Source organism: Dendrobates tinctorius, unplaced genomic scaffold (assembly GCF_039654945.1).
Source record: "Dendrobates tinctorius isolate UK_male_01 unplaced genomic scaffold, ASM3965494v1 ptg000060l, whole genome shotgun sequence".
Taxonomy (NCBI): domain Eukaryota; kingdom Metazoa; phylum Chordata; class Amphibia; order Anura; family Dendrobatidae; genus Dendrobates; species Dendrobates tinctorius.
Genome location: NW_027361728.1, coordinates 61,798,377 through 61,870,465, shown reverse-complemented (window position 1 = coordinate 61,870,465; position 72,089 = coordinate 61,798,377). Strand labels below are relative to the sequence as shown.

Genomic DNA, 72,089 nt, shown 5'->3' with positions numbered 1-72,089 from the left:
TGACAGGACATCCTGGATCCTCTGTCACCTGTAGGGCGGTTTCCAGGTCCTTTTGGTGGCAGAGTGCTCAAAAGGAAGTTGATGAGTATGTCCATAAGTGCAGAGTTTGCGCCAGGTTTGAAAACATTTTGCCAGGCTCAGGCAGGGTTTCTTTTGTCTAACAAGGTTCTGTCTCAACTCTGGACTCATTTGTCCACGGATTTGTTCACAGATTTACCTAATTCTGGTGGTTATACTGTAGTATGGGTGGTGGTGGACTGTATCAGCAAGATGGTTCACTTGTATCCTGTACTAAAATTGCCTACAGCTAAGAGTTTAGCTACATTGTTTGTCTCTCATGTCTAAGTCACCTGGTGTTCCAAATTTTTTTTTTTCCCCAATAGAGGGGTTCGGTTTATGGCTAGCTTTTGTTCTAAGTTAGGAATTAAGCTTTTGTTCGACAAGCAGTATCAGATGCAATGAGTTTTGAGATACAGACGTCGACTTAAAATACACTGCTCAAAAAAATAAAGAGAACACTTAAACAAGAGAATCTAACTCCATGTAAATCAAACTTCTGTGAAATCAAACTGTCCACTTAGGAAGCAACACTGATTGACAATCAATTTCACATGCTGTTGTGCAAATGGAATAGACAACAGATGGAAATTATTGCCAATTATCAAGACACCCTCAATAAAGGAGTGGTTCTGCAGGTGGGGATCAAAGACCACATCTCAGTACCAATGCTTTCTGGTTGATGTTTTGGTCACTTCTGAATGTTGCTTGTGCTTTCACACTCCTGGTAGCATGAGACAGACTCTACAACCCACATAAGTGGCTCAGGTAGTGCAGCTCATCCAGGATGGCACATCAATGCGAGCTGTGGCAAGAAGATTTGCTGTGTCTGTCAGCGTAGTGTCCAGAGGCACTACCAGGAGACAGGCCAGTACACCAGGAGACGTGGAGGGGGCCATAGGAGGGCAACAACCCAGCAGCAGGACCGCTACCTCCGCCTTTGTGCAAGGAGGAACAGGAGGAGCACTGCCAGAGCCCTGCAAAATGACCTCCAGCAGGCCACAAATGTGCATGTGTCTGCACAAATGGTTAGAACCCAACTCCATGAGGATGGTCTGACGGCCCGACGTCCACAGATGGGAGTTGTGCTCACAGCCCAACACTGTGCAGGACACTTGGCATTTGCCACAGAACACCAGGATTGGCAAATTCACCACTAGCGCCCTGTGCTCTTCACAGATGAAAGCAGGTTCACATTGAGCATATGTGACAGACGTGACAGTCTGGAGACGCTGTGGAGAGCGATCTGCTGCCTGCAACATCCTTCAGCATGACCAGTTTGGCAGTGGGTCAGTAATGGTGTGGGGTGGCATTTCTTTGGAGGGGCGCACAGCCCTTCATATGCTCGCCAGAGGTAGCCTGACTGCCATTTGGTACCGACATGAGAGCCTCAGACCCCTTGTGAGACCATATGCTTGGGCGGTTGGCCCTGGGTTTCTCCTAATGCAGGACAATGCCAGACCTCATGTGGCTGGAGTGTCAGCAGTTCCTGCAACATGAAGGCATTGAAGCTATGGACTGGCCCGCCCATTCCCCAGACCTGAATCCGATTGAGCACATCTGGGACATCATGTCTCGCTCCATCCACCGTCACGTTGCACCAGACTGCCCAGGAGTTGGCGGATGCTTTAGTACAGGTCTTGGAGGAGATCCCTCAGAAGACCATCCGCTGCCTAATCAGGAGCATGTCCAGGCGTTGTACAGTAGGGAGGTCATACACAATAATGAGCATCTTTTCCTTGTCATGAGGCATTTCCACTGAAGTTGGATCAGTCTGTAATTTGATTTTCTACTTTGAGTATCATTCCAAATCCAGACCTCCATGAGATATACATTTTGATTTACATTGATAATTGTGTTTTATTGTTCTGAACACATTCCACTATGCAATGAATAAAAATTTGCAACTGGAATATTTCATTCAAAGATATCTAGGATGTGGTATTTTAGTATTCGCCTTATTTTTTTTTGAGCAGTGTATCATAGAATGGTAGAGTTGGAAGGAACCTCCTCTGTCATCCGGTCCAACCCCCTGCTCAAAGCAGGGATTCACTAAATCATCCCAGACAGATGTTTGTCCAGACTCTGTTTGAAGACTTCTATGGAAGGAGACTGGACAAACATCTGTCTGGGATGATTTCGTGAATCTGGCTTTGAGCAAGGGATTGGACTAGATGACCCAGGAGGTCCCTTCCAACTCTACCATTCTATGATCCGAAGATATTTTATGTCGACATCTGGATCTCAAAACTCATTCCACCCGATACTGCTTGTCCTCCTCCAAAATCAACCCTTAATGATGTCCTTAAGTCCCAGTGCCCACTCAAACTTAAGAAGAGAGGAGTGGTAGGAATAATTCTCTTGTTAAATGAGAGGATAATTCCTAGGTTGATGTGGAAGATTTGTTTGCGTATCGCCTAGTAAAGGGGAGTTCTGTCAGCGGCATCAGCGGTTGGGAATCTCAGCGGGTCTAGTGTCCCCTTGTAGCAGTGGGGTTACTGTCATGCATCTTATTTCGAGTCTTTGTGCCTGTGCTTTGTGGTAGGCTTCTCTGTCCTTCATACCAAAGCAGATACACTTTTTCTCTGGGTGTTTATTTTCTGTTATCCTTGCTTTCTGTCTTTTTAGGGCAACAGGTGTTTTCATTTACTAATTTTTCTGCCCCATCACCTTTCAGGTGCTGCTTTATAAAGTTTACCCCTGCTGCTATTTCTTACTGGTGATAGTCAAATTTGGATGTCCAGCCATACTGCTGTATAGAGATGTACAAACCTGAACAGTAACATTCAAGGTCCATACCCAACACTTAGTGTTCGGGCACGGAATTCTCCAGGAAGTCCGTGTTACTGTTCAGGTTTGGCAGCCCAAATATCAGGCGTTTCCCATGCTGTCAAACACCAGCCGCCGGTCAGAGGGCTGCAGTTTTCACACAGTGAGCAGTGCCACTAGTGAACTCATCGGGGTTTCATCAGGTTTGAACTCAGGTGAACTTTCTCATGGCAGCTCAGCGTTAGACACTATTTTAAAGAAAGACAGACGCCTTTATTTGAAATAAAAAGCACTGTTATACTCACCTTACACCTAATCCACTGATGCCCATGTCCCCTGGAAAAGAGGGATTTTGGGTTCTTACCGTAAAATCTCTTTCTTGGAGCCTTCATTGGGGGACACAGATGACCATGGGGTGTATGCTGCTGCTAGGAGGCTGACACTATGCAAAACAAGAAACTTAGCTCCTCCCCAGCAGTATACACCCACCGACAGGCACCAATCACCTCAGTTGGTGAAAAAGCAGTAGGAGAAGCAACCAAAACCATAAACATATGCACCAACTCAACAAAGGACTCTCAGACCCAAACACGGTACTACTTAACAGGGAGGGTGCTGTGTCCCCCAATGAAGGCTCCAAGAAAGAGATTTTACGGTAAGAACCCAAAATCCCTCTTTCTTTATCGCCTTATTGGGGGACACAGATGACCATGGGATGTTCCAAAGCAGTCCCGAGGGTGGGAACAGCAATAAAGGAACGAAATAAGGAAGGGCTTAGGTCGGTCGATGCGCCACCGCCGCTTGCAGAACCTTCCTACCAAGAGCTGCATCAGACGAGGCCTGGGTATGAACCCTGTAGAACCTCGCAAAGGTGTGCAAAGATGACCAGGTCGCGGCTCTGCAAAGTTGTAAGGCCGAAGCCTAGTGTCGCACAGCCCAAGAAGCCCCTACAGCCCGGGTGGAGTGGGCTTTCACCCCCGGAGGGGGCCGTTTCTCCTGAAGACGGTAGGCTTCCAGGATGGTAGACCGAATCCAACGAGCAATTGTGGACTTGGAAGCCAGAAGACCTTTCCGGCGACCCTCAGAAATGACCAGCGAGGAATCAGATTGGCGAAAGGAAGCGGTCCTGGCAAGGTAAACACGCAAGGCTCTCACTACATCCAGTTTGTGGAGCGACTTTTCCCGAGGATGAGCAGGCGCAGGACAAAATGATGGAAGGTTGATATCTTCGTTAATGTGAAAGGGGGATACCACTTTCGGAAGGAAAGGAACTGGCCTGAGAACAACCTTATCTTGGTGGAGGATAAGGTAAGGAGAACGACAGGATAAGGCCGCCAGCTCAGAAACTCTCCTGATGGATGTAATGGCGATTAGAAAAGCCACCTTCCATGAAAGAAGAGACAGAGGGATATCCTGAATCGGCTCGAACGGCGCCTTCTGGAGAGCGCCAAGAACAAGATTGAGATCCCATGGATCTATCGGAGAACGATGAGGAGGAGCCACATGGGCGACTCCTTGGAGAAAAGTCTTCACTTGCGGTAAGGAAGCTAGATCTGTCTGGAAGAGGATTGCTAGGGCAGATACCTGGCCTTTGAGAGTACTGAGGGATAGGCCCGCATCCAAGCCGGATTGGAGGAAACCAAGAATGGGAGGAATTGAGAACGATAGTGGAAAAACATCGTTTTCGTCACACCAACGAAAAAAGGCCTTCCAGTACCTATGGTAAATGTGGGAGGAAGCAGGCTTCCGAGCCTTAATCAAGGTCTGAATGACCCGGTTGGAAAACCGATTCCTTCAGAATCGCGGCCTCAACGGCCATGCCGTTTACCACCAGAGTTCTCAGTCTCTGAGTTTAAGGGGGCCTTGCAAGAGAAGATCTGGACGGTCTGGAAGCCTCCAGGGGACGTCCGTGAGCATGTTCACCAGCTCCGCGTGCCAAGGGCGTCTCGGCCAGTCTGGAGCCACTAAGATGACCGGGATGCCCTGACTTTATCTTTTTGACCACTCTTGGGATCAGGGCAAGCGGAGGAAACAGGTAAGGTAGGTGGAACTGGGACCACGGGATTACTAGGGCGTCGCAACCGACGGCTAATGGATCCCTGGACCTGGCTACAAAGTGAGGAACCTTGTTGTTCATCCGAGAGGCCATGAGATCGACGTCCGGGGTGCCCCAGCGCTGGCATATCTGACTGAAGACGATATGAAGGGACCATTCGCCTGACGCTAGCCCTTGGCGACTCAAGAAGTCGGCTGCCCAGTTTTCCACCCCTGGAATGTGAACGGCGGAAATCGCCGGCACGTGACGCTCTGCCCAACGAAGTATCCTTGCCACTTCTGACATCACCTGCCTGCTGCGAGTACCACCCTGGTGGTTTATGTACGCCACGGCCGTGGCGTTGTCTGACTGAATGCGGACCGGCTTGCCTACGAGAAGATGCTGCCAGCGAAGGAGAGCGAGGAAGATTGCCCTGATCTCCAGAAGGTTGATGGGCAGAAGAGTCTCCTGGGCGTTCCAACACTCTTGGGCCGTTCTCTGATAGTAGACCGCCCCCCATCCTAGGAGACTGGCATCGGTGGTGATGACCTGCCACCGAGGTGGGAGAAAGGATCTTCCGCGGAGAACTGACGCCGACAACGTCCACCAAGTCAGCGATTGTTTGACTCTGAGCGGAAGAATGGGGCTATCCAGAGAAAACGAGGTCTTGTCCCAGACTGACAGGAGGAACAGTTGGAGAGGGCGAGAGTGGAATTGTGCAAATGGCACTGCTTCCATAGAGGCTATCATCTTCCCCAGGACTCTCATGCAGGACCGAAGGGACATGATCCTCGAGCGCCGAAGGGACTGGATCCCCTTGCGAAGGGTTGAAAACTTGTCCCTCGGTAGGAACACTCGGGCCAGATTCGTATCGAACTCCATGCCCAAAAAGGTCAGACGCTGGGTAGGGTACAGAGTGGACTTGTCCTTGTTGACTATCCATCCCAGGCGTCTGAGGGCATCCAAGGTTATGTGAAGACTGTGAAGACAGTCTTGGCGGGACGAGCCCTTGATCAGGAGATCGTCCAGGTAAGGGATAAGAATCCCTCTGGATCGAAGGATGGCCATGACTGTTGCCATCACCTTCGTGAAGACACGAGGGGCGGAGGCTAGGCCGAAGGGAAGGGCCGCGAACTGATAATGGTTGTTCTGAATCGCAAAGCGGAGGTATCTCTGATGCCGCCGAGAAATGGGGATGTGGAGGTAGGCATCCTGTATATCCACCGAGCAGAGAAACTCTCCGGGCTCCATTGAGGCTATTACCGAACGCAGAGACTCCATCTTGAAGTGGCGGATCTTCACGTGGCGATTGAGCAGCTTGAGGTCCAAAATTGGGCGAAGTGAGCCGTCCTTTTTCGGGACTACAAAGAGATTCGAGTAGAACCCTAAAAACCGCTCGTTTGTAGGAACGGGAACGATGACCCCGGCAGAAAGGAGAGAGGAAACTGCCTGAAGGAACCCTGGAACCTGTGATCGATGTTTTGGGGTTCGGGACAGACAGAAACGACTGTTTGGGAGGGAAGAAAACTCGATTTTGTATCCGGATGTGATGATTTCCCTGACCCGAGTCGTCAACAACGGATAGCCACGCGTCCTTGAAAAAGGAAAGTCTGCCTCCCACCCTGGAAAGCTTTCCAGGTGGGGGTGACCCGTCACTTAGATGAAAACCTTCCGGATGGAGAGCCTGAGGACCTTGAAGGCTGACCCCTGGATCTCCAGCGAGGGGCCGGCTTATACGATGGCTTTCTCCGGTCATTGGAAGCAGTGTTACGGTCCTGCTGGGATGAACCGTCTGTGGGAGAGAAGGGGCGAAAGGACCTAAAAGGCCGAGAAGCCTTCTTGTTAAAGAACCTCTTAGGGCGGGACTGGGGAAGGGAAGTGCTCTTTCCACCAGTGGCATCCGAGATTAACTGATCCAGCTTGGCGCCAAAGAGCCTAGTGCCGTGAAATGCCAGGTTGGTGAGTGACTTCTTTGAGGTAGTATCCGCATTCCAAGACTTCAACCAAAGAATGCGGCGTACGGCCACAATGTTGCTGTTAGCTCTAGCTACGCACCCTGCCGCGTCCAAGGAGGCGGCCAGAAGGTACTTGCCTGCGTGATTAATTTGGTCTGCTAAATCTGCCAGCTCGTCCTGAGGAGCTGCCGCTGAAACGCCCCTGCGCAGAACTTTCACCCAAGCCGAAATGGCTTTCGCCACCCAAGCGGATGCGAAGATAGGGCAGAGGGATGCATCGGATGCCTCAAAGATAGACTTAGCCAACGACTCTATTTGCCTGTCTGATGGGTCCTTAAGAGAAGCTCCGTCCGGAAGGGAAAGGACCGTCTTAGAGGAAATACGAGAAACTGGTGGATCTACCTCGGGAGCTTTGGTCCATTTCGTGACTAGATCCGCATCAAAGGGATAAAGTACATCTAAGTACTTGCGGCCTGAGAAACGTTTCTCAGGATGTTGCCAGTCATTGGCTAAGGAAGTGTCTAAATCCTTATTAGGGAAGGTTCGAGATGGAGGCCTCGCCTTCTTAAGGGAAAGAGCATTCCTGAGGGGGGGGCCTTATCTTCCTTTATCTTGAGTGTTTGGTATATAGCCGATATGAGACTACCTACCATCTCCCGAGTTCTAGCTATGTCGTCCGCCTCTGAGTCTGATCCAGATTGTGAATCCTCGTCTGACCCCGGATCGTCTGCCGATGAGGGAGACGAGGAGCGTAGCCTGAGAGAAGCGGAGGGACCCTGCGAACCGGAAGAAGAGCCAGACAGGACCCGCTTCCTAGAGCCCCTACTTGGTCTGTCCGTCTGAGGGCCACGGTCCGGTGCTGTCGACTCACTATGCGAGGCGGTCGGTGCACAGGTGACTGCAGATAACTGAGGTTACCGCTCTAAGACCTTGACCAGCGATTGAGACACCTTTGTCAGCTCAGAAACTGACAGACATCGCCACGGCCCACTCAGGGGGTGGGGTGGTCTCCGCCCGGGGTTCGGAGTGCTCCTGAGGGGCAGACATGGTGGAAGGGCTGCAGGACAGGCAGAGGGGAGACAACTGACCCGAAGCCCACTTCTTTTTACAGCGCGCGCAGGCCTAGTGAGTAGCGGTGGGTCTGGAGCAGAAGGCCCTTGCAGGATTGGGCATAAGTCTCAGCGGCAGAAAACACAACCTGAGGAAACTGCGGGGGGGGGGAAGCTAAGTTAGGCATCAGGGATAGTCAGCGTCTAGCCTACCGGGGATCAGAAGAAACTAGCGATGTGTCCCCCAGGCAAGGTCCGGAGAGGAAGCTCGGCAATCCAGGAAGGAACGCTGGCGGTGGGCGGGGCTAAGCCACCGCACCGCGCGATTGGCTGAGACCCCAGTGGGGAGGGGGACGGCTAAAGACACTGACAGGGCTGAAATGAAAGCAGCCCTGAGATAGGCTGTAAAAGCGCGCGAGGAAAGCGCGCGCAGGGAGAGGGAGGACCGCTTTTGAAAATGAAAGCGCTCCCTCAGCTTTCACTAGCGACGGAGGAAGCACGCCCCCCCCTCGCGACAGGAGGGACGCATGCCTGTCAGAGCGCTGGTTCAAAAGAGCGGGGAATTCAAAAGGAGAGGTACTCTGCTGGCTGAATGTGGTCCTTGATTGGTCTGTGAGCGCAGGACTGCAGGGAACATTCAGACAAGCTTACCTGATGTCCCTGAAGAGGCTGACCACAGGGGCCCACGATAGAGCGCAGGCCGCTGGGAGGGGTGATCCTCAGTACCCGCACCGCCGTATGGTGCAGAACACTGCTCCAATCCCCGTGTCAGGGGAAACGTCACCGCTGGCGACCGCCGTCTTCCTCTCAGCCCTGTCCTGGGAGAGGGATGAGGAGGGGAATCGGCAAGGACCGGACACCTATCCATGGACCCTAGCACCCGAAGGTGATAGGGAAAGGTCCTGCCTGCGGGCCTGAGAGTTGCGATGTGGGCGATACCACATTGCTCGCTCAGCCGCATTAGTAGGAAAAGCAGGATGAACTCACATCCCGTTTCCTGATGCTGTATCTGAAAAAGAAAGGGGAAATCATTAAAAAACACAACTAAAACCTGCAAAGAAAAGGATTAAATCGGATCTGGGGAGATCCCGGTCCGCCTCTTACAGACACTAAGCACAAACTGAGGTGCTTGGTGCCTGTCGGTGGGTGTATACTGCCGGGGAGGAGCTAAGTTTCTTGTTTTGCATAGTGTCAGCCTCCTAGCAGCAGCAGCAGCATAGACCCCATGGTCATCTGTGTCCCCCAATAAGGCGATAAAGAAAAAGAAACAACCATATCTCTTCACCTGTCTGTTGTGAAGATAATCCATACTGAAACACAGCAATCTGAATGATTTGGAGAGCAGTCACATCCGTGGCAGTGTGGGAATCTCAGCACTTTGACCGGCAGTAATGATCTTACCACTCGCAGACCTTGTGTGCCGCATTTCTTTTTATTTTTTTTTTAGATGTTCGGCCAAACCTGCTGCATCAGAACATCCACAGGTTTGCCCATCACTACTGCTGTAGTTTAAGCTAGGCAGTGAAAGTCCAGCTAGGATTTTTCTCTCTGCTGTTTACATTCTTTACCCTGCACCCATCTTTTGTCTCATTTTAGGAAGTAGGCAGCATATTCTCTAACAGTACGTACTTAATCCTTTATTTTGTATTTCGTGGTTTGCTTTACTCACTCTGGGATTGTACCAGGATGGAAAACATTACACAGAAAGGTCCCATGATAGTGGACATTATACCAGGATAGGTGAAATTACTGGAAGGGGCCCAGTATAGGGAACATCACACCATGGAAGTTACAGGGGATTGAAAGGGTTAAAATGGATGTCAGAGGAGATCGTAGGAGACCTCTATTAAACAGAGAACACTGGATATTTGTTTTACAGAATAGACAGCCTAATGGATTAAACTTGAGGAAAGATCTAAATTACTATTATTTCAGAGTTGATTTGGGTATTTCTTTTTAGTAATTTTTGATTCAATGTTGTTTTCTGTCCAGGGCTGTGGAGTCTGTAAGCCTAAACGTCCATCTCCACAGCACTGCTTAACCAGTGAGCATGTACATAAAGTGCAGCACAGATTCATCTCAACTAAAAGCCGAGGTCCTTAGATCAGGAACAGGACATTTCATAACTTTCACAAATTCTTTTGAAAACATTTACAGCACATCCCGCATGCACCCCCGACCTTCTGTCTCTTCCCCAATATCCTGTAGAATGTAAATCTGCAAGGACAGGGTCCTCTCCCCTCTGTACCAGTCTGTTATCGTAAATTTGTTTACTGTTAACGATATCTATAACTTTGTATGTAGCCCCCCTTCTCATGTCCAGCACCATGGAATTAATGGCGCTATATAAATAAAAGAACTACTGTAACCAATGTATTATATTTTAGGAGTTTGAGTCATTTTACACTAACTGACTACACCCAAAGCGGACACAGACTCCGCTCGGTCTGTATTTTTTTTGTAAGGCTGGAGTCACACTGCGTTATGGCAGTCCGTTTAACGGACTGCGTTACACTGCGGTATAACGCAGTCCGTTAACGCTGCCATTGACCCTCATTATGTGGCGCATCGCGACGCATGCTGTAAAGCGGCACGTGTTCACGAAAGTGCCATCTTTCACCAACGGAGCCATGGACGCGGGCTGCAGCGTCTGAGGCTCAGTCACCGCTGAATCATCAGCGCTAGCGTTATAGCATAATGCATATCGCGTTATGCTATAGAGTTAACGCAGCCCGTCGAACGGTCCGTGAACGGGCTGTGTTAATGCTATGTGAACCTGGCCTAATGCACACCCATTAATTAACGGTGACCTGATTTGAGAAATCTTTAAGGGGGGGGTGATATCACATTTTTAAAGGTGGTAGTAAGATGTATTGAACAGCTCATCAAGAGAATGCCAAGAGTGTGCAAAGCAGTAATCAAACCAAAAGGTGGCTACTTTCAAGAACCTAGAATATAAGATATTTTCAGTTGTTTCACACTTTTTGTTAATTATATAATTCCACATGTGTTAATTCATAGTCTTGATGCCTTCAGAGTGAATCTACAATTTTCAGTCATGAAAATAAAGAAAACTCTTTGAATGAGGTGTCCAAACTTTTGGTCTGTACTGTACAGTCTGATAATATGCCTCACATATAGATTATATAATATATATATATATATATATATATACACACACACACACACACACACACACACACACACACACACACATACAGTGCCTACAAGTAGTATTCAACCCCCTGCAGATTTAGCAGGTTTGATAAGATGCAAATAAGTTAGAGCCTTCAAACTTCACACAAGAGCAGGATTTATTAACAGATGCATAAATCTTACAAACCAAAAAGTTATGTTGCTCAGTTAAATTTTAATAAATTTTAAACATACAAGTGTGGGTCAATTATTATTCAACCCCTAGGTTTAATATTTTTTGGAATACCCCTTGTTTGCAATTACAGCTAATAATCGTCTTTTATAAGACCTGATCAGGCCGGCACAGGTCTCTGGAGTTATCTTGGCCCACTCCTCCATGCAGATCTTCTCCAAGTTATCTAGGTTCTTTGGGTGTCTCATGTGGACTTTAATCTTGAGCTCCTTCCACAAGTTTTCAATTGGGTTAAGGTCAGGAGACTGACTAGGCCACTCCAACACCTTGATTTTTTGCCTCTTGAACCAGGCCTTGGTTTTCTTGGCTGTGTGCTTTGGGTCGTTGTCTTGTTGGAAGATGAAATGACGACCCATCTTAAGATCCTTGATGGAGGAGCGGAGGTTCTTGGCCAAAATCTCCAGGTAGGCCGTGCTATCCATCTTCCCATGGATGCGGACCAGATGGCCAGGCCCCTTGGCTGAGAAACAGCCCCACAGCATGATGCTGCCACCACCATGCTTGACTGTAGGGATGGTATTCTTGGGGTCGTATGCAGTGCCATCCAGTCTCCAAACGTCACGTGTGTTGTTGGCACCAAAGATCTCGATCTTGGTCTCATCAGACCAGAGAACCTTGAACCAGTCTGTCTCAGAGTCCTCCAAGTGATCATGAGCAAACTGTAGACGAGCCTTGACATGACGCTTTGAAAGTAAAGGTACCTTACGGGCTCGTCTGGAACGGAGACCATTGCGGTGGAGTACGTTACTTATGGTATTGACTGAAACCAATGTCCCCACTGCCATGAGATCTTCCCGGAGCTCCTTCCTCGTTGTCCTTGGGATAGCCTTGACTCTTCGGACAAGCCTGGCCTCGGCACGGGAGGAAACTTTCAAAGGCTGTCTAGGCCGTGGAGTAGTTCCATAAGCCTTCCACTTCCGGATGATGCTCCCAACAGTGGAGACAGGTAGGCCCAACTCCTTGGAAAGGGTTTTGTACCCCTTGCCAGCCTTGTGACCCTCCACGATCTTGTCTCTGATGGCCTTGGAATGCTCCTTTGTCTTTCCCATGTTGACCATGTATTAGTGCTGTTCACAAGTTTGGGGAGGGTCTTAAATAGTCAGAAAAGGCTGGAAAAAGAGATAATTAATCCAAACATGTGAAGCTCATTGTTCTTTGTGCCTGAAATACTTCTTAATACTTTAGGGGAACCAAACAGAATTCTGGTGGTTTGAGGGGTTGAATAATAAATGACCCTCTGAATAAACTTTTCACAATTTAAAAAAAAATTAAACAAAGAAATAACATTCTTTTTTGATGCAGTGCATTTCACACTTCCAGGCTGATCTACAGTCCAAATGTCACAATGCCAAGTTAATTCCGAATGTGTAAACCTGCTAAATCTGCAGGGGGTTGAATACTACTTGTAGGCACTGTGTATATATATACACATACATACATACATACATACACACACACACACCTCCTGTACAGCCGGACAAATTTGCCTCATTTTGCTAATTTGTTTTCCCAACATGCAGTTGGGGTATAGACCGCATTAGTGGTGAGAAAACCATTAGTAATTAAAATACATTTATTTTGTCTGAAAAATATTCCATGACTAATAATCTCAAAAGAAATCCGCAAACGTACTATGTACATATGTATGTGGCAGGGAATATTACACTCAATTCATACTAGTGCAGCACAGATTTCACTTTTCTAATTTATTTCCTAATAAAATTCCATTTGTATACATGCAGACTAAAACCAATATGAAAGATTTCACGTCTTTAAATAATCTTTAAATATACCAGTGTCTGCAATTTATATATAAAAAAAATAAGACCTTTACAGCAAACCATTGACATAAGCTGTTTTCATACAACTCTAGAGCAATGTCCTCCGACTATGGTTCTTTAATGTCATACTGTGAAGGTATAATGTGCAAAAAGATAATACACTTAAAGAAAACCAAAAATATTTGATGAATGTCCATTTTTGCAGACAAATTCTTTATAGTTACAAAAGCCTACATACAAAGTCCTTACAAAACACTTATTTTCCTTCGGATCTCAGCATTCAGCGCCTGTGCCTGCCATGTCCAGAGTGACCACTACCATGATGTTTACTTTTGTGTGACCTTTCAAATGAACGAGACCTCTCTCTCCTATCCCTATGGTGGCCACGGTCATGTCTGTGCTTTTTGGAAGGGTCACTGTGTTCCCTGGCTTTGCCTGGGGTGGGCGAATGTGACTTTTTCCGTTTGTGGGCATGTCTGTTTGAACCCCGCAAATCATCCCCACGATGCTTTAGTTTGAGGTGCGGAGATGCATGATTGTGATGTCTTCGAGGGCTTTCACTGTGACTACGAGATCTGCTTCTTGATCTTGAGCTGTAAGTTCCAGATCGACTCCGTCTATTGTTATAGCTAAAAGGGGAGAAGAAAAAAAAATAGGAATGTTAGGAAAAACCCTACATCAATAACTTGTGACTGCATACAGCACTGACAAAGTTCACAAGACTGCAGCATTACCAGAAGTATTATTGTCATATGACTGGGCTGCCAACTTTACACATTAGAGCACCACTATTTTAGGAGATTAAAGGGAATGTGTCAATTTTAGTTTTGAATGCAACATTTTAAACTCAGCCACAGGGGGGCTGCCATTTATATTTGGAAGTGTGGAAATAAGCACACGTACAGCAACACCAAGCAATATAATGATCTCCTACGCTGTGGCTGCCTCAAACGTCAACTGTGCACATCCCCTGGGCTGCCCACTGTACAGCTGTAGCAGGAGCTCAGAATACAATCCCTGTCACCTATAAATCACTGATCTGTGCAGAGTCATCATGTCATTGGAGTTTCTCAGATCACAATAATTACCGGTGAGCACAAGTCCAGGCACCAGCACTATTAAGAGCATTTCATCCAGTGACAAATCACTACTGGATGAACCAACGGCTATGGCCCTGGTGATCATGTAGCGGTAATTTCTGCCATCTGAGCACTGCAGCCGCAATATGACGGCACCACTCAGATCCCAGTAATTGTACACTGAGCCGTATGTCTAATATAATGTGATACAGTCCTCTGAGCTATGTATCTAATCCTATCAGATATTACAAATATCTGCAGGGATGTTACAGTGTAGAAGGATCATCATTATTCTCATTTGCACAAGGAAAGACTAGAAGCAATAGAATGAAACTTAATGGGAGGAGACACAGATTAGATATTAGAAAAAACTTGTTCTCTTTCAATGGAAGTCTTCAAACAGAGGCTGGACAGATGTCTGGGAATTTAGCGAATCCTTGAGCAGGGGCTTGGACATAATGATCCTTGAGGTCCCTTCCAACTCTACCATTCTATGATTCTATCATGTATGATACTGAATGCTGAACTATGTAATTACTGTGATTTGAGTGCTGCTCAAATAGGTCAAATAGAAATAGGTCTGCTCTGCTCAGATATTTGTAAAAATGTTAAAACTGGTGAGCAGTGTAGCTGATCCATTCCGCACCACCTCCACCTATTACAGCAGTTGAAGATCCTAGTATCTGTTTTTGGGACCAGCTTTGTCAAGTACATAACCTTCCCAGGAACAATTACTGACATGTGATTACATGGTATCGCCACACCCATAAAAGCTGGGTCTATCAAAATACAAAATGTATTCTCTTCTATTGGAAACTCAATCAAAAGGAAGACAATCAATATGCCAGAATTTTTTTTCCGGAAATAAAGTTTGTCATCACAGACATCATACTGACCTGAATAATGTTACAATGTACTTGTTTTTATTATGTATACTCCTCCTCACATGTAAAGCGCCATGGAATAAAAGGCGCTGTAATAATACATATCATTGTCCACATGTCAGTATCACAATGTAGTCACCAAAATAATAAGGCTGCACTGAGACCCTAAACTTCAATCTCCCTTATCATTTTGCAAACACCAAGTAAGGGAGGGGATGATTGACATCACACAAATCTTGCCCACATTTAGTACACTAGGTTTTTACGTCAAATGTCAGCTGATGCTCCCTCTACTATTTAGAAGTTGAATATAATTAAAAAAATTTTCTAATAAGTTTATAATTAAAAAGTGTTCATATTTATATACAAAAGCAAGTATTAACATTTTACTATTTTTTTTTTTTTTTTTAAGTGACACTTTAAAGGGAATCTGTCACCTCATTTTCGAGCGGTATGTAAATTAGCTGGGTTCGGTCCGATAGGCTTTGCCCAACTGCGGGCAAAGCTGAAAAGCATTAGTGAGCATGTGTCGGTGAACTATGTCCCGGAAACAGAAATGGCAGCGAAATACTTCCGGCGCATGCAAACTAAATTGATTTACTTATCAAAATACCGGTAAATATTGTCAAGTCTTTAAAAATATTTAATGACCATAGGTGTCTTTCTGAATTATAGCTCGTGTTAAAAGAAACCTGGTATGGAAAAAAAAAAAAAAAAAAAAAAGATTGTCCTGCAGATATAGTGTTAATCTGCAGGTTAATAGCATTCTAAAGGCTGTGAAGCCGCCACACTTAAAGCCTAGCTACGGACTGACAGTCGGCTCAGCAGTGCAAAGTTGGCTGTCAAGTTAGTGCGGGGCACGGTTACAGCCACCACGCACTATGTACTAGGCAGTGGGTGACTGAAGCTGCGCCTCTATGACTGAAAGCTGGATGCTGCAGGAGGAATAAATTTAATTTCTTCCCGGCCGCTGGACTTTCATCGCGACCGACACAGATTTAGAACATTATTAACCTGCAGATTAGCCCCATATCACGAGTTAAGTGTTTTTTTTTTTTTTTTTTTTTCACGTGATCAGATCCCTTTAAAGAAGCACTCAAAGTTTTTTATCCTCTTAATATAGTGCAATCAATATATAGCACTGGGTACTTACAATTGCTCATTTTGCCCTTCTACCCAGTTAATTGTTGTCTTTCCTCTGCTCTATGTAGAAACAGGAAGTCTCTTATTCCTGCATTTATCATCCCCCTCTTCAACTCCTGACCCAGCTGCTTCCATTGACCTTGGCAGTAACTGATGTGTCAAACAGGGAAAGAGACCTCCTTTTTTCTACATAGAGCTTGTAAGGATTCAGTTAGTAAGTTTTTAATCACGTCATAGATCTAAATGGAAAACAGAAGAATTAGCTGGGTAGACGGGCAAAATGAGTAACTAAGTACAGAGGGCTGTATAATAGGATGACTTCAATATATTGAGAATAAAAATTCTGATGGGAGGATTGCTTCTTTGAAAAAAAAAACCAAAAAAAAAAAACAAAACATGACAAGCTTCTAGTCCTTGTAGATCACCACACATTTATATATAGCTTGGTTAAACTTTTATGTGAGGCATAAACAGCCTTCATCATAGTTAGTAGTAAATCACATGCAATTACTCACTGTCTTCTTGGAGAGCGGGATCTTGATTTTGTTCGTGACCTTGATCTGCTTCCACTTCGACTTCTTTTGTTTTCTTTCCGCAAGCTAAAACGAAAAAAAAAAAAAAAAAAAATATGATATTCGGCACATTATTTGCCTTGGTAAAGGCTACCCACAGTTGTTGCGGCAGAAAACCCTGTGTCATATCATTTACACAAAGGATGGCCTTCAGTTCATCCATAGGCTCTACAAAATGGAGCTAATAAACCTTTCAGCATATAGCAGTGTATAAATCATGAGTCTATGGGCAATGATTCATTAGATCCCATGGCTACTGAATTGCCAAGAAAGAACTGACTCTCCTTTGTGCAATACTATTTGTTTATTGTGTACACTGGTGAAAAGAACAGTGGCAAGGTTTACTAACATGATGCAGTAGTGCTATTAATAAGGACAACTGTAGGGAAAGCAGAATCAAGCTGGACTACACTGGAACATAGATGCCACTGCTGCTCCAGAGCGTATGCTGGATGCCATAGTAGATAAATATCACAAGGCTGAATCTTTGTTACAGCAACTTAACGATAAACCTATACATAATGCAATTAACTTTTTTTTAATGAGAAGAATTAAAACACCTTTAACCCCTTTAATGACAGGAGCTTTTTTCGTTTTTCGCTCCCCTTCTTCCCAGAGCCGTAACTTTTTTATTTTTCAGTCGATATGGCCATGTGAGGGCTTATTTTTTGGCAGGACGAGATGTACTTTTGAACGACATCATTGGTTTTAGCATGTTTTGTACTCGAAAACGGTAAATAAAATTCCAAGTGCGGTGAACTTGCTAAAAAAGTGCAATCCCACACTTGTTTTTTTTGTTTGGCTGTTTCGCTAGGTACACTAAATGCTAAAACTGACCTGCCATTATGATTCTCCAGGTCATTAAAAGTTTATGGACACCAAACATGTCTAGGTTCTTTTTATCTAAGTGGTGAAAAAAATATCCAAAGTTTGCTATAAAAAAAAAAAAAAAAAGTGCCATTTTCCGAGACCCGTAGTGTGTCCATTTTTTATAATCTCGGGTTGGGTGAGAGCTTATTTTTTGCGCACAGATCTGACGTTTTTGAAGATACCAGATTTGTGCAGATTCGATCTTTTGATCGCCCGTTATTGCATTTTAATACAATGTCGCGGCGACCAAAAAAACGTAATTCTGGCCTTTCGATTTTTTTCTCGCTACACCGCTTAGCAACCTGGTTAAACCTTTATTTTATTGATAGATCGGGCGATTCTGAACGTGGCGATACCTAATATGTGTATGTGTGATTTTTTCTTAATTGTTTTATTTTGAATGGGGCGAAGGAGGGCGATTTAAACGTTTATATTTTTAAAACTATTTTTCTTTAAGTTTTGGCATGCTTGAATAGCCTCCATGGGACGCTAGAAGCTGCCACAACTTGATTGGCTCTGCTACATAGAGGTGATGCTCAGCTCTCCTCTATGTAGCAGAATTACAGTATTGCTATGAGAGACGACCACAGGGTGGCACTCATAGCAATCTGGCAGCAACCACCATAGAGGTCTCCAGGAGACCTCTGGTTGCTATGCAGACAAACCGATGACCCCCGATTACGTGACGGGGGTCAGCGGTGAACACATTTCCCGCTGGATGGCCGGGAGCGCTTGTTTAATGCTTCAGTCAGAGTCTGCCAGCGGCATTTAACTAGTTATTTCGGGCACGTGAGCTGTTCAAAACAGCTGACATGTCCCGGCTTTGATGCGGGCTCACTGCCAGAGCCCACATCAAAGTGGGTGTGCTGCCATCGGACGTACTATTCCGTCCAATGGCAGAAAGGGGTTAAAAAATAAATATATGTATTGTTGACATTCTTCAGTTTGGAACGAACAGTGCATAAAATAGTGAAAAATAGCCCAATGGCAGCTGCACACCAATAAGTACATGCTAATAATCCAAAACTACTTACCCATTATAGGGACTCTTCAATGTCTGCTTTTCCTCTGGTTCGCGCTTGATTTTTGTAGGTACTGGAGATTTCTCCTCTGCTTTTACTTCTCTTGGAGATGCTATACAAATAATGTCACTTATTACATTGCTGAAAAATATATTTTGTACAGAAATAGTCTCATTAACTAGCTTATGAAAAACTTGCAGAATACACTTCATATTGTAGTTTCTAATCTTGACTAATAAGAAATTAGGCTAAAAAAAGACCATAAAAGACATTTCTCCAATAAAAGGGTAAAGCCTTCAATAATGTGAAATACAGAACAGTAATGGAAAACATACATGGTTTAGATGCTGGAGAGAATCCACCCATTGTAGAAAGGGCAGGGGTTCCATCAGGATTCAACCCCTTTGCTTTAAGTTTTGCTTCCTGCAGGGCAACTTTCCTTTTTTCCACTTCTTTATCCAAAAATTCATAGTTTGGCTGTCAAAACAAATCATGAGAATTACATTTTAAAAATTAATTATATTCAAGGAGAAGAAAACAAAAAACTACCCCCTACAAATCCAAAACAAAGACATTTTTTCTCCTATCAAGAACCAGATGAGAAAGGAGCACTGATATGACGACTTGGATGACAATACAACTTGCCTTCTTTCGACTATAGAGCCTCAGCGTTGAGACACAGATTTCTTGAATGCTTTCTTCAGTAGCTCCAAAAAGTAAAAACCAGTGTGGTTTATTCGGTAATGGAATCTAAAAGAGAAATAGGAGGGGTTCAGTCAAGGGCAGAGCCTGCAGGCTGGGATACTGGACGTAAATACCAGCCTTGAGAAAACCTTGCAAGGAGGTATACATAAGGAAACCCATTTATTTGGTTAGGCTGAGCATCTGAAGATGCCAAAGAAACCAATGCTGCAGAATATTAGGTATCACATTCATCACAGTTTAGTGTAATTCCTCCATTTTTTGAGTAAATATCTATGCAGTATTCCCATCATAACCAGTTCTATGATGGGAATACTGCATAGATACACTACCGTTCAAAAGTTTGGGGTCACCCAGACAATTTTGTGTTTTCCATTAAGACTCGTACTTTCATTAATCAAATGAATTTAAAATCTAGTCCAGACATTGACAATTTTTGAAAAAAAGATTTTTATCTGAAATAATTTTCTCTTTCAAAACTTTGCTTTCGGCACAGAATGCTCCCTTTGCAGCAATTACAGCATTGCAGACCTTTGTCATTCTAGCAGTTAATTTGCTGAGGTAATCTGGAGAAATTTCACCCCATGCTTCCAGAACCCCTCCCACAAGTTGGTTTGGCTTGACGGGCACTTTCTGCATACCATACGGTCAAGCTGCTCCCACAACAGCTCAATGGGGTTGAGATCTAATGACTGCGCTGGCCACTCCATTACAGATAGAATAATGCCTGCTTCGTCCCTAAATAGTTCTTGCATAATTTGGAGGTCTGCATTGGGTCATTGTCCTGTTGTAGGATGAAATTGGCTCCAATCAAGCGCTGTCCACAGGGTATGGCATGGCGTTGCAAAATGGAGTGACAGCCTTCCTTATTCAAAATCCCTTTTACCTTGTACTAATCTCCCACTTTACCAGCACCAAAACAACCCCAGACCATCTTGACAGATGGCGTCAGGCACTCTTCCAGCATCTTTTCTGTTGTTCTGCGTCTCACAAATGTTCTTCTGTGTGATCCAAACACCTCAAACTTAGATTAGTCTGTCCATAACACTTTTTTCCCAATCTTCCTCTGTCCAATGTGTGTGTTCTTTTGCCCATATTAATCTTTTCCTTTTATTAGCTAGTCTCAGATATGGCTTTTTCTTTGCCACTCTGCCCTGAAGGCCAGCATCCCGGCGTCGCCTCTTCACTGTAGACACCGACACTGGCGTTTTGCGTGTACTATTTAATGAAGCTGCAAGTTGAGGAGCTGTGAGGCATTGATTTCTCAAACTACAGACCCTAATGTACTTGTTTTGTTGCTCAGTTGTGCAGTGGGGCCTCCCACTTCTCTTTCTACTCTGGTTAGAGCCTGTTTGTGCTCTCCTCTGACGGGAGTAGTACACACAGTTGTAGGAAATCTTCCGTTTCTTGGCAATTTCTCGCATGGAATAGTCTACATTTCTAAGAACAAGGATAGACTGTCGAGTTTCACATGAGTTATTTTTTTCTGGCCATTTTGAGAGTTTAATGGAACCAACAAATGTAATGCTCCAGATTCTAAACTAGCTCAAAGGAAGGTCAGGTTTATAGCTTCTCAAATGAGCCAAACTGTTTTCAGCTGTGCTAACATACTTGCACAAGGGTTTTCAAGGGCATTCTAACCATTAGCCTTCTTACATAATTAGCAAAGACAAAGTAACATAAGAACACTGGAGTGATGGTTGTTGGAAATGGGCCTTTATACACCTATGATGACATTGCATTACAAACCAGACGTTTGCAGCTAGAATAGTCATTTACCACATTACCAATGTATAGAGTGTATTTCTGAATCATTTATTAATCAGCTTCATTGGAAAAAACAGCAATTTCCTTATTTTTTAAAGAAAAGCAAAGTGACCCTAAACTTTTGAACGGTAGTGTATGTACACTAAAGATGGAAGAATGAAGAGTAAAAGGTGCCCATCCTGATGGCCATGTCAACTTTGCCCCATGGGTCATTCCATATCAGGTAAACCATATATGATTTTTTTTTACCTGACATCTTTAGATTTTTATTTTATGAAGTACAACATTAGTTAATTACAAATTAAAAGTTTTGAATTTTTTTATCAGTTAATTTTTTTTACAGACTTCTAAAATTTTGAAAAAGTGTGAAGTTTGGCCTGGTATGGCTTTACATTTTTTTTTTTATCATATCTCGGGCTAGAATTAAGATAAATAGGTGGGAGAGGCATAATTCTTCTCAGAACAGTACCGGCTTTCATTTGATATGTCACAAGACTGTTTCTTTATATTTTGTTTCGGCGAAATTAAATTCAAAATTTTTATGCGCAATTGTGAAAAAAACGTATGTACGTAAAACTGAAAAAATGCATGCGTGTTACTTGTGTTCTTGTTTATATTTGTACAGGGATTCAACTTGGGACCTATCAAATTTATATTTTTTAAACCTTGAATTATCTGATTTTATGTTTGTGAGTTTCTTCCTTTTTTCTTTTCAAATTACAACTTATTGAATTCAACATTTATATGAAACAATAAAGAAACACAAAAAACAAATACCGTAAACGCCAGAATACATCTTAATCACACAACTTGCATTTTCAACCTGAATGCCTTCAACAAACCAAAAAAAAAAAAAAAAATTATCATATCAAGTGTGATTTTCTAAATAGTCTCACCCTAAAAAACAAGATTTAGGCTGTGTGCCCACGATGCGATTTTTAATCGTTTTTGCCGCGATTTTCGGCACGAAAACACTGCGAAAACATTTAAAAATCGTGTACAGAACGCCCGCCCCCCCCCCCCCCCCATGCATTCCTATGGCATTCCGCACATGCTGTGCTAATGCTGCGCTTTTTTCCCGCAGAGGAAACGCATCGCGGAAAAAAAAAAAAAATCGCAGCATGATCATTCTTTTGTGCGGAATCGCAAAAAATTGCCGCGATTCCGCACCCATAGGAATGCATGAGAATCGCTTACTTCCCGCATGTGGCTATGCCCACAATGCGGGGAAGTTAAGCGTCTCATGTGCGGTTGGTACCCACGGTGTGGAGGAGAGGAGACTGTCCTTCAGGCCCTGGGTACCTTACCCCTGTAAAAAAAAAGAATAAAAAAATCGGGGTACATTTACCGTCCGACGTCCCACGCTGCATTCCCGGCCTAAGCGTTCCCAGTAATGCCTTGCGGCAAGGTCCTGTGATGACGTGGTCTCGCGAGATCGCTATAGTAACGCGAGACCAACGTCATCACAGGTCTCACAAGGCATCGCTGGGAACGCTGAGGCCCGGGATGGCAGCGCAGGACGTCGGAAGGTAAATATACCCCGATTTTTTTATTTTTTTTAATCATTTTTAACATTTTATCTTTTACTATTGAGGCCGCATAGGCGGCCTCAATAGTAAAAACCTGGTCACCCTAGTCAAACACTATGTTTGACGAGTGTGACCAACCTGTCAATCACTTTCCAAGCGATGCTTCAAATCGCTTGGAAACTGCTTGAGAAAATCGCGGCAAAATCGCGGTGAAATCGCGTGGAAAAAAACGTGCGATTTCTGGGAAGGAGTCCGGTTTTAAGTGTGCGTTTTAACACGCAACGTGGGCACATAGCCTCAAAGAACCAATATTTTTACCACCTATTTATACATGTAACAATTTTATATCTATTATATCACTAAACATGTCATTTATGACATGTTTAAGGAGAATAGTTCAGTAGTTAAATCCTCGTCCTATAAAATATGACCTAATCGAAGAATAGTACGTTTTTAAACAACTTGTCCCTTCTGGTGGGTGAAATGTAATCTTGTCCATAAGCGCTTACTAGCAATGGCCATTTCCTTTTGTGTCAAAGAACATGTACGGCCTGTCATGGTGTTCGGCTCCACCGGAGTTAATATCTGATTTTTGTTAACTTTTAAAATGTCTGGTTTTCTTGGGATACAAAAAAGAATGGTGCTGGACCAGGAGGATGCAAAAAAGTCACTTCATTTTCACAAACTTTGGAGAGTACAGTAGCCAGCCACCAGCGCCAATCAAAGTCACAGTTCACATAACCAGTTATGTCTGTTATGAATGAGTCACCGTAGGAGGCAAAAGCAGAAATACAAGCTAAGTCCAGAAAACCAGAGAAGTTGGCAACTATCAGATTGCAGACCCCTGAACCTATCAACACAACTAGCAGTAGCCGTGGGGGGTTCCTACGATGCCCTAGACCCCTCGATCACAGCCGGAGAAATACATAGGCCTAAAGAAAGGGGAAATCTAAACTGCCCCAGAGCAGACCCCAAAGCAATAGGCAGCCCCCAACATATAATGACGGTGAAGCAAGATGAAAATACTAACAGACAGAAAGATAGACTGAGCAAAGACGGGGCCCCAAAACTACCTAGATAGGAAAGGACAGGAAGGCTGCTCTCTGCAATCTGCCAAAACCCTATCAAAGACATAAGCCAACCAGCTGATATGAAAAAGACCCTGAAGCAGCTAGGCTTCAAAAACTGAATCAGCACTCAGGTATTTTCAGAAGACAGAGCTAAATGAATTCAGCACACCCCAGCAGGGAATGGCAGAAATCCAGAAAAACAAAGCAAAACAAAGTCAAAGCACAAAAGCAAAAGGCCGAGCAGCAAACTTAGCTTTGGAGGAGCAGGAATTCAGACTGGTCTCCAAGGATCCCACAGAGAAATCACCCACAGGGCAGAAGGGCGTCGGCAGCCGTATATCCAGTCCGTAACTCCACTCAGCCAGTCCTCATCATCAGCCTCAGGTGTTTGACAATCAGGCTCACTACCTTTCTTAACCAGAAGAGGGAGTTCCTCGGGCCTCAGTAATGAAGGGGAAAATGAACTCACAACATATGTCATCCATTGCCAATCTTGTGCCGCCTTCTATCACTTCATGGACTTTACTATCTTTGCTGATTTAAAAAAATCCTTGTTTTTAGTTCTGTTTCACTACATGGAATGAAAGTGTGGTATTGCCGAGTCCCTTTGATGGATTCTGCATCCTGTAACCGATGTTTTAACAAACTTTCCTCTTCATAGTCCTGGTCTGTACAATACATGAACTGGATGTTAAGAACATTTTTCTCACTCCATTTAAAAAGTTGCATGGTGTTAAGATTTGGTCTGAATATGGCCTCTGAAGGCTAGCTCGAGCTGCAAGGCGTTTCACTGGTGCCTCCTAAACCATCACATGCACCTTTGCCATGAGCAGTGGCAAAAAAGTGCCATTCAGCTTCCACTTCAAAATCTTTCTTGTGATGTCATACATTTATAAAGTTTTTCCTGTTTTTATACTGTGCAGAAGAGCCATCCGAGTAGTAGACCTTGTTCAAACTTGGTAGCATGTCCTTTTTTACCACTGGAATTATTTTTATTTTGGCACAAATGAACAGCTATTGAATCATGAGTAAGCACTCATATCATAACTCCACTTTTGTACTTTATTTCTCCATTTTCATTGCAATAGATCGCAAAAGGGTGCACAGTTGCTTGTTCATTGTTCCAGTGAAATGACTGTGCTTCATCCTGAACAAAGGAATAGTTCTCTGAAAAGTCTAAGCTTATTACTGCCTCATGTTATTTTATGCTTTCTTTGAGGTGAATTGTAGTAGTCAGACTGTTGGCGAGCTATAAATGAGTTTCTTAAGGACTATCAGCTGTTCACAAAAACATTCTATAAAATGATCTGCACTTTCACAAACAGTGTCAAAAGTACATCTGTCAACAGAAAGCCACTGTTTATAAGTTATAATATCTACCATAGTCTCTTCAAAATAATTTAATATTTTTTTCTGCGAGCCAATACTGAAGGACATTTTTTTTGCAAATATTGAGGTAACAACTCCAACTCGTTTCTGGACACAATATTTGAGACAGACATACTTTGTAATCGCCAAGGTTGGACTCGCCAATCTGAATCTTTCAGCTTACCCCCTTTTCAATCATGAGCTTAGTATTCTGGTGTGTTGTACATATGCATACTGAGGGTGTACCACTACCACCAGCCAGGACAATTCTTCGGTCGCAGTTCAGCAAATTTTGAAAACCCTATTTTGGCAGAAGAGGAATTTTTTTTCTTTAAAAAGTTCATAGGTTTCTTTTAAATTGGTAAGAACCAGCCTCTTCTGGACATGAGTTTTCTTACCGTTCACTTTCATACACACACAATCTTTATTGCCAGGCATAATTTGGCTCACTTCATCACTATTGTAAAAATCTTTCACTTTACCCACTATAGCTTCATCTAATGTTTTGCCTGGTTTAGGATCAGGACAAGACATGAAACCTTTTTGTTTAACTAGAGATTTGGCATTTCTAGCCATTCTATTGCTAACGTGAAATTCATTTTCTATTCTTTTGCATGTCCAACTCTTCGGCAGTGTAGTCAATATCATGAACTGTTCACTTCTGTTATGGATGGATTTAAATTTACCTTTAACCTGCAGAATGATCTCTGAATCAGTGTCATTTTTTCCTTCACCTTCTACAGTTTCACCTACCAGCTCACGGGTCAATTTTTTTCGTGACTTTTTCTAATTCTTTTTGGCAATAACCTGGATAATGGATTTTTTTTTTTTTTTGTAATGGGCGATTCTTCGAGGTTAGAAAATTATTTTTTCAAATACTCTTAAATCAGGATTTATAAAATACTCTGCGTTAGAAGCAGGGCTGTGGAGTCGGTAAGCCAAACCTGCGACTCCGACTCCTCAATTTCCCTTACACCGACTCCGACTCCAACTCCGACTCCGTCTCCACGACTCCGACTCCCACATATATTGCTTATATTTAAGTGAAAAATTTATTGTAGTACAATGTGAACCTCAGACATTTAATCATTTTTATGATCCAATAATCAAGATATTTAGATAGAACAGAATATATATTGGTGTACTACCTGGTTTTCATTCTTTTTGGTACAGATACGATATGGATAGACAGATATGGATATATAGATAGAGCAGATTTCTAATCTGCTTTTGCTATTGAAAACATTATCTATGAGCTCAAAAACCTTTCAGGTGATGCAGTTTTTTAAAAAGATGATCAGCTTTTGCAGCTGAAAAACGTATCCTCAAAAAACACAGGAAAAACGCTGTGTGTGAATGTAGCCTTAGATCAGGAATATAACAGCCATTTATATGACATTTCATAACTTTCCCAAACTCCTATGAAAAAATATTCAGCACATCCTGCATTGAATTACTGTACCCAATTTATTATATATTTTAGGAGTCGGAGTCGGTCCATTTTATACCGACTCCAACTCCGACTCCACCAAAATGAGCACCGACTCCGACTCCACAGCCCTGGTTAGAAGTTATAGATTCTTCAAAATGTTCTGCCTGCAGAGTATTTTTCTCTTTTGCAATTTGCTTTCTACAACTGTCACTAATTTTCATGCCTGCATTGATTGATGGATTTATATGAAACATCCAATCTTGTACTGGTCTAAGATTTCTTCTTGTTGTGTGTCCAGTTTTTTCAAAAGGATTGCAACAGTATATATTATAAAATGCTGTTCCTTGAGAAGTAGCAGCCATTGCTGTGTGAGAAAAATACAGTTAATATTAAGGAAGATGGGTAATAAAAATAAAGATTTAGGCTATGTGCACACGTTCGGAATTGCCTCGGAAATTTCCGCAACTCCCTGCCGCGGGAAATACGCATGCGGAATTGGCATGCATATTCCCGCTAAACATTAGCGTTTTACAAGCGTAATTAGCTTGCAGAATGCTAGCGTTTTCCCAAGCGATCTGTAGCATCGCTTGGAAAACTGATTGACAGGTTGGTCACACTTGTCAAACATAGTGTTTGACAAGTGTGGCCAACTTTTTACTATTGATGCTGCCTATGCAGCATCAATAGTAAAAAGATATGTTAAAAAAAAAAAAAAAATAAATCGTGATATTCTCACCTTCCAGCGGCCCCCGCAGCCTTCCCGATCCTCACAGCAACTCCCATTCCAAGTGATGCCTTGCGAAAATGATCCCCAGATGACGTAGCATCACGCGAGACCGCTACACCATCACAGGTCATAAAAAAAATAAAAAACTAATCTGAACTGAAAAAGTTAATATGCACTTACATTGTGCATACACATTAACACATGACCATCACAGGTCATTGTCGCAAGGCATCACTGGAAGCGGGAGTTGCTGGGAGATCATCGCGAGGATCGTGAAGGCTGCGGGGTCTGCCGGAAGGTGAGTATCACGATTTTTTTAATTTTTTTTTTTTTTTTTTAAAGAGAGATATGGTACCCAGGGCCTGGAGGACAGTGTGTGTGTATATATATATATATATATATTATACACACACACACACACACACACACACACACACACACACCGAAAGTTTGGACACACCTTCTCCTTCAAAGAGTTTTCTTTATTTTCATGACTATGAAAACTGTAGATTCACTCTGAAGGCATCAAAACTATGAATTAACACTTGTGGAATTATATAATTAACAAAAAAGTGTGAAACAACTGAAAATATGTCTTATATTCTAGGTTCTTGAAAGTAGCCACCTTTTGCTTTGATTACTGTTTTGCACACTCTTGGCATTCTCTTGATGAGCTTCAAGAGGTAGTCACCAGAAATGGTCTTCCAACGGTCTTGAAGGAGTTCCCAGAGATGCTTAGCACTTGTTGGCCCTTTTGCCTTCACTCTGCGGTCCAGCTCACCCCAAACCATCTCGATTGGGTTCAGGTCTGGTGACTGTGGAAGCCAGGTCATCTGGCGTAGCACCCCATCACTCTCCTTCTTGGTCAAATAGCTCTTACACAGCCTGGAGGTGTGTTTGGGGTCATTGTCCTGTTGAAAAATAAATGATCGTCCAACTAAACGCAAACCGGATGGAATAGCATGCTGCTGCAAGATGCTGTGGTAGCCATGCTGGTTCAGTATGCCTTCAATTTTGAATAAATCCCCAACAGTGGCACCGGCAAAGCACCCCCACACCTCCTCCTCCATGCTTCACGGTGGGAACCGGGCATGTAGAGTCCATCCGTTCACCCTTTCTGCGTCGCACAAAGGCACGTGGTTGGAACCAAAGATCTCAAATTTAGACTCATCAGACCAAAGCACAGATTTCCACTGGTCTAATGTCCACTCCTTGTGTTCTTTAGCCCAAACAAGTCTCTTCTGCTTGTTGCCTGTCCTTAGCAGTGGTTTCCTAGCAGCTATTTTACCATGAAGGCCTGCTGCACAAAGTCTCCTCTTAACAGTTGTTGTAGAGATGTGTCTGCTGCTAGAACTTTGTGTGGCATTGACCTGGTCTCTAATCAGAGCTGCTGTTAACCTGCGATTTCTGAGGCTGCTGACTCGGATGAACTTATCCTCCGCAGCAGAGGTGACTCTTGGTCTTCCTTTCCTGGAGCGGTCCTCATGTCAGCCAGTTTCTTTGTAGCGCTTGATGGTTTTTCCAACAGAACTTGGGGACAAAGTTTTCCCAATTTTTCGGACTGACTGACCTTCATTTCTTAAAGTAATGATGGCCACTCGTTTTTCTTTACTTAGAATTTGTATTATGGCAAGAAAAATGCAGCTATCAGTCTATTCAGTAAGACTATCAGCTGTGTATCCACCAGAATTCTGCACAACACAACTGATGGTCCCAACCCCATTTAGAAGGCAAGAAATCCCACTTATTAAACCTGACGGCACACCTGTGAAGTGAAAACCATTTCCGGTGACTACCTCTTGAAGCTCATCAAGAGAATGCAAAGCAGTAATCAAAGCAAAAGGTGGCTACTTTGAAGAACCGAGAATATAAGACATATCTTCAGTTGTTTCATACTTTTGTTAATTACATAATTCCACATGTATTAATTCATAGTTTTGATGCCTTCAGAGTGAATCTACAATTTTCATAGTCATGAAAATAAAGAAAACGCTTTGAATGAGGTGTATCCAAACTTTTGGTCTGTACAGTGTATATCTAATATATAAAGCTCAAATGTATGTATGTATGTATGTATGTATGTATGTATGTCCGGGATTGGCATCCGCACCGTCGCAGCTACAGTCACAAAATTTGGCAGTCACACGTCTGGACCCCGAGAGCGTCCTAGGCTATGTTGTGAGGCGAAATTTTAACTCTGCGCGTTCCAATTCACCAAACAATTTTGCCTCTATCTACATAATGGGGAAAAAAAATGTGTGTGAATCAAGCCCCGCCCCTCATTATGTCATAATGGTTGCCATGGCGACGCTGATGTCATCATAGGTTGCAAGCCCCGCCGCTCATTATGATATCATAATGGTTGACTATGGGATGGAGGATGTGAGATGGGTATATGGGCACTGGACTATGGGATGGAGGATATGTATGACGGGTATATGGGCACAGGACTATGGGAAGGAGGATATGTATGATGGGTATATGGGCATGGGACTATGGGATGGAGGATATGTATGATGGGTATATGGGCACGGGACTATGGGATGGAGGAGAATTATAATTTGCTATAACTAACTACAGTTAGTTACTATGCCCGGGCAGCGCCGGGCTCTTCCGCATATGTATGTATATATTTTATATATATGATAAATGCTGCATTTATTGCAGCGATAATAAAGTAGTGCAAGCAGTGATTTACTCAAAAAACATTGCATGTGTTTAACCCCATTGAAGTCAATGGGGGAGTTTTTTCTGAACGATGATAGCGCTGTGTGTGTATTCGCAAAAGCATTAAACTATTAATATAAATTTACTTAAACTTTAAACACACTCACCAATATTGGCGCACACCTACTCCCTTGATTCCTGTTTAGAGACTATTGTTTTTTCAAGAATGAACATGTCCAGGCATGTTAGGACAAAGTTCAGAAGCTCTGTCTTCCTTCCTGACTGCAGTGGGCAGATACTTAACATGATTGACAGAGCTGCTGGCCTGTAATCGGCTCTGCATTCACTGTCTACCCGTTCATTCTCAGGTTGAGCCCTAACAAAGCTTTCTCTTCTGTCCTCTCCTGCATCTAAGCTGTAAAATAATAAATACAGCAATATCTAAAAATCATGGGTTATTTGGTAAATATAGACCCACTTTTAGACCACAGACTGAACAGATCTGAATCCAAGATTTTCGAATTGACACTGTAATAGATATATTTTTAAACATGATCCCATCGAGATCCCAACTTAAATGTTGGTACAGATGTGGCTAGGAGCATAGCAGGCACATGTGCATTTTTTGAAATTTTTAAATTAAACGTATATTAACAAAAGAACTCTTGTGACATATCTGGTGAATATCTGTACAGTTCTGAGTAGAATGATGTTTATTTTCTCTTTTTTCTAGCCTGAGTTATGAGGAGAAATGTGAAGGCAGGCAACACCGAATTTCGCACTTTCTGAACTTTGAAAATCAATTTAAAAAAAAAAAAAAAAATCTACAATTTTTTTTCCCTCACATCTTGCATTCTCTGACACACTATTACCAAATAACAAAATCTCAAAAAGAATTAAAAATATAGAGGTAAATATCATTGGTTCACTTGACATGGAATGACCCCCTTTCACTTGCCATTAGATTAAATGCTTAATTATTGTGACCAGCAGGTGGCAGCATTACACAGTGAAATGTCCCAAATCTCCAGGAGCCTATTCAGAGGAGAGCCCTGACAGACATGTGACAATGTATGCAATATGTATGTTCAAGCCACACAATATACTGAGCTATTTGGTAAACCCCAAGAGAGGAGAAGAAAAACAAAACACAAAAAACTTCCTAAACTTTCACCTGTAAAGCTCTAGCAGCGAGATAAATACAAGCACACGCAATAGTTTCTGCTTCAAATCTGACAAACACGTTGGTTCGAAGGCAATCATTCATGTAGTTCCTAAAAAAAAAAAAAAAAAAAACAAACACATAATTATCACACATTACTTTGCAATCAACATATGGTTATATAAAAAACACAAGGGCCAAACAATATTAAGGAAACTTTGGAGACTCAGTATACTTTGTTTTTTCTTCTCATTTTGGTTATAATTAAAATAAATCGTGTAAAATTAAGGGTAGAGAAAAATGTGCTAGTTACAACATTAGGTTTTTCTTTAACATAGCTAAAGAAAAAACCTAGAAGGGTATAAAGAACACAGGGCAGATTTGTAGCAGACATTTGTGAATGCCCCTAAATCTAATGGATCTAATTTTATTAAGTGGAATATTTAGGTGCTGAAATTTCTGCCACAAATATATGAAATGTGAACTTGTCCCAAGTGCTTAATGATAAGGACGTCTTGTATCAATACTTTCTGCAAGTCTTATTCCTGCAATGTCCACTTACCAAATATCAAGACTGGGACATTTTAAGTGCTCATGGAGGACTTCATTCTACAATCAGTAAGACATAGTACAGAATGATGGGGATACATTACTATAGTATGCAGTGATTGCATGATCCGCTTAACCCCAGGTCTGAAGCACAGTAGATAGCTGTTACATTCAGCTCTTGGCTCCATTTAATTGAGTGGCTATAGAAAAATTAGATGTACTCTTGTGTAAACCTCACAAACTAAAAGGGATATTCCACTTTTACATAAAAGCCCAAAAGTTGAATAATTAAAAGTGAAACAACTTGAATACATTTTTAGGTTTTATAAATTTCAAAATCTTGGCTTGCTGACAGTGAATAAAAGAATTTTGCATCTTGATATCCTTCTGCTTCCAAGACCACAGCAGCTTTTCACAAGATGACTGAGCTGTGCAGGTCATTTGGGCATGACCAGGATAGCCTTTTTGGGTCTCTAAAAAGATATATTTTTATTTTAATAAGTGCTATTGCTACATTCCCCTGAAGAAGCTGGAGATGTGGTGAAACATAAAGGGAGCTATATTTATGAATATTTGTTATCTGTAGCAAATTAATCCCATACAGTGTAAATGATATACAAGCCCAAGCTAAAGACCAAGTACTGTCTATTGCTTTAGGAAAATTATCTTATGTAGCAAACATATAAGGGTACGTGACCACAATCAGGAATAGTAGTGTTTTGGACACCGTGTGTTTTAGCTGCATCCAAAACACTGCGTTCTACATTACAAAGCAGAGTGGATGGGATTTACAGAACTCCAATGCCCACTGTGCTTTTTAACGCTGCGTAAAGTGACCTGTGGTGCGGATGTCCGAGCCGTAGCTCCTCTGTCTCCTCTCCCTGAATAAGCCGTCATTAGATCTGGTAAATACACATAGTTCCAAAACACAAGTTCGTAATGTAGAACGCAGGATTGTGTGTGCATCCAAAACGTTACTATTGCTGATCGTCGGCACGTACTTTAAGTGTTAAACTTGCAGCCCAACATAAAACTAGTGACCAAGCTGGCTGGCTAAACACATCAAATATTTGTTGGTCCCATGATAATCATTTAGCAATTTATATGAATTACTGATTAAACTTGGGCAGCATTTACCAATATGTTTATCTTATGGTGTGATTACAGTAGTATCTTTTCAGAGTATGTATTCTGAGATAAAATGATATAGTATTGTAATATATCTACGGTACCACCAATTACAGGTCCACATTTATTCATGCACCGTGTTCATTTACTCCCAGCAAGCAGAGATCTTGTTAGTTGAGAAATCAATAATCAAAGTACAGTATATTAGAAAGTTGCAAAACATTACACAATGTTAAAGCTATATAAAGCCCCATTAAAACTATCATTGGTAAGTTGCATCATTACTGGCTTATAACTCACCTTACAATTTACAACAGCAGCATTACCTCCAATGCATACCAACAATGTAAAGGAGGAGTTTAAATGATACATTACAGAACTGTAAGGACAGCAAGTGTTGTAAACATAACATTTCCCTTTTGCGAACAGCACATTACAAAAAGATTTCTGAAAGCAAATATACAAATCCTTTGGACACCAGCACAGAACTAGAAGATGCGACCAGATGGATATGGACCACTTCAGTGAATCACGGATGAGAGCTCGCACTGCATTGGCTGAAGAGAAGGGCAGCCAATCAGGCCATCCGGAGGTTGGTGTGGTGCAGAGGGCAGAGTTCTATGACTTACCATCATGGACTACCCTTTAACCAAAGAGTAGAAAAAAGAACAAAGTTAAACAGAGATCTCCAATTATTTTTTTTGCTCATGCCATGAAAACAGTAAGCAGAAAATCATGTATGTGTTAAAATGATTTACAATCTAAGTCTCTGACTAGGCCACTAACGCATTTCTGCTACCACTAACTGGTTAGCGAGAAAAAAAAAAAAAAAAAAATCTTTTGAATGCAAAAAACACCAAAAAACAAAAAAAAAAAAACAAAAAAAAAAAACAACTTACCAGGCGGTCTGAACGAGTGTCTGATTCCTTTCACATTCTAGGACCTGGAGATACATAACTATGATCTAAAAGACATAAAAAAAAAACATTGAAATTCTAAAAGCAGTAAGACCAAATGAAGACATCATAACACCTGGGGTCTATGAAACTAAGGCCAAGTCCACACCCACTTTGAGCCTGCCATTGAAGATATACACCGGGTGGGCTCTCAATGTATATATCCAACAGAAGATACGTATTGTCCTGTACAGTTATAGAGTATTACTAAAACCCCACACATGCATTTGAGGTAGGATGATAATGAGTTTAGTGATTATTGGGAGGATCTTCATTAAATTCTGAATGTTTGTTTCAACAGGTCGTTCACCCGACAGATCAGAAGACTTGTGAAGACTTCATGCTCTTATATGGGAGCTAGAATAAGGCCCCACACATCTTGGAAGTACAGTACCTTGCGAAAGTATTCGGCTCTCTGGAACTTTTCAACCAAATGTAAATTTTTGGTGAAGAATCAACAAGTGGAACACAATTGTGAAGTTGAATGAAATTTATTGGTTATTTTAAATTTTTGTGGAAATTCAAAAACTGAAAAGTGGGGCGTGCAATATTATTCAGCCCCTTTAACTTAATACTTTGTTGGCCACCTTTTGCTGCGATTACAGCTGCAAGTCGCTTGGGGTATGTCTATCAGTTTTGTACATCGAGAGACTGAAATTCTTGCCCATTCTTCATTGGCAAACAGCTCGAGCTCAGCGAGGTTTGATGGAGATTGTTTGTGAACAGCAGTTTTCAGCTCTTTCCACAGATTCTCGACTGGATTCAGGTCTGGACTTTGACTTGGCCATTCTAACACCTGGATATATTTATTTGTGAACCATTCCATTGTAAATTTTGCTTTATGTTTGGGATCATTGTCTTGTTGGAAGACAAATCTCAGTCTCAGGTCTTTTGCAGACTCCAAAAAGTTTTCTTCAAGAATGGTCCTGTATTTGGCTCCATCCATCTTCCCATCAATTTTAACCATCTTCCCTGTCTCTGCTGAAGAAAAGCAGTCCCAAACCATGATGCTGTAACCACCATGTTTGACAGTGAGGATGGTGTGTTCATGATGATGAGCTCTGTTGCCTTTAAGCCAAACATATTGTTTGGCATTGTTGACAAAAAGTTCGATTTTGGTTTCATCTGACCAGAGCACCTTCTTCCACATGTTTGGTGTGTCTCCTAGGTGGCTTGTTGCAAACTTTAAACAACACTTTTTAAGGATATCTTTGAGAAATGGCTTTCTTCTTGCCACTTTTCCATAAAGGCTAGATTTGTGCAGTGTACGACTGATTGTTGTCCTATGGAGAGACTCTGTGCCACCTCAGCTGTAGATCTCTGATGTTCATCCACAGTGATCATGGGCCTCTTGGCTGCATCTCTGATCAGTCTTCTCCTTGTTTGAGATGAAAGTTTTGAGCAGTGGTCCCCAACTTTTCTGACCTTGAGATCCACATTCAGCTTAGAGAGAGGGTCACGAGCCACATTTAGCACAGAGAGGGTAGCGAGCCACATCCAGCTCCCACCCTCTTCAAAGTAGTGTCAACGAAAGCCCCAATTATCGGTATAGTGATAACCAAAGCTTTTCCACAGAAATCAGTCCAAAGCAGTTGGAGATCCAGGGGTTCCCACAATACCCCTATTCAGTATTCTCCCATCAAAGACACCAAACACACTGCCGTATCCAGCTTGGAGCACCTTCTCTAACAGGTAGTACCATCCCCCAGCGTACCATACCTAAAACATCTCTATACCCCCAAGACCAGTAAATGTGCATTAGGGTGACCGCAAAAAATCGATGTCGGAATTTTGTCCGTCTGGACCCCACAAAACAATTCCCCTTTCCAGATATTGAGATAGCCAAAATTTGAGCTCGATCAAACGACGTTAACCCGTGCCGCTCGTCGCTCAAAGTTTGAAAAAATCCAAATTGAGGTATTTTAAGATTTAGGTATTTTGCATAGTCTGTTAGACTATAAAGAATGTGACAACAACATTGCAGAAATAGCCCTGACCAAATTTTCGAACCATTTGTGGTATTTGAATGCAGTTGGTGGGATTATCGTTTTTTGATCCCACCATTACAGACAATGAAAAGTTGTTAATGGCTAATAAATTGCTCAGTAGCACAGATGAACCATCAGAGCACGCTAGGGTTGTAAATCCAAAAGTTAGGAAAGAAAAATTAAAAGAGGTAGAAAGTAACCGACTTTAACGACCTTCTGACAAAAGATGAAGAACAAAAGCAATAAGTCCTGCAAGTTGTAAGCAAATGCCGAGCATTATATTCTGACGTTTCAAAAACTACTTTAACAAAAGCTCTAGAATAGATTAGATAACTATGTAAAATTATCAACTCATGTAGGTTAGCGTGCTCTGATGGTTCATCTGTGCTACTGAGCAATTTATTAGCCATTAACAACTTTTCATTGTCTGTAATGGTGGGATCAAAAAACGATAATCCCACCAACTCTGCATTCAAATACCACAAATGGTTCGAAAATTTGGTCAGGGCTATTTCTGCAATGTTGTTGTCACATTCTTTATAGTCTAACAGACTATGCAAAATACCTAAATCTTAAAATACCTCAATTTGGATTTTTTCAAACTTTGAGCGACGAGCGGCACGGGTTAACGTCGTTTGATCGAGCTCAAATTTTGGCTATCTCAATATCTGGAAAGGGGAATCGTTTTGTGGGGTCCAGACGAACAAGATTCTGACATTTTTTCCCCCCCATATGAGATCCGGTCACCCTAATGTGCATCCAGATCTGCACTTCTGTGCAGGGCTACTCACAAAATTCACCATTTTGAGATGTACTTTTTATACACATTTGCTAGAGCTGGACCTAATGCACCAAGCTGGCAGATAGTCACGAGCCACAACTCATGGGACCGTGAGCGACATGTGGCTCCCGAGCTACAGGTTGGAGACGGCCAGCTCTTGGTAGATTTGCAGTGGATTGATACTCCTTTTTCGATATGAACGCTTGCACAGTGCTCCTTCGGATGCTTAAAGTTTTGGAAATCATTTTGTATCCAAATACGGCTTTAAACTTCTCCACAACAGTATCATGGACTTGCCTGTTGAGTTCCTTGGACTTCATGATGCTCTCTGTGCTTCAAACAGAATCCTGAGACTATCACAGAGCAGGTGAATTTATACGGAGACTGGATTACACACAGGTGGATTATATTTATCATCATTAGTCATTTAGGACAACATTGGATCATTCAGAGATCCACAGTGAACTTCTGAAGTGAGTTTGCTGCGCTGAAGGTAAAGGGGCCGAATAATATTGCACGCCCCACTTTTCCGTTTTTGAATCTCCAAAAAAATGTAAAATAACCAATAAATTTCGTTCCACTTGTGGATTCTTCACCAAAAATTTACATTTGCTATCTTTATGTTTGAAGCATGATATGTGGGAAAAGGTTGAGTTCCAGGGAGCCGAATACTTTCGCAACGCACTGTATGTGACCGAGTCATTAATCGGATGCCAGATCATCCTCCCCATCAGAAAGTGGTCATGTCAGGTGAAACAGTAGTGAAATAACATGGACACTATATGGTATTGAAAACATTCATCAATTTTAAAGACCTAAATCTAATATTTTCCTAAATTGTCTATTCTATGTAAAAATTCTTCAATTATGAAATTATGTATCTTTTTTTCCAATGTTCACAATAAACACTACACAAGAATATATATATATATATATATATATATATATATATATATATATAAAAAAAAAATGAGAATATGTACACATGGGGCAGACAGAATCTGCAGTACCGTGGATGAAATAAATTTATGCAGAGGATTTTCATTTACTTTGTGTTGCAAAGGGTGAAAAGGTGCAAACAAACCTTAAACAAAATCCTAATCATTATTTGGTGAGAATTTTGCTGCAAAAGATTTCTGAAATACCATGTGGACATACCTTAAAGAAACAATACGGTGCTTATATGAACACTTATTAGTGCTCTTTCTAACTTCACGTTTAGCATGAATCAATGACATGTTCCCACTAACATTTTTCCCATGCCTCCAGTAGGATATAGACTTAAAGAGTTTGTTTAGCCCACGATTCTGATTCTCTATAATGCACCTGCTCACCTTATGAGGATGTTTCACATGAACACAAAATCCAAGCTCTTTTAACACTCTTCTTTCTGCCTTGATTACTTGATTTTTGGTGTTTATGTAGCTTTGATCAAGTATCAGAGAACTTGGACTCCTAATTTATGGGAAATAAAAGTCAATATTGCTTTGAAAACAGAAAAATGTTTTGAAGTTTTTTTGTCCCTTTTCAACTGACTAAACAGCAACAGAAACCAAAGTTTTGGCTTCCTGCAGGCATGTCCAAGACTTTAACCTTGTGCCGTCCAAGTTCAATTTAAGTGAGTGACTCTTGGTGGATGTATGCTATGATACAGCAGCATCTACTGCGGATCAAGTGGTCGCTACATCAGGCGGCTTAGTAACTATGTAACGAAAGTGTCAGAAAGTTAAATCACCCACCAATACATTGGAAAAGTGACAAATGTAATTGCTCCATGTTTCAAGCAAATATCCACACTTCAGCAGAACAAAAAGATCGGGAAGCATTAAGCAAGGTCAACAAAAGAAGCAATCCCTTAAGGTGACCATACTGTCAGGATAGTTCAGCTCACAGCTGTTCCTTCCAATCCCATGGTTTGGTGTGTGTTCTCAGTGGGAAGAGGATAAAGTCACTGTCAGACAGACCTCTCAAGAGAACTGAAGGATGCGATGTGTTGAAAAACAAGATATCCATGTATTTTTCTCTGCCTCTGACATGAGGACAAATACAGCAAACCAAAACACATTAGATGGTCTGCCAATGGCAATCTACTTTGTATGACCATCTCTACTGCAAAAATGAATCTGCAGTCTTATTTATCATAACATACGGTACCTTAGTTCCACAAATAAAGCCAATGTGCATTACGTAAAAAGAAGCTTTAATTTAAGCAGACATGGGAGTCTTATGACTGAATGAACTTGAAGGTAATGACCGCTACATCCTAGTGGGAGACATGTTTAGCGCTAAAAATGGGATGATTCAGGCATCTACCGTATATCAAGAAAAATTTCTGAGGGTGGTTTGGAAGTGTTTTTTTTCTTCTTTTTTTTACAGCTTAGAGGAGGTTAGAAAAAATTGAATTATAGAACAGATCAATGGGTGTGGATTGCTGGGACTTCGTCAAACAACATAATGGTTATGTGCACTTAGCTTAAATACTAAATTTATGGATTTAAGAAAAAAAAACAAAAAAACAGGACGACAGGCCAAAGAAAATGCAAAGGTTCCCTTGCTTTAGGTAACAGTTACTTGGTCAAATTTTCTTTCAGAGATTTACTTAGTGTGTAACAAGAAGGACAGCAGCTCAATGGAGGGGAGCAAACGAAAAAAATCAAAAACAATACAGCATGATGAGATTCATGTAGCTTTACTCTATAGGCCCTGATCCGATTTCAGCATTAAATACAGGTCTTGCAGGAAACTGTATGAGGCTCAATACACTTGCATACTAAAGTCTAAAAAGGTGCAGTTAACTTGTCACCACGTTTTATTAAAACACAGTGTTTATAAAGTACGGCTGGTTCTGTCAGACAAGCAGATTACTGCTAGTGGCAATTTGCTCTAAAGGGCTTGCTGACTGTTCCAGCTGGTACCACCAGCAATAATTAGTAGTGGGGTTGATCAGTCAACATTTCAGAAACAAAATTGGTGTGCAGGATTTCCAGAGATGAGTGGACAAGTCCATGGAAATGCTCATAACTGTACATAATATAACATGAACTGCTAAACATGCCCAGCTGCAGGGGCCAAAATTGCCTTCCAGTTTAACCCCAGTGGAGAGAGCCATTTGCAATCACTTCCTAGCACATGCTAGTTTCAGATGGCCATACTTAAAGGGGTATTCAAATCTCCAAGATCCTATACCAATATGTAATAATAATCACAATTTTAGCAAATAACTCCAATTACAAATGTAGCATTGTTCTTCTAATTCACCATGTCTCTTTCCTCACATGCAGGCATTGCAGGACCTTAGGTATCCATGGCTACAACCACGGATATAGCGACAGTTAACTAGTTGCTAGTGGTCGTAACCATGGATACCTAAGCTCCTGCAAAGCCGACACATGAGGAAAGAGACACAAGTAATTAAACTATAATATATTTCTAATATTAATATTTCACCTACTACATAGTGGGATAGCATCTTTGAGATGGGAATGCCCCCTTTAAGGCTGTATTCACACACAGTGTTTTTTAGCGGTATTTTTTAGCGGTTTTTCCAATAAAACCGCTAAAAATAAGCTTCCCATTCATTTCTATGCATTTTGCACTTTTTGGCAGGGCTGTGGAGTCGGTAAGCCAAACCTGCGACTCCGACGCCTCAATTTCCCTTACACCGACTCCAACTCCGACTCCCACACATATTGCTTATATTTAAGTGAAAAATTTATTGTGGTACAATGTGAACCTCAGACATTTAATCATTTTTATGATCCAATAATCAAGATATTTAGATAGAACAGAATATATATTGGTGTACTACACCGGTTTTCATTCTTTTTGGTACAGATACGATATGGATAGACAGATATGGATAAATGGATAGATAGAGCAGATTTCTAATCTGTTTTTGCTATTGAAAACATTATCTATGAGCTCAAAAACCTTTCAGGTGATGCAGTTTTTTAAAAAGATGATCAACTTTTGCAGCTGAAAAACGTATCCTCAAAAAACACAGGAAAAACGCTGTGTGTGAATGTAGCCTTAGATCAGGAATAGAACAGCCATTTACAGGACATTTCATAACTTTCCCAAACTCCTATGAAAAAATATTCAGCACATCCTGCATTGAACTACTGTGCCCAATTTATTATATATTTTAGGAGTCGGAGTCGGTCCATTTTATACCGACTCCAACTCCACCAAAATGAGCTCCGACTCCGACTCCACGACTCCGACTCCACAGCCCTGCTTTTTGGGCATACTGATGCGTTTTTTTTACAGCGAAAAAAACGCATCACGGTAAAAAACACAGCATGCTTATTAATTTCACGGATTTTTCCGCGTTTCTGGCTATTTCTATGCGTCTTGAAAACGTGCGGAAATACGCAGAAAAAAAAGCGCGGTTTCTGGGAAGGGAGTCAGGTTTTTCAGCAGAAATTTTCTGCTACGTGTGCACTTAGCCTAAGTGTAATTATTACAGCCACAAGACCCAGATTTCTTTGGTCAAATGAAACAAACCAAATGTAAATTATAAAATCTCTATAGTGATACAAGTTCAGCAGAGTCAAACCCAGAGAAATCTGTACTTTCTTCATCCACACCGGCAAGTGATAGGAAAACATCCTTCCGAAAATGGTCCGGTATCTCGCAGTAAAAGGTTTCCAGAATTGTCAAACTATACATGTTCAGTAATGACTTCAGCAACATATTTGTGTTTTAGTGCTAACATTGAACCTTTAAACGTCTTGTTAGAATTTACTATAAAACTCATGTCTCAAATATAATATACATATATTATTTTTTTTACACTAATTAAAACAAAATAGTGATTTTTTTTTTTTTTTTTAGGTCCTGCACTTGATTACAGGAGAATTCACCTTGCCTGAATTGCTGTCCAGGTAAGACCAGACAACACATGGCACAGCGTTATTCAAGAGGTAGTGCAAATAAGTAATTTTTTTCACTGAACGAGAGTGTGTGTCTCAGTCTGTCTGTGGTTTAAAAGAAGAAAAAAAAAAAAAAATATCAATGCACCCACTTCTCTGGATGAAACAATTTTTTATGCGCTAGTATGATGGGAGATAAGCTTTACAACAGCCACATGAAACGTAGGAAAAAATAGACTGGAGATGACCACTGACTTATGTGAGATTTTGATGCATGCCCTGTGACCTGTACAAAAGAGATTGTGCAGAAAGGGACGACTGACCCTGTATTCTACATGAAAGCATTATATTTCACCGAAATTCTGCCTGTGAGCTAAAGAGATTACTGAAAACATTTCTACAGGACAAAAACAAACAAACAAAAAAAAAAAAATCAGCCTAATATTCAGGTCAGTATGAAAACGGCAATATTTCAGGATATTAATTTTTAATAGTAATGTGAAAAATTATAACGAAAAAAAAACGAAAGATGACAATCTGATAAAACGAAATATGCCAAGTTCTTACACGAGGGCCATTAAGCCCGCCACACCAAAGAAAGTTGTGGTGTGATTAACAAAACTCAATAAATCCATAGTCATGATTTCAAAGGCTTCGTAACAATGATGTTCAGGCAGGGTTGTGAAGCTGGAGTTGAGGAGACCCTTGGGTGGTGGGGGGCGGACTTCTATTTATTTGTATAAGATTGTGGACAATTTCATAAATGTTAATAAAAATACATTGTCTGTTCTATCAATCTAAGGTCCATATTCATGAAAAACACAATGTTACCATTTTTTGACAGTAAATTTGTCATAACTAATTTTTGGCCATTTATAAAGGCGGCAGAGAGTTGGATTCTGGAAAGATAGTCCACAGCCCTTTGTTCAGGAGGATCGTTACTAGAAAACCTACATTAAAGCTATGAAAACTCTTCATGATAGTTGATCAGGGGTTTTTAGTCACAATCTAGCACCCAAATGTTGTATTAAGTTGTCAGTATCACAAATTTCTATGTACAGGAAACAAGTGTCTCGTAGAGCCAAAAATAACTGAAGGGTGTTCCTAAAGATAGAATGAGAAATCTGTGCGTGGAAATTAAAACATCTGTATACAACTAACTGGCACAGTCTATCTTTCTAACTAGACAAGCATACTTGAGCCTTACTTGACCATTTATATAACAGAAGCCCCATCTTTTCCTAAGTTAATTTATGTTCTCTGTCATCTTAAGGTGTTCTATAATAAACCATATTGTAATGCTGCAGGACCAGGATGTTAAGCAAAAGCAATTTCATCTTTATTGTGAACTTGATTCCTTGGTTGCACATTGCAAAAAAGGATTTTCTGAAGCTCTTGGCTCAGGATGAACAATTACTCAATCCATTTCTCTGGTGTTTACAGATGTGCAGCACATAATCACTGTATTTCCACCTGCTGCCTTCCTATGATCATACAGAGCAGCGAATCTGCAGTCTAATACAGAATTAACTCCCCACCCACAATAGACCAGAATGAGCAAACAGCTGGGCACTCAGTGTTCTCTGTGACGGAGCTGAAGGCACACTCCTCTCAAGGTTTATCTCCCAGAGAACCAAAAGGATCAGCTGTCAGAAATCCATTGTGCCAGGACCTCCTCTCCGGAGATACCATGTATCAGGGAACAGTCAGGAGGCCCCCACGCACAGACTGTTGGCCTATTCTGGTCAACTGGCGATAGTCTATATGGGGTCTTAAAGGGAAGCCATCAGAAAATGAACTATTGCTTAAATCAGTTTTGTGTGTGAAATGTTTTTTTCCCCCCATATATCAATCCATATTGCATTTTCCACACTGGACACTAACTTTCTGCTTCAGAAAATGTACAATAGCCACAATGAACAGACTGGAGCTCTGACTTTTGTATTAAAACACCTAGGTGAGCGTGTGCAAAAGGTGACTGAAGTGAGGGAAAGCTGGGGTCATGAGAGATCACATATTGAGATTGGTGGGTCCTATGTTATTAGCTGTGTATAGAGGTGATGTCTGTTATTGTAATCCTATCATTAGTGATAAGGATTCTTGCTGTAAACTCTTCATAAAAGGACAGCAGGTTGGAGTCTAAAAAAGCCCCAGTGGTCATTGTAAAAAAATGTAAGATTACCCTCCTATGCTTCACCAACTCTTGAACAGGTTGTCTTTTTCACGTGCCCCTCCATACCAAATAGTTGCAGATATTACTCAACTAACTGGGCATGTACCACAAAACTTTTCTGTGGGAATTTTCTTTTTCAGCTCAGATGGTCAATTAAAGGGAACCTATCGAGTGGCACCTAAAACATGACCTTAATCAACCGATGGTTATGTAACAACTTTTGAAGTTCTCCTGCGCTGTATGTTAATTCTTTCGTTCCGATGGGCATGGTTTCTGAGGTCTCTATCCCTCCCCCCGGCAGCTAATAGCTGTACTCTTGCTGTAATTGAAAAGGATAACTCCTCCTGTGTCATCCACAGTCGGTCGAAATCTTGCGCCGGCGCAGAGAAAATTGCCGGCTCACGCCTGTGCACTATGCCCTGCCCTATTGCGGACAGAGCCAAACAAATGAGCAGTTAGGATTTAGGCTCTGCCTGAAGTACGGCAAAGCACAGTGCGCAGGAGCGATCGGGCGATTTCTCTGCACTAGAGTGAGATTGCACCCAGCTAGGTGGATGATGAAGGAGTACAGCTATCAGCAGCTGGGAGGAGGGATAGAGACCGCAGAAACCACGCCCATCGGAGTGACAGGTTAACATACTGCACAGCAGAACTTCAAAAGATTTTTTGGGAGGTATACAGGGGCATACAACCATTGATGGACTGCAGTGCACAGACACATTACGGTCAGTTATAGTTGGCAGGAAAAAAAAAAAAATAAAAAATCTGGTGACATGTTGCCTTTAAACATGGCCACTCCAACAAGAGTTCTGTGGTACTCGCCAAGAGTTGAAGAAAAAAAAAAAAATTAACAAAGAAAAAAATACTGTAAACACTGATGGAGAATCAATGCAGCAGCAATTGGATAAAACTATTCAGTTTAATTTGGAAAAGCAGAGAAATGAAGACGGATATGGAAGCGGCGGGGGGGAATCAACATTGCCAAAGTTAAAAAAAAAAAAACAAAAAAAAAAAACAAAAAAAAAAAAAAACACATGGGAGTACAAAAACCTGTTGTAAACAATGGGTTATATTCGGATATTAGCTTCCCTATAACGGCCTGAGCAAGATTTCAGATTGCTGTCTCCTACTAGGCAACGCGCTGAAGTTACAGTTCTTGATCAGAACCATCATTAAGGCTGGCTTCACATTTGCGGTCGGCAGAGCTGCGTAGTTCCTCAGTGAAGCTCCGCCCACTGCCACACCTCCTCCGGTCAGCTCCGCCTACATCTGCATGCGGCCTGCGTACCCATCTTTAACATTGGGTACACAGGCCGTGTGGATGTCTGCGGATGCGTCGTTTTGACGATGCAACGGCCGCGTCGAGTTGCAATTTATTGTGGTCACCGCATAGTCAAAACGGCATCCGCACGGCCTGCGTACCCATTGTTAAAGATAGGTACGCAGGCCGCATGCATACGTAGGCGGAGCTGACCGGAGGGGAACGGCAGTGGGTGGAGCTTCACGGAGAAACTAGGCAGCCCTCCGCAGCTCTGCCGAACCCTAGTGTGAAACTAGCCTAAAGTGGACTGGTCACAAACATATCCTTCTCCAGCTTACAAAAACAAGTTATGACATCAGGTTCACTGGGAAGTTACACCGAGTGGCAAACATACTGTACACTAAGGCTACTTTCACACATCAGTTTTTTGCCGTCAGGCAGGATCCGGCTATTTTTAGAAAAAACGGATACGGCGTAAATTTTAGACAACTGTAGAAACGGATCCGTTTTTCTGCCGGATCCGTCTAGCAGGTTATATCTGTTCCCTGGGGGCTGGCCAGTTATATCTGTTCCTGGGGGCTGGCCAATTGGATCTGAGCATGCGCAGACTTCAAAAAATGGATCCGGTGGCTGGATCCGTCTTTTGCTGGATCCGGCGCATTCCGGCGCCCATAAACTTTCATTGTGGCAAAAAGCCGGAAGCGTCGGATGGGGAAAAACCGGATCCGGCATTGCATTTCGCCGGATCCGGTTTTACAAAAAAAAAAAAAAGCCGGATCTCGCCTGACGGCGCAAAACGGATGTGTGAAAGAGGCCTAATACTAATATAAGTCAGCCCTATTTATAATGGAGCTCCAACCTGACCTACATTGATCACCAATGTACATATATGTAGTCATTAGTGAGATAACAGGAGATTAATATAGAGGAATAATAACCCACTATATGCTTTTCAATATATATTTGAGTGCAGCTTCCCTTACAGGAGCACTCCAGAAGTCACCGCTATCGCCTACTACGTGTAGTACATAAATCAATTGTCATTTTGGTGTTTTGAATCTCTGCCCTATCAGGATCTGCAATAGGAAGTGACTAGACCTAGACCAATCTATTAAATGGAGCAAAGATAAAAAGTAGACTAGGCAATACAAGTTATAGGTTTAACACTAGCAATAAGAATTTGCTTTTCCTAATCATTTTTTGAGCTGAACTGCCTTAAATCTGAAATAATATTCTAGGTCTTTAGCGACGGGTGATACTGGACCATAAGTCCTACTAGTGATACAGCAATTCTACATATGTAATGCAATTATTTTTTGCAGCAATTTTTTTTTTTTTATTAAAACGCACTTAAAAGGGAATCTGTCACCTATTTTTTTGCATACAAGATGCAGCCACTGGGGGGGGGGGGGGGGGGGGGGGGGGGGCGGTCCGGCGCCTCCCCTCTTCTAGCGATGATGTCCTCCTCCTTGCTTCCCGTCGCGGCTCCGGCGTACAGGGCAGAGTACTGCAGTGCATAGGCTCTGGGCGCTGGGAAAGGTCAGAGAGGTCCGGCGCCTGCAGTACTCTGCTCTCGACAGGGCAGAGCAGTAAGTACGCCTGCGCCGGAGCCACAACAGGAAGCAAGGAAGAGGAAGTCATCACTAGAAGATGGGAGGCGCCGGACCCGGACTGCGACACCCATCGGACCAGACCATCCCCCCGGTGAGTATAATCTAACTCGTTTTTCTTATCTTTCAGGTTACATCAGGGGCTTCTACAGCATTACAGAATGCTGTAGATAAGCCCCTGATGGCGGTGGCCACACCTTACATGGGAAATAGGTGACAGATTCCCTTTAAAAAAATTATTATGCATTTTGCTAGTTACTATTTCTCCATGTAGAATCCCAAGGCAAACTAGTAATGGTTTGGCTTGTAGCAGCTTTTGTCTTATAAAAATGGACATGACAGACAATAACCATCTGCTGAGCCTATGTGAACACAGCCTGGCAGCAAGAGAACACTGACTTAACATTTCCGTTTGCAAAGCTGAATTTTCTTGGGGGGGGGGGGGGGGGGAAGAGATCTGATCCTCCACCTAATGTGAGCGCTCGCCTTTAATAGTACTGAACTTGTAGCAGACATGGCAACTCGGGAGTGAAAAACATTGTAAGATCCCTAGTACAGAATATATAGGCAAATTAAGTAATTGGTATCATTTTAGCAGCAATGCTGCTAGAGGCTGATGAACATGACAAAGCAGCCGGGCAGCATTTGTGTTCATTTCTAACTTAATATCTTTATAGATAAATCATACATAAAATGTTACATAATCACTGGTAACAGCCTACAAAATTTTATACACTCAATAGGTTTGCATCTCCTAGCATGACTGTTCTAACACTGATGCACTCAGATATTATTTTACTTCAGGCAATGCTTCTGAGGCTAGATTCACATTTGTAGGTCACTTTCACAGGCCCCGGGTCTCCTGACCAGAACTCAATAGCCTTAGTCTGCCAAGTTCGGCTCAGGAGACCTGTGGAAGCTCAAGGCAACATGGTCCGTGTTTAGATCGTGACAGATGGATGTGTGAATCTAGCCTAAGGTAAATGCCTCTGGTGGAGAATTCTGCCAATTTTCTTGTAGAATACAACTGAGAAAAAGCTATGTAAACTACTGCGTGAAATTTATACAGTAGGCGTCCCAAGCATCTTTAGGGCAGAAATATTATGACTCTCTATACACAACTAAGTATTAATGGGCACAGGTGCACAAGTCTTGGCCTCATGTATAATGGAAAAATTCCACTTTGGGGATGGTCTTAGAATGTGTTACATGTAAAATTAACAGCATGCTCTAAAATCTGCACAGATGATTTGTGCATATAAATGGGAAATCACTTATGTATTATATTGAAGATGGCGGTGGCTCAGTGGTTAGCATGTTGTCCTTGGTGGGTTCGAATCCCACCAAGGACAACATCTGTAAGGAGTTTGTATGTTCTCCCCGTGTTTGCGTGGGTTTTCTCCCACACTCCAAAGACATACTGATAGGGAATTTAGATTGTGAGCCCCATCGGGGACAGTGAAATGTGTGCAAACTGTAAAGCGCTGCGGAATATGTTAGCACTATATAAAAATAAAGATTATTATTTTCTCAGCAGAATTCCACATTCACGGTCCTCAAAAGGGGGTATCTGCAAACAAAACATTCAGCAAGTTGTTCAAGAGACCGAGTTCAGCGAAATATCACATTGTGACCTGGGTTATATTACATAGTGCACAATGTACATGAATAAATGGGAAACATTTTTTCTTCTCGTTAGTGTTGGGTTATGTGCTGCATGTTTATCTTTCTGACACAAAGTGAAAATGAAGATTTGCTGAAATAGTCACACAGTATATAAACAGCATGAAATGCTAGTCTAAATACAGTTTTAGAAATGTTGTAAATATTAACATTCAGTTAAATCAAACTTGGACAGCAAAGAAAAAGGCTTAACATGATACAGGATTTTGTCTGAATGGTTCACCAGTGGCCAACCTGTGAGTCCCCGATTCCAGTGACCTATTCTGAGAGCACTGGCTTCTCCATGGGGATTTTCGACACTTCACTCACTGTTGCCAAGACGACAGCTTCATCTCTATGTACCACTCCACATCACCCAGGCATTGGTAAATGTAGCTGGTTGCTGTATAGTCGGTTGCAAGAGGAAAAAAATGTAAAGTCAATACAGGCATCTAACAGACATAAGGAAACATGTTCATGTATTGATTCACTTATGTAAACGAGGGCCTAGTAAGGATTTGTACAAAAGCACATAGAATCGAAGTATTTATGAGTTCACATAGTTTTAGCATGTACTAATTGGCAAAAATAATGGGTAAAATATTTTCTACAGAGATTACACAATAATTGACAGATGAGCTACTACCCCACACCTCAATGAAGATGCCATGTTTCACCTTGGGTGCACTGCTCATCTCAGTAAAAACAAGAAGTCTGGACAGATCAGGAAAAGTGTACCATGCCACAAAGGCAGTCTGCCAAAAGACCAGGACTGTTGGTGAATACTGTTAAAATGAACACAGACCACCAAAATCTGACCAGATTTGTTTTTTTTTTCCATTTTATTTTTGAGCTGGTTTTACATTTCTGCATTTCATGGTTCAAGTATAGATTGCCATGGGTCGCTTAGAATATATGAAGCTGCGAGATAGTCAGGAGACCTTGGGCCAATCCACAACTACACCACGAATTGCAGATGTGTGAAACCAGCATAAATTGAAGCAAAACTCTGAGATTCCAAAGACCTATCCCGAGAGCTTAAGAAAGAATGACACTGGTATAATACTATATGCTTCTTTCGTATTAGTCTGCATTACAAAATCATAGCAGCTGTGTAATCAGAAAATCCCGGACCACTCCTGACACGTTGTCTTCAGCAGACACTTGTTTTCCCTATAAATACAAATCTGAAGCGCCTTGTGTTAGAAATCAGCATTGTGCCATCGCTATGTTACTCCTCCAGTAAATGTGGATAAACTGACAGCTGGGCTCTTACCTTCCCCACTGTCAATGTTTCCAATCCCTACAATATCTGACTAAACAGTCAGTGGGTAAATCGTGACCATCCACATTAAGAGGAATGGTAACACCCAGTTAGTTTATAAATCAGTCAGCGCACAATGCAGAATGAACACACTGACGTGTATATAGTAGACTACATATACAAAATTCACCCTATATCAGATTCTGTTCTTGAGATTCAGCATGGATGTGATCACTTAATGTCATCCCTCTTATTTTTGAATGCAAATATCTAAGCTAATATAGGATTAAGACTAAGTTTAATGACCTCCCTATTGTACAAGTGGTAATTGGCCTGTGTCGTCATATGACAATGAATACATTACTCTGGGGTATGAATGCTGTATCTCAGGATCAGTAATACATGTATAAACCAGACTAAATACAATACATACTTGACATTTTTATGCAGCCTCTAATTATGCAAGCTGGCAACTGATGTTCACAAGCTGAACCTATGCCTCAAGGGGTCAATTAGTAACTAATTCCAACATTGAGAGATAAATCATCTAAATTACATATGATATATTTTATGTTATTAAGAAAATGTACTAAAAAGAAAAGTTATCATACAAAGGACATTTATCGCAGCTAGGACCCCCCCTGCAATCATTAAAGGAGTGGAGAATGAGCCTGCTATTCCCTCTTTACTACCTGACCACAAGAAGAAATGGAGTATAGCGGTGATATGAGCACCGACAACTCACATCTCTAGGGCTGATGAATACAGCCAAGTGATGAGGTAGATCAGCCTTAGACTGGGGTCACACTTAGGCTAGTTTCACACTTGCTTTTTTTGCAGCGCGTTTTTCCCGCAAAAAAACGCATTGAAAAAACGCATACATAAGCATACAACTGCTGCGTTTTTTTCAAGCATTTTTATGAGCATGCATGAAAAAAACGCAGCGTTTTTATGCGTTTGTATGCGTTTTTAGCGCGTTTTTACCGCGTTTGCGTTTTTTTCCAACATTTTTAGGTGGCCCCTCACACTACCCAAACCATGACTTTACTAACCCTAACCCTGACCCTAACCCTAACCCTGACCCTAACCCTAACCCTGACCCTAACCCTTAACCAAATCATACTTAACCCTAACCCAAACCCTAAACCCTAACTAACCCTGACCCTAACCCTGACCCTAACCCTGACCCTAACCCTGACCCTAACCCTTAACAAAACCATACTTAACCCTAACCCTGACCCTAACCCTGACCCTAACCCTAACCCTGACCCTAACCCTTAACAAAACCATACTTAACCCTAATCCTGACCCTAACCCTGACCCTAATCCTTAACAAAACCATACTTAACCCTAACCCTGACCCTAACCCTGACCCTAACCCTGACCCTAACCCTAAACCTTAACAAAACCATACTTAACCCTAACCCTGACCCTAACCCTGACCCTAACCCTAATCCTGACCCTAACCCTGACCCTAATCCTTAACAAAACCATACTTAACCCTAACCCTGACCCTAACCCTGACCCTAACCCTGACCCTAACCCTAACCCTGACCCTAACCCTTAACAAAACCATACTTAACCCTAATCCTGACCCTAACCCTGACCCTAACCCTTAACCAAACCATACTAAACCCTAACCCTGACCCAAAACCCAACCCTAACCCTGACCCTGACCCTAACCCTAAACCCCCTTAACTAACCCTAACTCTAACTCAAACCCCTAAATTCCATGGTTAAAAAAAAAAAACGCATATGCAAAAAAACGCTTACATGAGCATGCCAGTGCGCACATATGCGCATCCATAGGCTATAATGGCCCTTTTTAGCGCAAAACGTGCGCATATGTGCGCATGCGCTTTTTTGCAGGGCCAAAAAATGCAACATGATGCGTCTGGAAAATCCAATCGCACACCCCAAAAAAACGCAGCGCATGAAAATCGCATACATGCGCTTACAAGCGCGCAAGTATGCGCACCCATGTTAAAGATAGGGGAAAAAACGCATGCGCAGGTTAGCGTTTTTTTCCAGCGCTAAAAAACGCAAATGTGAAACCAGCCTAAGGAGTGTGATGCGCGAAACTCACATCAATACCCGGCGCTGCCACAGACACTCGGGACCGGAGTGTGTGGTTGCATGTATTTCTATGCAGCCGCACACTCCAGTCCTGAGTGCCGGCGGCAGCGCCAGGTATTGATGCACGAGTTTCTCGCATCACACTTGCAAGTGTAATCCCAGCCTTAGATGCAGCGTCACCATGTGGTCCCTTAGCAAATGTGATCTACCGCAACTGCAATGCAGAGTCACAAATGTTTCCAAAGATGTCAGGTTTTGTGAAGCAAGTGACTCACTTACCATAAACTTCTATGTAAGTTACAAGTGTTTGCAACTTGCATGCTACTTAGGATTTGACCATTTTTTAAAAGCAAAAATCACAACTCTAAAATTGTTGCAAGTTGCACACATGAGGTATGATCACCAGCCTTTCGAATCCCCGCTTTATGCTTGTGCAGTGAGAATAGCCAGGTCAATAATAAGAGCTCAAATGGCCATCTAAGGGCCTAAAGTGGTCTTCAAAAAAGGCTCTGTTCACACTAGTGCTCAGTCTCCACTAGTTTCTGCTTTCCTTTATGGATTTTTTTGGTGTAAATAATTGTACCATATTGTTGATTTAAAAAAAAACAAACAAAAAAAAAACGAAACAACCACAGTTCAGCGAGATTTAATGGCTTTGTATCCATTTAACAATGGATTTACCACATAATTCATGGCGATGCCACCCCACTATCCAAATTCTAACATGATACACGAGGCCCAACGAGCAATGCATAAGCGTTAAAATCAAATAAAAAAGGACAAACGTTTAGCAAAACTCTACTTGTACAGCTATTTTTATCCACTGCATTGCGCCACATACTACAAAATTACACTGGCTAAAGAACTGAGAAGTTGTCCGATGTATTTTATATCGGACAATACCTCCAATCATTAATTTTATATGGTTAAATGAGCATCCTTTTACAATCATGCATGTGGCATGCCTCAAGCTGCAAGGCATCTGTTATAAAGGCTTGGTCATACCACACATAGCTAAGTGTTTGAGTTCCCAACACAAGATCTTAGCTGGAAAATGAAGGAAAATATTCACATATCACGAGGGTATTTTTAACACAACAACGATGCACAAAGAACGCAGGAAAAATAGGTATGGAAGAGGCAATAGAAAATAAGAGCACCAAGATGTAATGTCATCGAGAACTATGCATGACCAATGGGAATGAAAATATCATGACACAAGAAATCGTACTTTTCAAATACAGGCTCTTCACAAGTAATGATCCTGCATCCAGGGTGAAATAAAAAAACAAAAAACAAAAAAAAAAAAAAGCAAGAATGGTCCCTTGTGCACCACTTTTGTAAGTTAAAACTCTCCAGCCACCAATAAATGGAAACATCACAATCTGCAGAATTGAAGGAATTGCTCAGACAAGCCACATATAGAAACATACCGTTTTGCTCTTAACTGGCGCAGGTGATGAAAGACATTTATCACATCTCTAATTCGTCTGGGAGATTCTTCGATTTTGGAAGCGAGGTTGATACAAGCCATTGCAACAATCTGAAAAGAAGCCAATTTGATGAGAGTACCATATATCAACTCAACGTCTGAAAGCACAGGTCTATGAAAAGCTGCACAGGAAAAGTTGGTCAATCCGCTGTACTCAGAGCTGGAAACATGCTGGATAATAATAAATAACAATCATTACATTCTCATGTCTTGTCAGGAAATCCCATATATCTGTATGGGACGTAAGCTATGAAAGGGAGTTGGTCAGTAAAATCAAGCCCCAAACCACCTAAATGGACATGCTGGTCTTCAAAATAAATCCATTGACACCTTTATATCTTCTATCTAATGCCTCAATCCCATGTAATTAGTATTTTCATTGATATGCAAATGAGGTACTAAGTGCCCCACTTGTGACTGATCTCCCACTGTCTGTGTGGCATCAGGCAAGGTAATCAGTGGGCCAAATACACTAAAGGGGTGGGTGCTAGGCAGAGAAACAAAGGAAGTGCTCACTCACGCCCAGAGCACTGGTCACACCATTTGAAAGTGACAAATGCCAATTGCTCAGGAATGAAGCAACAGAGAGAAGATATAGTTGCAGACAGCTTTACATTTCAAAGACTAGTATGCCTATACCTGTCCTAGTCATTAGAATAAGACATATGCGCCTGGAGATCGGGACACTTACAAATACAAGTACGTTAGAAAGATCCACATTTATCTACACATGTAAACATTTTTTTTTTTTTACCTGACCATCCATCTAACATAAAAGTTAAAGAGTCTCACTTCTGGTGATTGCACAGTCCTAGACTGTAGAAGCACAGTTGTGTTTAGCTGGAGCACCCCTATATCATGATATTGAGCTTATGGCAATGTACCAATGTCTCATTCTCTATTTGGCATCTACACAGGACCCTAAAGGGTAGTGCTGGAAGTCTTCACCTATCCACTGGGAAGGAGATAATTTCTAGATTTTGAAGAGTATGATCGCTGAGATGCCATCTGATCACCAGGATGGGGGGGGGGGGGGGGGGGTTCTGTACTAAATCTGTCACAGTATTTACCCACAATGAAATAATTCTAAAAGGCGTCGCTCACACTTGTATCTGGACTCCGCGTCAGTTCTGAGAAACAGACATCGCACACTGGTTTTCTGGATTCTGTAATGCATCAGGTTTTTGGACAGAAACAAAAAAGTTCTACCCAAGTCTGTTTTTAGAACTGATGGAAAAAAAAGCATATCATGCAGAACTCTGTTCTAAAAATGGACATAATGTAAGCCAGATGGACCCGTAAAGTAAAAGATCCCTCTTCTTTGATTTGGACAATTCAATGACTGTTAAGATATGAAGAATGGACAAATATAATTTGAAAGAGTGGTCCGGTTAAAAGGAGTTATGACAGGATAGGTGGTAACTTGTTGTTCGGGGGGGGGGGGGGGTCTGACCACTGCTGATCACGAGAATGGAGAAGTCTTATCCCCGCTACATAATAGCGAGGCAGGTTGGACGTCCGACAACTGCTCCATTAAAGGGAATCTGTCACCTCATTTTTGGCCTATGAGATGCGGCCACCGCCATCATTACAGAATGCTGTAGATAAGCCCCCGATGTATGTAAGAAAAAGAACTCCAAAAATAAGTAATTATCAAATATATAATTTTTATTTAGTCACAAAGACACCAACATGATTTAAAAATAAAAGACAAAAACAATTCCTACAGAGGAAGCAGATCAACATGCACAGTAAACAACAAAGGGTTTTAATCCACAAAAAAGGGGATTTAAAAAGCAGAGAAAAAAATATTTATATAGTTGTCTTAATATAAAATGCAGTGCATAATGCACATAAATCAATTATCAATCTGCTTTTTACCATATCAGGAACCCATATTAACAATCATTATTGCATGGCCAAATTTATCATGATTAATACAAGAAAAGCGTAAAGTGCATGTTGTTCCAATTCCTCTGTAGGAATTTTTTTTATTGTCTTTTAATTTTAAATCATGTTGGTGTCTTTGTGACTAAATAAAAATGATATATTTGATAATTACTTATTTTTGGAGTTCTTTTTCTTAAGTAGAATTTTTGGTTTCATGTTCAAAGTGTCTACTTAAAAATTTAAATATAAGGTTAGGGTTATTATCTGGTAATCTCCTTTGTTTGGAATAAGCCCCCAATGTAACCTGAAAGATAAGAAAAACGTGTTAAAATTATACTCACCCGGGGGTCCGGTCCGGCGCCTCCCATCTTCTAGCGATGATGTCCTCCTTCTTACTTCTGCCGCGGCTCCTGCGCAGGCATACTTTATCTGCCCTGTTGTCTTCCCAGTGTGCAGGCGCAGGGAAAGGTCAGAGAGGTCCGGCGCCTGCTCACTGCAGTACTTTACTCTGCCCTTAACAGGTGAGTATAATCTAACTCATTTTTCTTATCTTTCAGGTTACATCGGGGGCTTCTACAGCATTACAGAATACTGTAGATAAGCCCCTGATGGCGGTGGCCGCATCTCATAGGCCAAAAATGAGGTGACAAGATTCCCTTTAATTTTTTTTATGAACTGCCAGAAAAGACCTTGGCAGCCGCATTGGAAATGGATGGCGCAGAGGCCGCTTTATTCTAATGAGGATATAAAGTTCCCTATTCTGCTGATCATACTGATAGCAAGGGTCAAAGTTGATTTAAGCCCACGTCACACACAGCAATCTCGCTAGCGAGATCGCTGCTGAGTGACAAGTTTTGTGACACAACAGCGATATCGCTGTGTGTGACACTTATCAGCGACCGGCCCCCCTGCTGGGTATCGCTGATCGTCCTGGACATTTTTTTTGATCGCTGGAGCTGGTAACCAATGTAAACATCGGGTTTCTAAGCGCCACGCGGTGCTTAGAAACCTGATGTGTACCTTGGTTACCAGCTCCCTGCACCAGCGCGCTGGTTTCTAACATATACAGCGGGTAACTAAGTGACGAACGTTTGGCAGCTCACCAGCGATCATGTAGCGACACACCAGCGATCCTGACAAGGTCATATCGTTGTCGGGATCACTGGTGCGTCGCTATGTGTGACGGGGCCCTTAGACCTCTGTGTTCTACAGTTTCTCCTGAAGATGAGGTAATAGCTGCTCCATAGTCTGATCCCCTCCAACAGACCGGTAAGGGTATGTGCACACGCTGCGGATTCTGCTGCGAATCCGCAGCGGTTTTGGTCCTGCGGATCCGCAGCAGTGTACAGTACCATTATAACCTATGTAAAATGAAAACCGCAGAGCAGACACTGCGGAATTTTCCGCGGTTTCAAATCCGCAGCATGTCAATTCTTTGTGCGGATTCCACTGCAGTTTGGCACCTGCTCCATGGCAGGTGTGAAACCGCAGGGGAAAACTGCAGAAAAACCGCAGGTCTTTTGTTTTCACACACCCTAACACTACGATTCCAGTTTCTTACATTTACAGAAGGGCACACCATTAAGATCTATAATTACAAGCTCCAGCATTGCTGCTTGGTGTGGACACAGGGGTATCTGCTATAAATGATCACCTGTCCACATAATAGCGGTTAGATAAGGGGGTTCCCAGTTGTGGGACCCCCCAGTCAGACGTGTGTGCCCCTTGCCTCACCGGCCGATCCCCTACTCCAGGTAGCCTACGGCGCTGACAGCAGCCGAGCGCGGCGCTCTGCGACCTCCACACCCCAGGGCCACAGACTATGGCCACATCCTGACAGCACAAGGGCACAGTGTGCCGGGGCCTGTCCTCTCCTAGTGTGGGCAGCCAGCTACAGGCCTAGTCACCACCATGCTCACCAGACCGTCCTCACCTCAAAGCTGTGCTTCACAAACGACTTGGAGAAGAAGAAGCGGTGGAACAGCACCTGCCCGGTCGCCATGGCCACCTGAGGAGAGGAGGAAGAAGACGTGAGAGAAGCCGCCATCTTGTGCGCCCCCGGCCCAGACCTGACACCGCCGGGCCCGGCATCCCGGTACCTGAGGCATTCGAAGTAAAATGCCGGCCGACTGGATGAGCTCGCAGCCCAGAATGCGGAGGTCGGTCTCCGAGTTTAGGTCCAGGCCGTCCAACATGGAGGGTGTGGGCGACAGCCGCTCCTCGGGGATAATGGAGTTATCAATGGTGAGGTAGACTTCGGAGTACAGCCGGTCACCGATGAGAATGCCATCGTTTGGGCGAGAGGGGGCGGCGGGAGCGGAGATGTGAGGAACAGCCGCCATTACTGTGACGAGGAAACGTATCTGCAACGAACAAGTCAGGCGGAGAGCAGACGGCAGCGTGCAGATCCATCCGCCGCAGTGTCAGCATGCGAAATAGTGCGCGGCCGCGGTGGCAGCATGAGGAGACTGGGAGCTAGTGATAGAATTATAGTGATGTCCTGTGAGCTTCATACTGGTGTACTGGGAGCTGTATATACTGGGAATAGTATATTATACTGGTGTACTGGGAGCTGTATATACTGGGAGTGGTATATTATACTGGTGTACTGGGAGCTGTATATACTGGGAGCTGCATATTATACTGGTGTACTGGGAGCTGTATATACTGGGAGCGGTATATTATACTGGTGTACTGGGAGCTGTATATACTGGGAGTGGTATATTATACTGGTGTACTGGGAGCTGTATATACTGGGAGCGGTATATTATACTGGTGTACTGGGAGCTGTATATACTGGGAATAGTATATTATACTGGTGTACTGGGAGCAGTATATACTGGGAGTGGTATATTATACTGGTGTACTGGGAGCTGTATACTGGGAGTGGTATATTATACTGGTGTACTGGGAGCTGTATATACTGGGAGCTGCATATTATACTGGTGTACTGGGAGCAGTATATACTGGGAATAGTATATTATACTGGTGTTCTGGGAGCTGTATATACTGGGAGTGGTATATTATACTGGTGTACTGGGAGCTGTATATACTGGGAGCGGTATATTATACTGGTGTACTGGGAGCTTTATATACTGGGAATAGTATATTATACTGGTGTACTGGGAGCTGTATATACTGGGAGTGGTATATTATACTGGTGTACTGGGAGCTGTATATACTGGGAGCGGTATATTATACTGGTGTACTGGGAGCTGTATATACTGGGAGCTGCATATTATACTGGTGTACTGGGAGCTGTATATACTGGGAATAGTATATTATACTGGTGTACTGGGAGCTGTATATACTGGGAGCTGCATATTATACTGGTGTACTGTGAGCTGTATATACTGGGAGCTGCATATTATACTGGTGTACTGGGAGCTGTATATACTGGGAGCGGTATATTATACTGGTGTACTGGGAGCTGTATATACTGGGAGCTGCATATTATACTGGTGTACTGGGAGCTGTATATACTGGGAGCGGTATATTATACTGGTGTACTGGGAGCTGTATATACTGGGAGCTGCATATTATACTGGTGTACTGTGAGCTGTATATACTGGGAGCTGCATATTATACTGGTGTACTGGGAGCTGTATATACTGGGAGTGGTATATTATACTGGTGTACTGGGAGCTGTATATACTGGGAGTAGTATATTATACTGGTGTACTGGGAGCTGTATATACTGGGAGCGGTATATTATACTGGTGTACTGGGAGCTGTATATACTGGGAATAGTATATTATACTGGTGTACTGGGAGCTGTATATACTGGGAGCGGTATATTATACTGGTGTACTGGGAGCTGTATATACTGGGAGTGGTATATTATACTGGTGTACTGGGAGCTGTATATACTGGGAGCGGTATATTATACTGGTGTACTGGGAGCTGTATATACTGGGAGCGGTATATTATACTGGTGTACTGGGAGCTGTATATACTGGGAATAGTATATTATACTAGTGTACTGGGAGCTGTATATACTGTGAGCGGTATATTATACTGGTGTACTGGGAGCTGTATATACTGGGAGCTGCATATTATACTGGTGTACTGGGAGCTGTATATACTGGGAGCTGCATATTATACTGGTGTACTGGGAGCTGTATATACTGGGAGCGGTATATTATACTGGTGTACTGGGAGCTGTATATACTGGGAGCGGTATATTATACTGGTGTACTGGGAGCTGTATATACTGGGAGCGGTATATTATACTGGTGTACTGGGAGCTGTATATACTGGGAGCTGCATATTATACTGGTGTACTGTGAGCTGTATATACTGGGAGCTGCATATTATACTGGTGTACTGGGAGCTGTATATACTGGGAGTGGTATATTATACTGGTGTACTGGGAGCTGTATATACTGGGAGTAGTATATTATACTGGTGTACTGGGAGCTGTATATACTGGGAGTGGTATATTATACTGGTGTACTGGGAGCTGTATATACTGGGAGCTGCATATTATACTGGTGTACTGGGAGCAGTATATACTGGGAATAGTATATTATACTGGTGTACTGGGAGCTGTATATACTGGGAGTAGTATACTGGTGTACTGGGAGTGGCATATTATACTGGTGTACTGGGAGCTGTATATACTGGGAGTGGCATATTATACTGGTGTACTGGGAGCTGTATATACTGGGAGCGGTATATTATACTGGTGTACTGGGAGCTGTATATACTGGGAGCGGTATATTATACTGGTGTACTGGGAGCTGTATATACTGGGAGCGGTATATTATACTGGTGTACTGGGAGCTGTATATACTGGGAGCTGCATATTATACTGGTGTACTGGGAGCTGTATATACTGGGAGTAGTATATTATACTGGTGTACTGGGAGCTGTATATACTGGGACCTGCATATTATACTGGTGTACTGGAAGCTGTATATACTGGGAATAGTATATTATACTGGTGTACTGGGAGCTGTATATACTGGGAGTGGTATATTATACTGGTGTACTGGGAGCTGTATATACTGGGAGCTGCATATTATACTGGTGTACTGGGAGCTGTATATACTGGGAGTGGTATATTATACTGGTGTACTGGGAGCTGTATTTACTGGGAGTGGTATATTATACTGGTGTACTGGGAGCAGTATATACTGGGAATAGTATATTATACTGGTGTACTGGGAGCTGTATATACTGGGAGTAGTATACTGGTGTACTGGGAGCTGTATATACTGGGAGTGATATACTGGTGTACTGGGAGCTGTATATACTGGGAATAGTATATTATACTGGTGTACTGGGAGCAGTATATACTGGGAATAGTATATTATACTGGTGTACTGGGAGCTGTATATACTGGGAGTGGTATATTATACTGGTGTACTGGGAGCTGTATATACTGGGAATAGTATATTATACTGGTGTACTGGGAGCAGTATATACTGGGAATAGTATATTATACTGGTGTACTGGGAGCAGTATATACTGGGAGTGGTATATTATACTGGTGTACTGGGAGCTGTATATACTGGGAGTGGTATATTATACTGGTGTACTGGGAGCTGCATATCATACTGGTGTACTGGGAGCTGTATATTATACTGGTGTACTGGGAGCTGTATACTGGGAGTGGTATATTATACTGGTGTACTGGGAGCTGTATATACTGGGAGCTGCATATTATACTGGTGTACTGGGAGCTGTATACTGGGAGTGGTATATTATACTGGTGTACTGGGAGCTGTATATACTGGGAGCTGCATATTATACTGGTGTACTGGGAGCAGTATATACTGGGAATAGTATATTATACTGGTGTTCTGGGAGCTGTATATACTGGGAGTGGTATATTATACTGGTGTACTGGGAGCTGTATATACTGGGAGTGGTATATTATACTGGTGTACTGGGAGCAGTATATACTGGGAGTGGTATATTATACTGGTGTACTGGGAGCTGTATATACTGGGAGCTGCATATCATACTGGTGTACTGGGAGCTGTATATACTGGGAATAGTATATTATACTGGTGTACTGGGAGCAGTATATACTGGGAATAGTATATTATACTGGTGTACTGGGAGCTGTATATACTGGGAGTGGTATATTATACTGGTGTACTGGGAGCTGTATATACTGGGAATAGTATATTATACTGGTGTACTGGGAGCAGTATATACTGGGAATAGTATATTATACTGGTGTACTGGGAGCAGTATATACTGGGAGTGGTATATTATACTGGTGTACTGGGAGCTGTATATACTGGGAGTGGTATATTATACTGGTGTACTGGGAGCTGTATATACTGGGAGCTGCATATCATACTGGTGTACTGGGAGCTGTATATTATACTGGTGTACTGGGAGCTGTATACTGGGAGTGGTATATTATACTGGTGTACTGGGAGCTGTATATACTGGGAGCTGCATATTATACTGGTGTACTGGGAGCTGTATACTGGGAGTGGTATATTATACTGGTGTACTGGGAGCTGTATATACTGGGAGCTGCATATTATACTGGTGTACTGGGAGCTGTATATACTGGGAGTGGTATATTATACTGGTGTACTGGGAGCTGTATATTATACTGGTGTACTTGGAGCTGTATATACTTGGAATAGTATATTATACTGGTGTACTGGGAGCTGTATATACTGGGAGTGGTATATTATACTGGTGTACTGGGAGCTGTATATACTGGGAGTGGTATATTATACTGGTGTACTGGGAGCTGTATATACTGGGAGCTGCATATCATACTGGTGTACTGGGAGCAGTATATACTGGGAGTGGTATATTATACTGGTGTACTGGGAGCTGTATATACTGGGAGTGGTATATTATACTGGTGTACTGGGAGCAGTATATACTGGGAGTGGTATATTATACTGGTGTACTGGGAGCTGTATATACTGGGAGTGGTATATTATACTGGTGTACTGGGAGCTGTATATACTGGGAGCTGCATATCATACTGGTGTACTGGGAGCTGTATATTATACTGGTGTACTGGGAGCTGTATATACTGGGAGTGGTATATTATACTGGTGTACTGGGAGCTGTATATACTGGGAGCTGCATATTATACTGGTGTACTGGGAGCTGTATATACTGGGAGCTGCATATTATACTGGTGTACTGGGAGCTGTATATACTGGGAGTGGTATATTATACTGGTGTACTGGGAGCTGTATATACTGGGAATAGTATATTATACTGGTGTACTGGGAGCTGTATATACTGGGAGTGGTATATTATACTGGTGTACTGGGAGCTGTATATACTGGGAGCTGCATATCATACTGGTGTACTGGGAGCAGTATATACTGGGAGTGGTATATTATACTGGTGTACTGGGAGCTGTATATACTGGGAGTGGTATATTATACTGGTGTACTGGGAGCTGTATATACTGGGAATGGTATATTATACTGGTGTACTGAGAGCTGTATATACTGGGAGTGGTATATTGTACTGGGAGCTGTATATACTGGGAGCTGAATATTATACTGGTGTACTGGGAGCTGTATATACTGGGAGTGGTATATTATACTGGTGTACTGGGAGCTGTATATACTGGGAATAGTATATTATACTGGTGTACTGGGAGCTGTATATACTGGGAGCTGCATATTATACTGGTGTACTGGGAGCTGCATATACTGGGAGTAGTATATTATACTGGTGTACTGGGAGCAGTATATACTGGGAGCTGCATATTATACTGGTGTACTGGGAGCTGTATATACTGGGAGTGGTATATTATACTGGGAGCAGTATATACTGGGAGCTGTATATCATACTGGTGTACTGGGAGCAGTATATACTGGGAATAGTATATTATACTGATGTACTGGGAGCAGTATATACTGGGAGCTGCATATTATACTGGTGTACTGGGAGCTGTATATACTGGGAGTGGTATATTATACTGGGAGCAGTATATACTGGGAGCTGTATATCATACTGGTGTACTGGGAGCAGTATATACTGGGAGTGGTATATTATACTGGTGTACTGGGAGCAGTATATACTGGGAGCTGCATATTATACTGGTGTACTGGGAGCTGTATATACTGGGAGCTGTATATCATACTGGTGTACTGGGAGCAGTATATACTGGGAATAGTATATTATACTGGTGTACTGGGAGCAGTATATACTGGGAGTGGTATATTATACTGGTGTACTGGGAGCAGTATATACTGGGAGCTGCATATCATACTGGTGTACTGGGAGCTGTATATTATACTGGTGTACTGGGAGCTGCATATACTGGGAGTGGTATATTATACTGGTGTACTGGGAGCTGTATATACTGGGAGCTGCATATTATACTGGTGTACTGGGAGCTGTATATACTGGGAGTGGTATATTATACTGGTGTACTGGGAGCTGTATATACTGGGAGCTGTATATTATACTGGTGTACTGGGAGCTGTATATACTGGGAATAGTATATTATACTGGTGTTCTGGGAGCTGTATATACTGGGAGTGGTATATTATACTGGTGTACTGGGAGCTGTATATACTGGGAGCTGCATATCATACTGGTGTACTGGGAGCAGTATATACTGGGAGTGGTATATTATACTGGTGTACTGGGAGCTGTATATACTGGGAGTGGTATATTATACTGGTGTACTGGGAGCAGTATATACTGGGAGTGGTATATTATACTGGTGTACTGGGAGCTGTATATACTGGGAGTGGTATATTATACTGGTGTACTGGGAGCTGTATATACTGGGAGCTGCATATCATACTGGTGTACTGGGAGCAGTATATACTGAGAGTGGTATATTATACTGGTGTACTGGGAGCTGTATATACTGGGAGTGGTATATTATACTGGTGTCCTGGGAGCAGTATATACTGGGAGTGGTATATTATACTGGTGTACTGGGAGCTGTATATACTGGGAGTGGTATATTATACTGGTGTACTGGGAGCAGTATATACTGGGAGTGGTATATTATACTGGTGTACTGGGAGCTGTATATACTGGGAGCTGCATATCATACTGGTGTACTGGGAGCTGTATATACTGGGAATAGTATATTATACTGGTGTACTGGGAGCAGTATATACTGGGAATAGTATATTATACTGGTGTACTGGGAGCTGTATATACTGGGAGTGGTATATTATACTGGTGTACTGGGAGCTGTATATACTGGGAATAGTATATTATACTGGTGTACTGGGAGCAGTATATACTGGGAATAGTATATTATACTGGTGTACTGGGAGCAGTATATACTGGGAGTGGTATATTATACTGGTGTACTGGGAGCTGTATATACTGGGAGTGGTATATTATACTGGTGTACTGGGAGCTGTATATACTGGGAGCTGCATATCATACTGGTGTACTGGGAGCTGTATATTATACTGGTGTACTGGGAGCTGTATACTGGGAGTGGTATATTATACTGGTGTACTGGGAGCTGTATATACTGGGAGCTGCATATTATACTGGTGTACTGGGAGCTGTATACTGGGAGTGGTATATTATACTGGTGTACTGGGAGCTGTATATACTGGGAGCTGCATATTATACTGGTGTACTGGGAGCTGTATATACTGGGAGTGGTATATTATACTGGTGTACTGGGAGCTGTATATACTGGGAGTGGTATATTATACTGGTGTCCTGGGAGCAGTATATACTGGGAGTGGTATATTATACTGGTGTACTGGGAGCTGTATATACTGGGAGTGGTATATTATACTGGTGTACTGGGAGCAGTATATACTGGGAGTGGTATATTATACTGGTGTACTGGGAGCTGTATATACTGGGAGCTGCATATCATACTGGTGTACTGGGAGCTGTATATACTGGGAATAGTATATTATACTGGTGTACTGGGAGCAGTATATACTGGGAATAGTATATTATACTGGTGTACTGGGAGCTGTATATACTGGGAGTGGTATATTATACTGGTGTACTGGGAGCTGTATATACTGGGAATAGTATATTATACTGGTGTACTGGGAGCAGTATATACTGGGAATAGTATATTATACTGGTGTACTGGGAGCAGTATATACTGGGAGTGGTATATTATACTGGTGTACTGGGAGCTGTATATACTGGGAGTGGTATATTATACTGGTGTACTGGGAGCTGTATATACTGGGAGCTGCATATCATACTGGTGTACTGGGAGCTGTATATTATACTGGTGTACTGGGAGCTGTATACTGGGAGTGGTATATTATACTGGTGTACTGGGAGCTGTATATACTGGGAGCTGCATATTATACTGGTGTACTGGGAGCTGTATACTGGGAGTGGTATATTATACTGGTGTACTGGGAGCTGTATATACTGGGAGCTGCATATTATACTGGTGTACTGGGAGCTGTATATACTGGGAGTGGTATATTATACTGGTGTACTGGGAGCTGTATATACTGGGAGCTGTATATTATACTGGTGTACTTGGAGCTGTATATACTTGGAATAGTATATTATACTGGTGTACTGGGAGCTGTATATACTGGGAGTGGTATATTATACTGGTGTACTGGGAGCTGTATATACTGGGAGTGGTATATTATACTGGTGTACTGGGAGCTGTATATACTGGGAGCTGCATATCATACTGGTGTACTGGGAGCAGTATATACTGGGAGTGGTATATTATACTGGTGTACTGGGAGCTGTATATACTGGGAGTGGTATATTATACTGGTGTACTGGGAGCAGTATATACTGGGAGTGGTATATTATACTGGTGTACTGGGAGCTGTATATACTGGGAGTGGTATATTATACTGGTGTACTGGGAGCTGTATATACTGGGAGCTGCATATCATACTGGTGTACTGGGAGCTATATATTATACTGGTGTACTGGGAGCTGTATATACTGGGAGTGGTATATTATACTGGTGTACTGGGAGCTGTATATACTGGGAGCTGCATATTATACTGGTGTACTGGGAGCTGTATATACTGGGAGCTGCATATTATACTGGTGTACTGGGAGCTGTATATACTGGGAGTGGTATATTATACTGGTGTACTGGGAGCTGTATATACTGGGAATAGTATATTATACTGGTGTACTGGGAGCTGTATATACTGGGAGTGGTATATTATACTGGTGTACTGGGAGCTGTATATACTGGGAGCTGCATATCATACTGGTGTACTGGGAGCAGTATATACTGGGAGTGGTATATTATACTGGTGTACTGGGAGCTGTATATACTGGGAGTGGTATATTATACTGGTGTACTGGGAGCTGTATATACTGGGAATGGTATATTATACTGGTGTACTGAGAGCTGTATATACTGGGAGTGGTATATTGTACTGGGAGCTGTATATACTGGGAGCTGAATATTATACTGGTGTACTGGGAGCTGTATATACTGGGAGTGGTATATTATACTGGTGTACTGGGAGCTGTATATACTGGGAATAGTATATTATACTGGTGTACTGGGAGCTGTATATACTGGGAGCTGCATATTATACTGGTGTACTGGGAGCTGCATATACTGGGAGTAGTATATTATACTGGTGTACTGGGAGCAGTATATACTGGGAGCTGCATATTATACTGGTGTACTGGGAGCTGTATATACTGGGAGTGGAATATTATACTGGGAGCAGTATATACTGGGAGCTGTATATCATACTGGTGTACTGGGAGCAGTATATACTGGGAATAGTATATTATACTGGTGTACTGGGAGCAGTATATACTGGGAGCTGCATATTATACTGGTGTACTGGGAGCTGTATATACTGGGAGTGGTATATTATACTGGGAGCAGTATATACTGGGAGCTGTATATCATACTGGTGTACTGGGAGCAGTATATACTGGGAGTGGTATATTATACTGGTGTACTGGGAGCAGTATATACTGGGAGCTGCATATTATACTGGTGTACTGGGAGCTGTATATACTGGGAGCTGTATATCATACTGGTGTACTGGGAGCAGTATATACTGGGAATAGTATATTATACTGGTGTACTGGGAGCAGTATATACTGGGAGTGGTATATTATACTGGTGTACTGGGAGCAGTATATACTGGGAGCTGCATATCATACTGGTGTACTGGGAGCTGTATATTATACTGGTGTACTGGGAGCTGCATATACTGGGAGTGGTATATTATACTGGTGTACTGGGAGCTGTATATACTGGGAGCTGCATATTATACTGGTGTACTGGGAGCTGTATATACTGGGAGTGGTATATTATACTGGTGTACTGGGAGCTGTATATACTGGGAGCTGTATATTATACTGGTGTACTGGGAGCTGTATATACTGGGAATAGTATATTATACTGGTGTACTGGGAGCTGTATATACTGGGAGTGGTATATTATACTGGTGTACTGGGAGCTGTATATACTGGGAGTGGTATATTATACTGGTGTACTGGGAGCTGTGTATACTGGGAGTGGTATATTATACTGGTGTACTGGGAGCTGTATATACTGGGAATAGTATATTATACTGGTGTTCTGGGAGCTGTATATACTGGGAGTGGTATATTATACTGGTGTACTGGGAGCTGTATATACTGGGAGCTGCATATCATACTGGTGTACTGGGAGCAGTATATACTGGGAGTGGTATATTATACTGGTGTACTGGGAGCTGTATATACTGGGAGTGGTATATTATACTGGTGTACTGGGAGCAGTATATACTGGGAGTGGTATATTATACTGGTGTACTGGGAGCTGTATATACTGGGAGTGGTATATTATACTGGTGTACTGGGAGCTGTATATACTGGGAGCTGCATATCATACTGGTGTACTGGGAGCTGTATATCATACTGGTGTACTGGGAGCTGTATATTATACTGGTGTACTGGGAGCTGTATATACTGGGAGTGGTATATTATACTGGTATACTGGGAGCTGCATATTATACTGGTGTACTGGGAGCTGTATATACTGGGAGCTGCATATTATACTGGTGTACTGGGAGCTGCATATACTGGGAGTAGTATATTATACTGGTGTACTGGGAGCTGTATATACTGGGAGTGGTATATTATACTGGTGTACTGGGAGCTGTATATACTGGGAGATGCATATTATACTGGTGTACTGGGAGCTGTATATACTGGGAGTGGTATATTATACTGGTGTACTGGGAGCTGTATATACTGGGAGTGGTATATTATACTGGTGTACTGGGAGCAGTATATACTGGGAGTGGTATATTATACTGGTGTACTGGGAGCTGTATATACTGGGAGTGGTATATTATATTGGTGTACTGGGAGCTGTATATACTGGGAGTGGTATATTATACTGGTGTACTGGGAGCTGTATATACTGGGAGTGGTATATTATACTGGGAGCTGTATATACTGGGAGCTGCATATTATACTGGTGTGCTGGGAGCTGTATATACTGGGAGTGGTATATTATACTGATGTACTGGGAGCTGTATATACTGGGAATAGTATATTATACTGGTGTACTGGGAGCTGCATATACTGGGAGTAGTATATTATACTGGTGTACTGGGAGCTGTATATACTGGGAGCTGCATATTATACTGGTGTACTGGGAGCTGCATATACTGGGAGTAGTATATTATACTGGTGTACTGGGAGCTGTATATACTGGGAGTGGTATATTATACTGGTGTACTGGGAGCTGTATATACTGGGAGATGCATATTATACTGGTGTACTGGGAGCTGTATATACTGGGAGTGGTATATTATACTGGTGTACTGGGAGCTGTATATACTGGGAGTGGTATATTATACTGGTGTACTGGGAGCTGTATATACTGGGAGTAGTATATTATACTGGTGTACTGGGAGCTGTATATACTGGGAGTGGTATATTATACTGGTGTACTGGGAGCTGTATATACTGGGAGTGGTATATTATACTGGTGTACTGGGAGCTGTATATACTGGGAGTAGTATATTATACTGGTGTACTGGGAGCTGTATATACTGGGAGTGGTATATTATACTGGTGTACTGGGAGCTGTATATACTGGGAGCTGCATATACTGGGAGTAGTATATTATACTGGTGTACTGGGAGCTGTATATACTTGGAGTGGTATATTATACTGGTGTACTGGGAGCTGTATATACTGGGAGCTGCATATTATACTGGTGTAATGGGAGCTGTATGTACTGGGAGTGGTATATTATACTGGTGTACTGGGAGCAGTATATACTGGGAGCTGCATATTATACTGGTGTACTGGGAGCTGTATATTCTGGGAGCTGCATATTATACTGGTGTACTGGGAGCTGTATATACTGGGAGTGGTATATTATACTGGTGTACTGGGAGCTGTATATACTGGGAGCTGCATATTATACTGGTGTACTGGGAGCTGTATATACTGGGAGCTGCATATTATACTGGTGTACTGGGAGCTGTATATACTGGGAGCTGCATATTCTAGATCTTATCAGGTGGAAGGTGCTATAGCATTTTGCCACATCTTGGTCTAGTGCATTTGATCATCTAACCATCCCCTGGTGTGCTGGCCCCAGCTGCCAAATTATACCCAACCATCTCCCACAATCCCTCTCTCCTGACCCTGTAGTGTGGCCTATATATGTAGTAGTTGCTAAGGGGAAGCACGCAGTGTGGGGTACAGCACGCAAGCATCCCATAAGCAAAGCATCACAGAAGATAAACATCCAGCAAAACGGCAGTTATACATGGTAGTTAGTCAGGGCAGGAGTCAGGTAACCCACACCTTTCCTTCCCCTTTAACCATGTGCTTTATTTTTATCCTCCTGTGTTCCCTTGCCATCCACATTCATCACCCTATCCCCCCTCCATCACGACTCATACACATCAGCCCCTCTATACTTCCCTCTCCCATGTACAGCTCCCACACACTCCTCACCTTCCTGAGAAACCTCAGCCCATCTTGCCCAAACACATCGCAGAAAAAAACTACTTTACAACTCCAACAACTATTGGCTCTTTATCTTCCTTCTCCTACTGATTTCAGGGGACATCTCCCCCAACCCTGGTCCACCATCCCCCAACCTCGACCCCTACCCTACCTCATATCGAAACCACAATAATCTGATTAACATTACTTGCACTCCCTCATCTCAATCTTTTAATTGTGCCCTCTGGAATCCACGGTCTGCTTGTAACAAGCTTCCTTTCCTACACAACTACTTTCTGAACAACTCTCTTAATCTGTTGGCCCTCACTGAAACCTGGATTCAGGATTCTGACACTGTCTCTCCTGCTGTCATTTCCTACGGTGGCTTACAATTCTCTCACTCCCCGAGACCCACAAACAGACCTGGTGGTGGAGTTGGCATACTCCTGTCCCCACAATGCACTTTCCAGGTCATCCCCCCAGTCCCATCACTCTTATTCCCTTCTTTTGAGGTCCACACCATCAGGCTCTTCCGTCCCCTCTCCCTCAGGGTAGCGGTCATATACCAGCCCCCAGGCTCACCCACCCTCTTCCTTGACCACTTTTCAGCCTGACTGCCACACTTCATGTCCTCAGAACTACCAACCCTCATCCTGGGAGACTTCAACATCCCCATTAACAGCGCTAATTACACATCTGCATCCCAGCTTCTATCACTAACCACCTCTCTAGGCCTCTCACAGCTTTCAACCTCTGAGACACATAAGGACGGTAACACCCTTGATCTGGTCTTCTGCCGGCTCTGTTCAATCTCCCACCTAAACAACTCACCGCTTCCACTCTCTGACCACAACATTCTCTCCTTCACGCTCACAAATCCTCGCCCACCCCAGCTCATTCCTACCTACCACACAGTCAGAAATCTACAAGCTATTAACCCTCAGACACTTTCAGATTCCCTACACTCATCTCTGTCCCCAATCTCCTCTCTTTCCTGTCCTAATCTGGCTGTTCATCACTACAATGACACTCTTAGAAGCACCCTTGACCAAGTAGCTCCCCTCACCCTCAGAACCTCCAAACACAGAGTAAAAGAGCCCTGGCTCACATCGCAAACTCAACTTCTCCAGCGATGCTCCAGGAGTGCTGAACGCCTATGGAGAAAAACCCGCACACCAGAAGACTTCATCCACTTCAAATTTATGTTAAGAACCTATAACGCTGCCCTTCACCTTGCCAAACAGACCTACTTCACCACCCTGATCTCCTCACTAGCCAACAACCCCAAGAAACTTTTTGACACTTTTCACTCCCTCCTCAGGCCAAAAGCACAAGCCCCTATCACAGACATTTGTGCTGATGACCTGGCCTCCCACTTTACAGAAAAAATAGATAATATCCGTCAAGAAATCTGCTCCCAACCACCAAGTGCTGTGACTCCCATCCCTTCCTACATCTCCCCTGGCTCACTCTCCACATTTGATCCCATAACAGAAGAAGAAGTCTCCAGACTCCTCTCTTCTTCTCGTCCGACTACATGCACTACCGACCCCATTCCCTCACATCTCCTCCAGTCTCTCTCTCCAGTCGTCACAACCCACCTAACTACAATCTTTAATCTCTCCCTCTCCTCGGGCATTTTCCCATCCTCCTTCAAACACGCCATCGTTACTCCACTACTAAAGAAACCTGCTCTCGACCCATCCTGCACAAACAACTACAGACCAGTCTACAATCCCCCCTTCATCTCTAAACTTTTGGAACGCCTAGTTTACTCCCGCCTTACCCGTTACCTCTCCATTCACTCCCTTCTAGACCCTTCACAGTCCGGCTTCCGCCCCCTACATTCGACTGAAACTGCACTCATCAAAGTGACCAATGACCTTCTGACAGCAAAACGTAACGGTGACCACTCTCTGCTCATTCTTCTTGACCTATCTGCAGCTTTCGATACTGTTGACCACCATCTCCTACTCTCTAGGCTCCAGTCACTAGGCATTAAGGACACTGCACTCTCCTGGTTCTCTTCCTATCTCTCTGACCGATCCTTCAGTGTTTTGTTCTCTGGCTCCACGTCATCTCCTCTTCCTCTTGCTGTCGGGGTACCTCAGGGCTCAGTCCTTGGCCCCCTTCTTTTCTCTCTCTACACGGCCCCAATTGGACAGACCATCAGCAGATTTGGCTTTCAGTACCATCTTTATGCTGATGACACACAACTATACACGTCTTCCCCCGACCTTACCCCCGCTGTACTACAGAACGCCAGTGACTGTCTGTCCGCAGTCTCCAATATCATGTCCGCTCTCTATCTGAAACTCAACCTCTCCAAAACTGAACTTCTGCTCCCGCCGTCTACTAACCTCCCTAAATCTGACATTTATCGGTCGTCCATGACAGCACCACCTGAGAGAGGGGATCCGCCCTTCAGGAACAGGAAACCTACAGATACAAAAGGGCGGCACCTCTCCCACGCATCAGTTGGT

At 42.6% G+C, this 72,089-nt stretch overlaps 1 protein-coding gene across 2 annotated transcripts; it reads right to left on the bottom strand.

Annotated features, from left to right (window-relative positions):
- Nucleotides 1-12,944: 12,944 nt before the first annotated feature.
- Nucleotides 12,945-57,198, bottom strand: CCNL1 (cyclin L1). Of its 2 annotated transcripts, XM_073578998.1 has the most exons (11): nt 56,832-57,187; nt 56,666-56,740; nt 52,784-52,893; nt 37,765-37,885; nt 33,605-33,669; nt 31,041-31,140; nt 19,250-19,354; nt 18,940-19,081; nt 18,617-18,716; nt 16,656-16,739; nt 12,945-13,663 (listed from the first exon to the last, which is right to left on the bottom strand). In XM_073578998.1, the coding sequence occupies exons 1-11, from the start codon at nt 57,072-57,074 to the stop codon at nt 13,315-13,317; spliced, it is 1,494 nt and encodes a 497-aa protein (XP_073435099.1). In that variant the 5' UTR covers nt 57,075-57,187; the 3' UTR covers nt 12,945-13,314. The 2 variants fall into 2 exon arrangements, with proteins under 2 accessions (XP_073435099.1, XP_073435100.1); XM_073578999.1 differs by lacking the exons at nt 12,945-13,663; nt 16,656-16,739; nt 18,617-18,716; ... (1 more) ...; nt 19,250-19,354; nt 31,041-31,140 and adding an exon at nt 31,147-33,348 and having other exon boundaries at nt 56,832-57,198.
- Between the last annotated feature and the right edge of the window lie 14,891 nt (nt 57,199-72,089).

Bases quoted from the DNA above. Each gene is read 5' to 3' on its own strand.
- CCNL1 (XM_073578998.1), bottom strand. From the start codon at position 57,074: ATGGCGGCTGTTCCTCACATCTCCGCTCCCGCCGCCCCCTCTCGCCCA. The intron at 16,740-18,616 runs GTAAGTAGTTTT...TTTTCGTTTTAG, and splicing joins TTGAAGAGTCCCTATAATGG to CTTGCGGAAAGAAAACAAAA. The intron at 13,664-16,655 runs GTGAGTAATTGC...CTCCCCTTTTAG, and splicing joins TCCCGCTCTCCAAGAAGACA to CTATAACAATAGACGGAGTC.